The following is a 71,491-nucleotide window of genomic DNA, read 5'->3' on the forward strand; positions in this document are numbered from 1 at the left end:
TCTGCTTGTCTTCCTGTGGAGGAACTTGCTCTGAAGCCAGCTGCCCTGCCCTGCCCTGTCCTGCCCATAATACAGGTCAGCCTTGCCTTCCTGCATGTGGAGACCCGCTCTCTGGGCCGCAGCTGACACAGCGACGGTGGCTGTGGCAGGCAAAGGGGACAGTAACTGCTTTCCCAGCACAACCCACTCTAGAGAAAACTTCCTGCAAGACTTTTGGGCCCGAAGATCTGCTGCAAGCTTGGCATCACTCGAGGCTGGCTTCCTGCTTGGGAGTGACGTAGTGCTCATTCTGCTGATGTCTGCAGGACACCCATGCCTCCTGGACCCATTTTGGCATTAGAATGTAGACACGCGGTGTCTTGGTTTCTGTTCCTGTGGTTATGATCAAAGTCTCCGACTTAAGCAATTTAACAGACACCATGATGGCTTAGACTCACGTGACAGGAGAGGCTTGAGCACCATGGTACAAGTGTGCGCACACATGAGCAAGTAAATAAAGAAAATTTAATAAGCAAACTTGCGGGAGGAAGGGTTTGATGTAGCTTACTGTTCAAAGTACAGTCCATCGTGGTGGAGAAGTCAAGGCTGCAAGGACTCGAAGCAGCTGGTCACAGCACTGCTGCCGCCAGGAAACCGAGGGGGACAGACATGTGCGAACAGACGCGCTCTACTGCTCCGCTCATTTCCTTCATCTTGTACAGTCCAGGATCCCTGCACAGGCAGTGTCTGTCCACAGTTAAACGAGTCTTCCCATTAATCTGATCAAGATAATCCAGATCCCTTAGGGATGTGCCAAGATGGCCCTGAAAGGCTTGCCCCTAGGATTCCCGGTTCTGTCAAGTACACACTAACCACCACCAGAAAACAAACTAACAAGCAAAAAACAGTTTTAAGGGAAAAGGTAGTCTTTTTGGGTTTTTTTTTAAAGATTTATTTATTTATTATGTACACAATGTTCAGCCTCCATGTGTCCCTCCAGGCCAGAAGAGGGAACCAGATCTCATTACAGATGGTTGTGAGCCACCATGTGGTTGCTGGGAATTGAACTCAGGACCTCTGGAAGAGCAGTCAGTGCTCTTAACCTCTGAGCCATCTTTCCAGCCCTGGAAAAGGTAGTTTTTAAGGGGAGAGGAGACATTCAGGTATTGTGTGGAAATTTCCTCTTCCTCTTCCTCCTTTTCTTCATCTTAAATTTTGAGACAGTAGCCCAGGTTGGACTTAAAATCACCATCCAGCTAAGAGATGACTTTGTACTGTTGATTCTCTTGTCTCTACCACCCAAGTGCTAGGATTTTAGGTGTGGGCCATCACTCCCAATGTGTTTCCTGTTTTTCAACAAATCTTAAAAACAGAGAAGAGAGGTCATAACCAAGTTGGGAAGTGACATCTCAATCGACCTTTAGTAGAGGGCGGGGCCCTTCTCGGACAAAGGCATGGAAGTGCCAAGGCTTAGTGTCTGGGAACAGTACCTTTTACTAACTCCAAGCTAACCTTTTGATTGTTTGAGACAGGATCTCACTTTATAGCCCAGGCTAGCCTAGAACTTGGTATATAGGCAAGGATGACCTTGAATTGAAATCTCTTCCTCCCGAATGCTGTCATTAAAGGTGTGTGTGCCTCACACTCCACCTGTGCAGCTGGAGACGGAAACCAGGACTTACTGCCTGCTGAGCAAGCACTACACCAACTGAGCTATGGCCCCAGCCTTCAGAGGTTTTATGGCTAGGCCATGGAGGTGTCTTATCTTTTACTTGCAAAACTTTGGGGGAGGGGAGGGCATTGTGGACAGGGTCCTGCTCTACAGCACAGGCTGGGCTTGAACTCATCATCTTCTGCCTCTGCCTCCCAAGAGTTATGATTACAGCGGACCTTAGAAACCTAGTGTAGGTTTCCAGTCTCAGCACTGTTGACATTCAGGACAAGGTTTATTTGGTGTGGGGGCTTGTCCCATGTCTGTGAGCATGCTCAGTAGCAGCCTTCACCTCTACCCATGACATGCTAATAATATCCTCCCACATATAACCTTGTTATGTCTCACGTCTTCAGGTATTGTCAACTGTCTCTTGGGTGGCAAAATTACCCCTGGATGGGGCTGGGGAGGTGACTCAGCTGTTAAATTCTTATCATGTAAATGTAAGGACGGGAGTTCGGATTCCCAGAACCATGTAAATGCCAGGTGGGCATGGAGGCCCACCTGTAATTCCAGTCTCAGAAAGCAGAGACGGGATTCCCAGAGAAAGCTGACAACGGAGACCAGCCTTGTCAGTGAGCTCTGGATTTGAGTGAGAGACCCTGCCTGGATTAATAAGGTGGAAGAACAAACTTCTTGAGCCTTTATACACACACACACACACACACACACACACACACACACACACACACACACGCAAAAGCATGCACACATACTCACATGTATACCACATATACACACTCGAAAAGAAAAATTGCCCATTTGAGAACCTCTGGCTTAGTAGAAGGCAAGTTCAAAATGGACAGTGAAGGGGATCATGGAGGAGGGAGCTCATATTTCTAGCCCAAGTTTAAGGTTACATTAAGAAATGTTGGGAGAGCAGTGTGCACTGGGCTGTGTATTATCTGTTCAGTGTGACTGACTCCCCGCTCTGTGTGTGTGTGTGTTACTAGGGATTGAAGCTAGGGCCTCCTGCATACTAGGTAAGTGCTCTACTGCTGAGCCATATCCCCAGCCCAAAGTTGACTTCTTTCTTTTTTGAGGGGTTTTTGGTTTTTGGAGACAGGGTATTATATACCGCAGACTGGCCTTGAACTCAATATACAGCCAAGGATAACCTGGAGTGCCATTCTGGAGCATTGCTTTACTGTTGTTTGTTGTTGTTATTGTTTGAGACTGGGTCTCATTTTGTAGACCAGGCTTGTTTTGAAGTCACAGAGAACTTCCTGCCTTTGCCTATGGAGTACTGAGATTAAAGGTGTGCGCCACTGCACCAAAGTAGAGTTTGCTTTATTAGAAGAGAAAATAAGGGCTGGATGGAAAATAAGCGCTTGAGAGGCAGAGGCAGGTGGATCTCTGTTAGTTCGAGGCCAGCCTTGTCTACAGAGCTAGTTCCAGGACAGCCAGGACTGTTACATAGAGAAACCCTGTCTCAAAAAACAAAACTGAGAGAGAGAGAGAGAGAGAGAGAGAGAGAGAGAGAGAGAGAGAGAGAATAAATTTGATTCCTGCACAATGGCATACATGCACAAGATTTGGGAGGCTCGGGCAGGAGAATTGTGAGTCCCAGAATTAGCCTGGGCTTCATGTCTACCTCTAGGCTAGCTTGGGTATACAGAAAGACCTTGTCTAAAGAAATTTTCTTGCTATTGTTTGTTTTTTTGTTTCCTAGACAGGTTTTTCCTGTATATCCTTGACTGTCCTAGAACTCACTCTGTAGACCAGGCTGACCTTGAACTGATAGAGATCCACCTGCCTCTATCTCCCAAGTGCTGGGTTTAAAGGCGAGTGGAACCACTACCCGGCTTTCCAGTAGTTTTTTTGAGACAGGGCTTCAATATGTAGTTCTGGTTAACCTGGAACTTGTAGACCAGGCTGTCCTTGAACTCACTGAGATATCCCTGCCTCTGCCTCTGCCTCCTGAGTGTTGGGGTTAAAGGTGCCACCCCCCCCCAAAAAAAAGTTTTTTTTTTTAAACACTTGTATAGTACCTCCTTAGTCACAGTTCTGTTGCTGTGAAGAGACACTGTGGCCAAGGAAGCATTTATGAATTCGGGGCTTGCCTACAGTTTTAGAGAGTTAGTCAATGGTTATCAGGGCAGGTAATATGGCAGCAGAAAGGCAGGCAGGCAGGCATGATGCTGGAGAAGGAGCTGAGAGCTACATCCTGATCTGCAAGCAGCAGGCCAAGGGAGGAGAGGTTGGACCTGGCGTGGGCTTTTGAAACCCCAAAGCCACTCCCAGTGATGCACCTCTTTCAACAAGGCCACACTTACTCAACAAGGCCATGTGTCCTAATCCTTCCCAAGCAGTTCCACTAACTAGGGACCAAGCAATCAAACATAAGAGCCTATAGGGACCATTCTCATTCAAATCACCACACCACTACATGGCTTTCCAGTAGGAAGTGTAACTGTCAACTTAGGTAGGGTGGCTTGTGCTTGTAACCCCAGCTTCTCAGGAGGATGAGGCATTAGGGTTACAAGTTCAAGACCAGCTTGGAGAACTTAGTAAGATGGGGATGAAAAGTGGGCAAGAAAAGTGGGGATGAAGATGTAGCTTAGTAGTGGAATGTTTGTTCCGGGTACACAGAGTGATGGGTTCAATTCCCAGCGCTGAAACAAAGAAGGCCACAAGGTTAGAGTCAAGTCTCTGTAGCTCTGCTGGGATTGTAGGGGAAGAACAGAGCCAGGATCAGCCTCCTTATGGAAACCAGTGCTGTCTCCCAGCGCTTGTAGTACCAGCCCTTTGTAGAGAAGCTAATTTACAGTGACCCCTCAACCACCCTCCTCAGTGGAATGAAGAGGCTGGAATTCCTGGTCATTTTGTGTGACTCTAGCTCCCTAGGGAGTCATGGGTTCCCTACATCTTCACTGTTCCCTTTGTCAGATGACCCTTGAGCTGACTCAGTGCACATAGTCAATGCTACCTACAATCCTCTTCTTGTGTCTGTTATATCATTTCTTTGTTTGTTTGTTTGTTTTGGTTTTGTTTTTTTTGAGACAGGGTTTCTTTTTTCTTTTTCTTTTTCTTTTCTTTCTTTCTTTCTTTCTTTTTTTTTTTTTTTTTTGGTTTTTTCAAGACAGGGTTTATCTGTAGCTTTGGCTCCTGTCCTGGCACTTGCTCTGTAGACCAGGTTGGCCTCGAACTCACAGAGATCTACCTGCCTCTGCCTCCGAAATGCTGGGATGAAAGGCATGCGCCACCACTGCCCAGCTCTGGCTATATCATTTTAAGACAGGATCTTGTGTAGCTCAGGCTAGAGTCAAACTCACTATCAGCCTGAAGATGGCATTGATCCTCTGTCTTCCACCCCCTGAGTGCCAGGGCTGTGGACATGTGCCACTGGTGCTGAGGACGGAACCCAGGGCCTTGTGAGTGTTGGGTGACTCAGGCCTTTTTTTGAGTCAGTACAGACCGAAATTCTAAAGAACCCTAAGACCGTGTACCCTTGCAAGTGATGGGGACAGAGAGCAACCCTGACGAAATACTTCTACATTTTGTTTCTAAAATACCTCCTGTTGTTGAGAAAGACTCCTACTTAGTGACTGTTGGGTCACATGTTATCTGAGAATCCTCACAACTGACTGGTGCCCCGGGAAGCAATTGGCTGGATACAAGTGGATGCCAGGCCCTGGCTATTGGGGCGGAGTCCAGCTCCAGGGCTTTCAGGGCCTTGAGGACGTCCACTGTGATGGGGCCAGGGAATGTGAGTGCAGGTGGCCTTTCCAGAAGTGTCATGTTGGTCAATGTCCAGGGGCAGCTCAGCTCAGGCATTGACAATGGCTTGAGTATTTCAGCTCACATTCTCTTTCCACCCACTGCCTTGCATGTAGTGGATATTTCTCCTCGCTTCGCCTCCCCCAGGCTTCGCCAGCCTACTCCAGTTCTTCTATCCATTCTTTCCTCTCGTTAATAGCTGGAATTTCACGATGATGCTCATACTAGCCTCTAGCTCCTAAGCTCACGTGGTCTTCCTGCCCCTGCCTCCTGCATAGCTGGAACTATGGTTTGTGCTACCATGCTACGATTTCTTTTCTTTTTCTTTTTTTTTTTTTTGTGTGTGTGTGTACTTGCATGGGCTATGACTTCTGTAGGTTAGAGAGGATAACCTTTGTGTAAATCCTTGCCTTCCATCTTATCTGAGGCAGAATCTCTTTACTGGTCTCTGCTGCATATGACAGGGTGGCTGGCATAGGAACTTCCAGAGAAATCCCTGCTTCCTGCTTCCATCTTGCTATAAGAGGATGGGATCACAGATACACATTGCTATGTCCCCCTATCTTTACATGGGTGCCAGGGATTCAAATTCAGGTCTTCATGCTTGCTCGAAAGGGCTTTACCCATGGATCCATCTTCCAAGCCTACTTTTCTTATTTCAATTTTTATTTATGATTAGTATCTGTATATGCACGGGCACATGCACAATATGTATGGGAGGCACGTGTGCCAAGATCAGAGGGAAACTTTGTGGAGTTGGTTCTTTCCTTTCACCTCTACATAGGCTCCAGGGATTGAATTTAGGTTATAGGTTTGTATGGCAAGCACCTTTGCCCACTGAGACAGTTTGCTGGCCCTCTCTTTTGTGTGTTTGTTTTGTTTTGTTTTTGAGACAGAGTCTTATACAGCCTAGGGTGGTCTTGAACTTGCCAGAAGTCAAGGGTGACCCTGAACTCCTTATTCTCCTGACTTGTCCTACAAATACAGGTGTTACCAGCACCTCCAGTTTTCTTTTTCCTTTCTCTCTTTTCTTTCTTTCTTTCTTTCTTTCTTTCTTTCTTTCTTTCTTTCTTTCTTTCTTCCTTCTTTCTTTCTTCCTTCCTTCTTTTCTTTCTTTCTTTCTTTCTCTTTTTCTCGAGACAGGGTTTTTCTGTGTAGCTCTGGCTGTTCTGGAACTCAATCTGTAGCCCAGGCTGGCTTTGAACTGCCTGCCTCTGCCTCCTGAGTGCTGGGATTAAAGGCATACGCCACCACTGCCTTTTTTTTTCTTTTGACTGCCTCTCACTTTATAATGCAAGTTGACTTAGAACTTTTGATCCTGCCTCAGACTCCCAAGTTTTGGGATTACAGGTACTGCCATGCCAGGTTCCCTCCCTCCCTTTCTGGTGGTCGATCCTGGATTTCTTTCTTTCTTTTTCCTTTTTCCTTTTTTTTCTTTTTGTTTTTTATTGTTTGTTTGTTGTTTGAGTCAGGGTTTCTCTGTGTGACAGTCCTTGCTCTTGTTGTCCTGGAACTTGCTTTGTATACCAGGTTGGCCTCAAATGCACAGAGATCCACCTGCCTCTGCCTCCTGAGTACTGGGATTAAAGGCGTGCACCACCCCTGCCTGGCAAATGGATTTCTTGCATGCTAGACTAGCATTGTGCCACTGAGCAACACCTAGCCCTTTTAGTATCGTCAATTAAAATATATTTTAAGTATGTGTGTGTCTTGCCTATGTGTACATATGTGCTAAAGTGTGCATGATATCCTTGGATGCTAGAAGCAGGAGTTTGATTCCCTGGAACTGAGTGACAGGTTACAGATGATTGTGAGCTGTCCTGTGGGTGCTGGGAACTGAACTTGGTTCTTTGTTTTTTTGTTTTTCCCTAGAGCAGCCAGTGCTCTTAACTGCTGAACCATCTCACCAGCCCCTACTCAGCCCCTCATCATTGTTTATAACACTGGTGCTAAAGCTCTTTTGTGACTTCTGACTTGAAACAACATCTGAAGACCCCCGATGGGCTCCTGTGACATCTTAGACTTGGTTTCTCAGTCCCTGTTCCCTCAGCAAATTTGTATTGTGTGCCCAGTGTGCCATAACACATCCTGTTTTAGGTTTGTCTCACAGTGCATTCTCCTGGTTTAGATGTCCCTGACTCCAGGAGGAGCGACTCTCTTCGTCCTTGGGACTGGACTAGTGCTGGTACAAGGTGGGAAACTCGTGGTTGCGCCCTGATCTTAGGGGATCACAAACAACTTCAGTTTAGAGGTGACTGTCAAATGTTGTGCTGGGGTGAGAACAAGGAGTAAAAGAAACTGCTGCTTCCTGTGATGGGGACAGGGGTAGAAATAAAACCAGGAAGAAGAAGAAGAAGTAGAGGGATGGGGGAGGCTACTTCCTTCTCAGCCCTTGACTGCTCTGTTTGAAAGCTCTTGGGTACTTAGCAACAACTGTGACTGCCCAGCACAGAACCTGGGTGTGTCTCCTGGGCAGGAAGCCACTAACTCAGCCCAAGCAGCCACTTCCTCTCGCCACGAACTCCGCCCCTTGTCAGCTGATCCTTAAGTGGGTTTTTTTTTTTTTTTGGTGTTGTTATTTTTCTTTTAGACACGCTTTTACACAGTAGTCCAGGATGCTCTGGAGCTCACTATGACATCCAAGCTGGCCTCCAGCTGATGGCAATCCTCCTGCCTCAGGCTCGGGGGTGTTGTGATTACAGGCATGAGTCATCACATCCAGCTGCTTAGCATCTTGGGTCCCATGATCACTTCTATCTTTAATAGGGTATGTGAGCTCACACACTTCACACCTCATCTTTGAGCTCCAGTTCCTATATCTGTCTTGTTCCTCTCTCATTCTCAGGTAGGAGCGGCCTCATATAACACCCGAGGTGCAGACTAGCTCACTCAGCATCCGTTGTGGTAGTATCTGAGCCTGCAGCTCGGGGAGGATCAAGTATTCTTTCTCAGCTGCCCCTTGCGTCTTGTTCTTCTGAGCCCCTCTTAAACCAGGGACAGTCTGCAGTCTTGCAGTTCTTTTTTTATCTCTCTCTTTCTCTTTCTCTCTCCTCTGTCTCTGTCCCTCTCATTATTATTGTCTTTATTCTTATTACAGTCTGACTGGCCTGAAAATTTCTATGTAGTCAGGCTGGTCATGAACTTGAAGAAATCCACCTACCTCTGCCTTCTAAATGTGAGGGGTAAATGTTTGTGCCACCATGAATGTATTATTATTATTATTATTATTATTATTTTGATCTAGTTGCTTTATGTGTATGAATGTTTTGCTTTTGTTTGCTATTTTTGTTTTGAGGCAGGATTTCTCTGTGTGGCCTTGGCTGTTCTGGAACTAGCTCTGTAGACCAGGCTGGCCTCAAACTCACAGCGATCTTCCTGACTCTGCCTCCCCAGTGCTGAGATTAAAGGTGTACACCACCACTGTCCAACTGTGTGTGTAAGTTTTACTTGCATGTATGTATGTGCACCACATGCATGCCTGGTGTCTGTGGAAGACAGAAGGTTTCTAATCCCCTGGAACTGGAATTAAGGATGTTGTGAGCTATCATGGCTGCTGGGAATTGAAACCGTGTCCTATTTAAAAGCAACAACTTCTCTTAACCACCGAGCCATCTCTCCATCCCTCCCTCCCTTATAATAATAATAATGATTATTTATTATTATTATTATTATTATTATTTTGAGACAGGGTCTCTCTATACAGCTCTGGTTGTCTTAGAACTCATTTTATAGACCCGGCTGGGCTCGATCTTATAGAGATTTGCCTGCCTCTGCCTCTGGTGCTGGGTGAGGTTTTCTTTGGTGGTTTTTTGTTTAAACCTCTCATTTTTATGTTTCACGAACTGAATTCTTTTTTTAAAAAATTTATTTATTACATATACAATATTCTGTCTGTGTGTATGTCTGCAGGCCAGAAGAGGGCACCAGACCTCATTAGAGATGGTTGTGAGCCATCATGTGGTTGCCAGGAATTGAACTCAGGACCTTTGGAAGAGCAGGCAATGCTCTTAACCACTGAGCCATCTCTCCAGCCCTCACGAACTGAATTCTAACCTTACCTCTTTCCTTTCTCTTTTGGTTTTCTTTTTCCCATGGTCAACAAATCTCTTTACTAAGACTGCTAGCTGGACTGGGTAGTGGTAGTGCATGTCTTTAATCCCAGCACTCAAGAGGCAGAGACAGGTAGATCTCTGTAAATTCAAGGCCAGCCTGGTTTGCAGAGAGAGTTCTAGGACAGGCCCCAAAGCTACAGAGAACCTTGTCTCAGGAAAAAAAAAAAAAAGACTGCCTGCTGGATCTGTCATTCCAGCACTCGGGATGCTGAGGCAGGAAAATCAGGAGTTCAAGGTTATCTTTGCCTACATAGTGATATTGAGACCAGCCTGGGCTACTTAAAACCTTGTCTCAAAAAACAGTGCCCAAATCTTCCTGAACGAGTCCGTGCATTCGTACTTAGCTAGTATTGCACAGTTCATGTGTGGAGGCCGAAGGCCAACAGGCAGGAGCTGGTTCTCTCCGTCCACCATGTGGGTCCTGGGGATAGAACTCAGGTAGTCAGACTTGGCAGCAAGTGCCTTTACTACTGTGCCATCCTGTTGGCCCTCCACCCCTCCCGCCCTGTTGTAGTTCTCCTTCTATTTTGTTCTATTGTCTTTCTTATCCTCTCCCTCAATTCTTGAAGGTTCCTTACTAGTTTCCTGTCCTTCACCCACCTTTATTCCCACACGAATGCACATCAATAACAACTAGAGGCAAGAATCTGCTTTTAAGGGGGAGCAAATGGTACCCTTTTGAATGGGATCCTTTTGGGTCTGAGTTATCTCAGTATAACTTCTTACATTTTTTTATTCATGATGGAATCATATTCTGTTGGTTACACATGCCACATTTTCATATCCATTCATTGGCCAGTGGCCATCTGGACTAATTCCATGATATTGCCTTGTGAAAAGAGCATCAGTAAACATGACTGAGTATGTGATGTGTTTTGGCACGGAGGTTGTACCCTAGCAGGAAGTCCTTGGATAGTCTTCTTTTGTTTTGTTTTGATTTTTGGTTTTTGTTTTTCGAGAACAGGGTTTCTCTATAGCTTTGGAGCCTGTTGGGCAATCTTTTTAACAGGAGGAGACAGAGCATAAGAAAGCTAGAGAAGTGAGATCATGAGATAGTGATAAGCCCGGAGAAGGAAGTGAAGCAGTCAGTGAACCAGGGCTGGGTACCACTTAAGCTCAGTCAGGGGAGGGTCTTCTTAAAGAGGTAAGCTTCCTGCCAAGACTCTAGAGGGGCGGATGAGCTGACTGAAAGACAGGGCAAACACAAAGGCACTCAAAAGCAGGCTTGATAAACACTGGCTGTGTAAGGAACAGCAAAGACAGCAGCAATGTTGGAGCTCGGTGATCAAGTGTGGGTCCACATGAGGCAGAGAGACATACAGGGCCGGCCATTGAGGGCCTCGTAAACTCCAGGTTCCGGGTTTTGTTGCAAAGGCCAGGAGGAATGAAGTGTCAGAATAGGAAGACAACTGGCCCGCAAAAGCAAGTCTCAGATTGCGCTCCTCTTAGAACTTGATCTTTGTGTGGGGGTCTCCCTGAACCCTAAAGGATGAAGGCCGAGCTGCTTGGAGGTGTCTGCGGTTTTTTCTCTTTCTCTTGCCTATCATGGCATCTGTCTTCAGCCACCTAGCTCACTTCCACCATAGATGTGTATCTGGATGAAGCAGGCAAGCCCGGGCCAGTCGAAGGAAAGTCAGTCAGAGAGCAGGTCCAGTGAGCCTTCTTTGACTCCTAAGAAAGATCCAGGTCCCTGGGCAAGCCTATTGATGTGGGCACAAAAGGAGGAGGATAGCAGGAGGGGCTTCCCAGGGCGTGGGTACCTGGGTCATGAAGCAGGCTATGACGGCAGCAGCTACATATGCACATGGGGTGGCAGGTCATTCCAAGAGGGTTTCTGGAGTCCAGCAGCAGGGTGGGGCTCCCAGCAAGACCTGGACTGGGTAGTCATGAATAACCTTGAACTTCTGGTATTCCTACCTCCACTACTCCCCAAGTGCTAAGATATAGTATCGCCACTCTGAACCATCTCCCCTGCTATGCTTTTTTTTTTTGGATCAGGCTCAGACTGGCTGCAACTTGCTATGTGAGTATGTAGCCAAGGATGCTCTGGAACTCCTGGTCCTCCTGTCTCCACCTCCCAAGTGCTAGAAGTACAGATAGGCGGCGGTGGCAGCAGCAGCAGCAGCATGCCTAGCTACTAAAATAATGTACAGTTATTTATTCATTTGCGGGGTGAGGTGTGGACTCGAAACTCACGAGTGAAGGTCAGAGGACAGTTTGCCAGTTGGCTCCTTACACCGTGTGGCTCCTAGGGAGTGGGCTCATGTCATCAGACTTGGCAGCAGGCACCTTTACTTGCTGAGGCGTATCCCAGGTCCCTTTTTAAAAATTGAGATTTATTAATTTTTATTTCATGTACTTAAGGGTTTTACCTGCATGCATCTCTGTGTACCACATGTGTGCAGTGCCTCAGGAGACCAGAAGGGAGTGTTAGATCCCCTGGAACTGGAGTTATGGACAGTTGTGAGCTGCCATGTGGGTGCTGGGAATTGAACAGCAGGGCTCTTAACTCCTGAGCTCTCTATCTGTCCCACCCTCTCTTTTCACTCTTCTTTTTTTAATTTTTGAGATTGTAGTTTAATTACGACATTTCTCCCTTACCTTTTTCCCTCCAATCCCTCCCATGTACCCCTCCTTGCTCGCCTTCAATTTTATAGCCTCTTTTTTAATTAATTGGCATATATATACATTTCTATATAGAACCTATTGAGTTCATACAATGCTATTAGTATGTATGTTTTTAGGGCTGGGCAACCAGTCGGTGTGTCCTTCCCTAGGGAGGACCACCTCTCGCGCTCCAGTTTGACTCATTTGCCTGCAGCTCCTCAGTCTGGCATGTTCACTGATGTGGTCCTTGCTCTTGTTCATCTTTGGGCAGCCATATTGGTGAGACTTTAGAGGTAGAGCTTCTGATGCTGCTAGGAGACACACTCTCACAGCAAAGTCCCTGATCCCTGGCTCGTGCACTCTTTCCACCCAGTCTTCTGCAATGCGCCCTGAGCCTTAGGTGTGGGAGGGTTTTATAGATGCATCCACTGGGGCAGCATGACTCTGCATTTTGATTGGTTGTGGTTTTCTGTAGCCGTTCTGTAGCCGTCTCCACTAGCAAAAACAAGTTCCTTTGATGGTGGGTGGTGAAGACTACACTTACCTGTTTTTCTCACCTTTTAAAAACGGCACAGGTCTGGTTGTGCAGCCCAGGTTGGCCTAGAATTTGCAGAAATCCTCCTGCCTCTGCCTCCCCTGTGTAGTATTAAAGGTATGTGACACTGTGCTTGGTCAAAAGATTTTTTAACACAATTTTTATGAAATGAAATTTATAAAATATTACCTGCGAGGAAAACCTATAAAACAGATAGACTAATACAATGGAAGATCACGAGGCAAGTACCCATGCATGGTCCTCAAGCCTTAAGAATTGTCCTGTTGCATCCCTTGTTCCCTCGTAGGCAGAAGCCCCTTGGGCAATACCAGTAGCTGGGTTTTTATGATAATTGTTGTTTCTCTTTGTACTTTTACTACCTATAAGTCATGGGGAAAGTTTTCAGTTAGGGTTCATTTGGGTAACTCCCACGAGCACAGACCACAGTGCAGTCTCCTTCGTGCAAGGCCTGAATCTTCCTGTCTCTCCACAGCCACTGGGGACAGGGAGGATTCCTTCAAAGTCTCCAGGCTCCTCCTGCCCAGTCTGCTCAGCCCATGTTTCATGTTCAAGGCATCTGCATGCTGCTGGGGCATCACAGCAGACAGAAGCAGCCTAGGTAGTCCTGGTAGAAGAAGCTAGGACTTATCCAAGGACTCCCATACCTGCTTTGGGGGTTTGAAAGAGGCAAGGATCACTTTCAGCAGTGTGTGTGTGTGGGTGAGGGAGTGGTGGGGCAGTAGGAGGGAGCTAGCTTTGTGGAAGGAGTGCCATGATGGTCATTTGTGTGTCATTTTGCAGTAGTGTGTGTGGGGTATTATGAGAGTAAAACCTGTATTCCAGGCAAACAATCTCCCTCTTAGCTATAACCTCCACCACATTTATTGCATTGTTTTTCTTTTGAGACAAAGTCTCATGTAGCTCAGGTTGAACTTGAACTTTTTTTTTCTTCTTTTTGTGGGGGGGGAAGGTTTGAGATAGGGTTTCTCTGTAGCTTTGGAGCCTGTCCTGGAACTAGCTCTTGTAGACCAGGCTGGCCTCAAACTCACAGAGATCCACCTGCCTCTGCCTCCCGAGGGCTGGGATTAAAGGCGTGTGCCACCACTGCCCAGCTGAACTTGAACTTTAAACATGGAAAAAAAAATACATTTAGAGAGAGAGAGAGAGAGAGAGAGAGAGAGAGAGAGAGAGAGAGAGAGAGAGTTTGTAAATGTACTCGCACACTGAGGTTCCCCTGTGGGGGTCAGAGAATAACTTGTGGGAGTCAGCACTCTCCTTCCACCTTAGTGTAGGTTCTGGGGTTTAAGAACTCAGGTCCTCAGGTTTGTGTGGCAAATGCTTTACCTATTGAGTCATCCTGCAGGCCCTGTGGCACACTTTAAATTAAATTAAATCCATTCATTCAACTGGACAGTTCTCACCAAGTTACAGAAGAGAATCTCACTGGGTCCCCTGCCTGCTGGTGTCAGCAGCAGATCCCTCCGACATGCTGAGACCGGTCAAGCCTGGGCTACCCGTCTATTCCTATAGGCTCCAGGTTCATCTCCAGAGTCACATGAAAGCTGGAGTCGAAGCTGTTTCAGCAGAAATGGCCGTGCTGCCATTACCAGAAAGACAGAACCAGAACTACCGGTGAAGGAGAGTTGGGGAACACTGTGATAGCCAGTTTTATGTCAACTTGGCACAAGCTAGAGCCATTGAAGGAGAGGGAGCCTCAGTTGAGAAAAATACCTCCCTCACACCAGGCTGTAAGTAAGCCTGCTGGGCATTTTTTAAATCAGAGGCTGATGCGGGAGGGCCTTTCCCATTGTGGGTGGTGCCATCCCCGGACTGGTGGTCCTGAGTTCTATAAGAAAGCAGGCTGAACAAGTCAAAGCAGTGTAAGCTTCCGCACTTTTCTGTGGACACCCGAACCTCGAAACAGGCGCGCGCTTTCCTGACTCGAGCCCACGAGAACGGACGCATGTCCTAGGGGTTTGAACAGACGACACACATACAAAGAGACCGGCTCATCTGCCAAGAGCAAGTGGCAAATGGCAACTTTATTAAATTTAAGTCAGATATTTATACCAGTGGGCAACCAGGATAAAAAAGGCAAGGCCTCCTCCCAACCAGAAGCAGGAGGAGAAGATTAAAGCTTCCCGGCCCCTCGGGCAGGGTCAGCCAGGGGAGGCAGGCTAAGGGCTCACTGCTAAGACCTTGAATACAGGTGGAATCACCATAACAAAGAGAACCAGGTTCTTGCTAAGTTATCCCCTCAAGCCAGAGCTGGTGCAGAGACTCCAGGAAGCCAGAGGTCATACGGCCCTGCGAATCGCCAGGAGAGAAGGGAAGAAACTTTGCTAGCTACAAAGCAGCATCCCTCCATGACCTCTGCATCAGCTCCTTCCTTCAGGTCCCTGCCCAGTTTGAGTTCCTGTCCTGATTTCCTTCAATGATGGAAGGCAAAGTGGAAGTGTAAGCTGAATAAACACTTTCCTCCCCACGTTGCTTTTGCTCATGGTGTTTTGTCACAGCAGTAGAAACCCTAAGACAAACCTGACAGGCTGCCTTCCTGTTAATTTGATGCAGCTAGAGCCAGGGGACTAGGAAAAGGAGACGCAAGGGACTGGAGTCTCGGCTGACAGCAAGAACTGGGTAGATTGGGGTCAAGGAGTAACCCCACTCCAACTCGGGGTGGTGGGAAGGCCAAGGGTGCCTTCTGACAAAGCCCAACACAAAAGACCAAGTGCTGAGTGAGTCCTTGTCCTCAGAATAAATGTGGGCAAGGCCAAACAGTTGGGTGACACCCCATCAAGATAGGGCAGCTGGTAGAAAGGGCAGGCATTGTCTAGGGACATTCATGGGACTGTGAGGCAGGATGAAAGAAAGAGAGGACATAGCCAACCAGCCTTGGAAACAGAGAAAACCAGCAGTCTCTCTCAGGCTGAAGAAATGGATGTGTGTGGTAGTGAAAAGTTGACATTGTGGTTGTCTAAGTGGGAGAGCACTTGCCTGGCACTTGGTAGGTCTTGGTTTCCATTCTGGCACTGAAGGAAGAATTACAATCGGCAAGACAACCTAAATTCCAGCAGGGTGGGATTGCCCACATGGGGTAATGGCCACATGGTAGAAAGCAGCCTCGGTAAGAGGGGCTTCATTTGACATGGAGAGATGTTTACAGTGCAGCTTTGAGAGAAGTTGATTGCAGCCTGGGAGGTGGCTTGGTGGGGAAAGTGCTTGCCGTGCAAGTGTGAGGACTCAAGTTCTAATTCCTGGGGCCCTCATAAAGCTGGATGAAGTGGCACATCTGTAAGCTCAGAGCTCCACCTTCCAAGTGCTAAGATTACTGACGTGCAATGACACACCCTCCTGGATACAAAGTCATGCCCAGCTAAGTGAACTTCTTTTTTCTTTTATTTTTAGAGAGGGTGCTATGGGCAGACTGAACGCTATGTGCCACCAAGGATGACCTTTGATTTTCCTGCTTGGGAGCTCTGCTTCCCAAGTGCTGGGATCACAGCTGTTCACCCACATGCTTGGTTTATTAAAGGGGTCCTGAGAATCAAACCCAGGGCTTTGTGCGTACTAGGCAAGTACTCTGATGACTGGGTTACACTTCCAGCCAGCAAATGAACATGATTAAGATAAGGTTTCTTCCAATATTGGGAAGCATCTAAGGCTAGGCTAGGTTCTCTCTTCTCTAGCAGCGGTGCACACTAACAGGGAAGACAGCAAATAAACAGGAGCCAAGAAGACAGGAAAGGTAGGAGGATTTGAGAGACCAGAGCTGAAGGGACTAGTATTCGGCACAAGATATTCCAAGACCAAGTTTTCAGCACAAAAGAGATTTATTTGCCCCAGAGGGACAGAGTGGACTCTGAGACAAAGACAGGAGATAGAGAACCAGGGAGAAGGGAAAGAGAACAAGGGAAAGGGTATTTGTCCCAGAGGGACAAAGTTCTGCCTCTGGATAGAGAGGAGACAGACATGGCCCATAGGCAAATGACAGTTTATCAAGGTAAAAGGGGAAACCCTGTGTTAGCATGAGGTGTTTAATTTTGATTGGACAGGTTAATTAGGGCAGCCACAAGGGGGCTTTTGATTGTTGGACTACAGTATTTTGATAGCTGGACATTGGTAGTCAGCTTCAGGAGGAGGAAGTGGCCAAATAAGGGAATAGATCTTGGTGGCTAGCTTTAGGACTGTAATTTAACGGCTTTTAGCAAGACAGAGGGGATGGGGAGAAGGGTAAGGCCTGCCAGAGCCATGTTTGCCATGCTCAGCTGGCTAGAGTCCCTTCAAGAGCCAGCCAAAGGGGCCAGGGAAGAGGAGCCAGGGAGATTAAATGGAGGGCCTTTTTGAGGGGGCAAGTCTCTAGTTCTGAATAAAACCAGGGCTATATTCTATTCTCATGCCAGGACAGGCAGGTTATTGGAGGCCTGTGAGCTTCAGAAAGCTGTGCACAGCAAGTCACTACCTCTCTTTAAAAAGCAAAAAAGAGCTGGGCAGTGGTGGCACAAACCTACTTGCTAGCACTTGGGAAGTGGAGGCAGGAGGATCAGGAGTTCAAGGTCAACCTCTGTGACACATTTGTGTTCAAAGCCAGCCTGGGCTATGCGAGACCCTGTCTCGAAAGTCATAAAAAAAAAAAAAAAGGTATCCTGGGCAAGGGGACGCACAGCTTTAATTCCAGCACTCAGGAGGCAGAAGCAGGAGGATATCTGTGAGTTCTGGGATAGTTTGCTCTATATAGCCCGTCAAAGGCTACATAATGACACCCTGTCTCAAAATAAATTAAAAATAAGATATATTAACAATGTTCTTTTTCACAAAGTTTCAAGGATAAAAATAAGCTTTAGTGACAACACTGTGAACATTTCTGTTCAGAGTTTTATTACGAATAAAATCACTGCTAAAAGGTGCAAAACCTCAGTACAGGAACGCAGCCCGCGCGTCCGAGGCATGGGGCGGAGCTGCGGCTAAGCCCTGCCCACCGGGGGCCCATTCCAGCCCCTTCTCCCTCTTTGTCCCTCCCACTTCCGCGGGCACCCAACCGTGCGTCCCCTGCGTGCTGACGTCAGGCGCGTGCCCCTGTCCGGCAGCCGAGGAGGCCCCGCGCAGTGCTGCCAACGCCCCGACGGAGAAGCTGAGGTGAGTGCGGGGCCCGAGTAGCCTCCCCGCGGGAGTGTGTTATGCACTGCCCGGTTCCAGTCGCGCGCCCCTCGTCCTCCCTCGGTCCTCGAGGGTGCTCGCGGTTGGGGGGCATCCCGGTGCCTACGGGCCTCGAGGGAGGGATTGCCGGGTTCGCGTGCGCTCGCGGGCCCGGGTTCTGAGGGGAACGAGGCGGGGTCGCGGAGGGACTTGGGGCCGGAATGGCGGCAAGGCGCGGCCGGGGACGGCGGCGGCCGAGGGCGCCACCCGGCCGAGCTGTCAGTGGCGGCGAGAGGACCAGGCACACCCATCCCACTCGCTCCCCTCCCCCCTCCGGCCACCCGCGGGCTCCGCTCCGGGGACGCCGGGATGCGGGACAGCGGACGTAGGGCCGGGTCCCGGGTCGGAGGCCGGGGGCTGCCGCTACGTTGTCGGCCTCGACTTCCTGCTTCCCGGGCTCTGCCGTGGACGCGTTGCGGCGGGCGGGGGAGGGGAACGGAACTGCGGCCGCAGGGCCGGGCCGGGGCCGAGGTGACGGACCGGGCGCCTCTGCGCTTGCGCCCCTCGGCGGTCCCCAGCCCCGCGCTGCTGGGTCTGTCCGCTCCTGCCCCGCGGCTCCCTGGGCTCCCGCGACTGGGCCGGCCTCCTCGCCTTCCGGGACCTGCCTAAGCACCTCCCGAAACCCCGCCTGGCCTCTTGCTCGGTTCCTCATAACTAGCAGGAAATTTTCTTTGTTGGTTTTTTAAAAAATTCCTCTTTCCTCCCCTTTAAGTCCGGGAGAAATGCAGTGTTGAAGATTACGTCATCGCAGCAGAAGGGGTGAGAGTTTTAACTCCTACAAGTCAGGGCTCACCAAATTAAGACAACATCTTGCTTAGTGGGTCACTCAGCACGTCGGTCCAGAGTAAGATGGTGTATTTTTTTTTTTTTTTTGTCGTTGAAATCATTTTGCCTTGATGGCTGCCCGAGATGCACCTAAAATATGGAAGCTTAAAAATCTTAGGGTTAGGTTATTTTGACCAGAGGATACACTGTCTGCAGCCACTTGGGTAGGCATGAACTTTAAAGGGCCCCTTGGCAGTACTCGGGTCAACTTTGTTGTGGGAACAGTTCTTTGCCACACTAATTGTGAGTCAAGGAACCTAAATTCAGCGCATAGTGACCTTAGAGTGAGCTGCAAAGAGAATTTAGTTATATACCTGATTTGTCTTTGTTAGGATTGCAACTTAAAGTTGCATGCTTTAGTTTTACCATTATAAATGGCTTTTGAATTTAGTTTTTATTTTGAAACAGGGTCTCCAAATTTAGTCCTGGCTAGCTTTGAACTTAAAGGGACATTCCTTCCTTCTAAGTCTCTCTTTACAGGACTTTTAAAAATGTTCTGTCAGGGGAAACCGACAGAATAAGTGTCTTGTCTCCCAAGTGCTGAGATTACAGAAATGAGCTATTTAAGTTACCACACTTGGTTTTCATTTTTAACCCCCAAAACTTGAGTAATATTTTTAGATTTCTTGTATCACTAGAATTGTGTCCTTTGATTATAAAATGCAGCAGTGTTGAATATTAACATTGCAAAGTAAATGAGATGCAATTGTGCAGTGCATCCTTGTAAGGGTGGCTCGTGTTTGAGAGTTTTCCCATTATTGCTCATTTATATAGAAAATAGCATTGCTTGTTAAGAAACACCAGAGTGGTTTATTCAGATTGGCTTCCTGTAGTTCATCGATATGGCGCTGAATCTTCCAAAATACATTGTTATCCTTAATGTGACCTAGGAGTATAAAATTGGAGCACTTATCTTCTACTGTATTTTTTAGCCTTCTATATTTAAAAAGTTTGTATGTGCACCAGTTTGCATTTTTTTTTCTTTTGAATTTCATAGTCTGGGCTGGTGAGATGGTTCAATGGATAAAGAGCACTTGTCAGGCAGGCCTGACTACTTAGTTGGATTCCCAGAACCCATTGTGGAAGGAGAGACTCTTGATTGTCAAAAGTTGTGATCTAGCCGCATTTAGTGGTCCATGTTTTCAATCCTAGAGTTTGGGAGGCAGAGGCAGGAGCATCTCTTGAGTTTGAGGCCACCTTCATCTACATAGAGAGTTCCAGTACAGTCAGGGCTAGAGAGGTCCTGTCTTGAAAAACAAAGCAAAACAAAAGCAGTCCCCTGATCTTTACACTTTCTGCTATCGTGCATGTGTACACACTTATAAATATACACAGTAATAATGAATAAAAAGAAACAATTAGTTTGGATTTTTAAGTTTTAGACTGAGGCAAGGAAATAAGAGATTGGTAGTTAACTGAGTATTAAAAAGGAGCTTGTATATATATATATATATACACACACACACACATATATATACATATATATATATATATATACATATATACACACATATATGTATATATACACAGTAATTCGTTCAAGACCCAAAGGTGTCTTGTTAAATTCTCTTAAGATGTTTTCATATTGTGAGAAATCCCTGTGCTTAGTAAACACATTTCCCCTCACTAGTAATCTAAGCAAGCCCATCAAGATTAATCCTGAAGTTTACAAAGTTTAAAAAATGTCAGGATTTGTTTTCTTAGGATTTTTTTTTGCACTTGAAATATTTTTTAAATGTTTATATTTCATATTTTCATATATGTATACAAAGTGTTTTATATTTTGATCATATTCATCCCTATTTCCCTCCTCTGCCACCCAGTCCTGTCCCCAACATATTCCCCTCCCAACTCTGTCCTGTTTTGTAATGTGCTGAGTCCAGTTAATGCTGCCTCACTTGTTATCTTATGATCTATGAGAGAAACATTTCTAGTTATTTTTTTGTGTACACTGATAAAAATAATTTCTCTAAAAGCCATTAAATTTGCAAAGTTATGTACTCTTTTTTTGGGAAGGAGCACTGATAGAGCTTGGAAGCTCATGTCAAACTGCTTTGATTTATTGTGCTACAATTTAAATAGAGTTCTCTCATTTTAATTTTTTTTAAAGAGGGTAAAAAACATTTAATCATTTTAGGTCACAAGATCTCTTATGAAGGGAAACAGTGCATTTTGGATGCACTTTTCTCCTATAAACAGCTCTCTGTGTTCCTCAATGTTAAAGGGCTATTCTGTATTTCTTGGATAGTGCCTTTTCAGTCTTTGCAAAATGTTTGCTGTTAGTTTCCCCTGAAAGAACATAAGTCCTGTGAATCCAGGATTTTGACTTGGCATGCTCATCTGTATTCCTTTAATAAATATTTGTTGAATTAACGAATTTGGTAATGTTTGAGGGTTACCATTCTCATTTTCTGGGCATCCTATAGGCCTTCATGTTTTAAGATTTTCTTTATTGCCTGGCCAGCCATATTCAAATCTGAACTCACTGAAACTATTGTTAAGCTCCTTGCTTGACCTTATCAGTTTGTTTAGTGCAGCTGTGGAAAGTTTGCCATCAATTAGGAAATCATCTCCTAAAATGAGTCCAGACTTAAAGTCTTTTTCCTCATCTTCCTGTATTTCTTTGTTTGCAAATAGTAGCTTATTTCTGTTCCCTCTTCCCTCTTGCAGTGTCAAGTTTCCTGGTCACATGATGTTTTGCCCCTCCTGAGTTTCTACTTTTAGTTGCTCATCTCTTCTGTCCAAAATATTTTACTGAAGTGTTTTTATTAGTGGCATTCAGCTTTGTCTGCCAATGCTGGTATTGTAAGTTCAGGGTGTCAGAGTTCCTCTTCATTCGTTAGTTACCTTGGGACATTGGTGGTCTTAGACTGTTTATTTCTGTAATCTTAACACACAGGGAATACAGGAGGATGTGGAAGAAGTTTAAGGCCAGCCTTGGTGACATGGAGTTCTAGACCAGTCTGATTTACGTGAGATCATGTCTCAAAAAAAAAAAAATCAGGTTTTAAATTTTAAAGTTTAAGAATCTCATTAAGTTATCAGGATTGGCCTTGAACTTGCTATACTCTTGTCTCAGTTTCTCTCAATAGTTAGGATTACAGATTTGAGCTACCAGACCCAGCTCAGTGTGTATGTGTGTGTTTAGATTTATTTTATTTTGAGTGAATGAGTGTTTTGCCTTCATGTGTGTTTGTATGTGTACCATGTGCATGCCTGGTATCCACAAAGGTCAGAAGAGGTAGTTCGATCCCCTGGAACTAGAGTTAGGGCTGGTTGTGGGTGCTGGAAACCTACCTAGGTCCTCTCCAAGAGTAAGTAGTAAGTGCTTTTAGCAGCTGGGCCATCACTCCAGCCTGGTAAGTTTCTTTTTAAATTTAATACCTAGTGTTAGTTGTTATGCTGCAGTGTTTGTGGATTGTCACAGGAAGAGAACCTCTGACTTGACTGTTTTGCTCATTATTTTTCTTTAACACAATCTAGTTTAAAACATTATTTTCTTTTTTTGGTTCTCCTTATTCCTGTCTGCTGCTTTAGTTCTGCTGCTTTGTGTTCTGGAGATGCTGCTGCTTAGAGTGCTTAGAAGCCTAGGCTTTGGAGTTGAAATCCTTGATCTGTCATTTATTAGCCATATGCAATCTTAGGTCTTTGTGACTTCAGTTTATCAGGTAACTCAGGCCTGTAATCCCAGCATTTAAAAGGAGGGTTGGAAGATCAGGAGTTTTAAATTCATAAGCCTTGGTTATAGGAGTTAGGTGCCAGTCTGAGCTACATGAGACCTGTTTCAAATAAAAATCAAAATAAAAAATGAGGCCAGTAACAGTACCTACTTCACAGTGTGGAAGATTGTATCAGTTAATGTATATGAAATGTTTTAAGACTAGTCACCTGCAGGCAGAGCTGTGTAGGTGTTTGCTCTCACTACCTCTTAGGCCCCACCTCTTGACCTTAGAAGCTGTGGTTACTTCACATGTAAATGTTTTTATAACCATTCTTCCCACAGACTAATCTCAAGAATCCTAAAAGAAATACAGGTGGAGATTGTTGCCTTTTTTACATTTTTATCTTTCCTACTGTCACAGAACCAAATACTCCCAGGGGCTGGCCGTGTGACCCCACACAAAATCATAAACATAACTTAAAATCTGTGTACGTGTGTGAGAGAGATTTAAAATTGTGCCTGTGCACTCCTGCCACAGCTCGTGTAAAGTTTAGAGGACAACTTTGTCGAGTCTATTCTTAACAATTAATGTGGGTTCTGGCCATTGAACTCATATCATTAGGTTTTCTTAGTAGAAACTATTTTCCTCTGAGCCATCTAGCCAGTCCTCCCTCTCCTCCCCCCCCCCCCCCCCAGGCAGGGTCTCATGAATCCCGAGCAGGCTTTGAACTCTGTGTAGTTAGGGATGACTTTGAACTTCTGGTTTTCTTGTTTGCACCTCCCAAGTGCTAGTTTTAGAGGTATGCTAGATTGCTAGATTTGTGTGGGCTTTAGAGATCAGGGATTCATTATGCTGGACAAGAACTCAGTTAACTGAGCTACATCTCTAGTACATAGCCTATTTAAAAAACAAAACAGACATTTTTACTGGTTATGGTGGTACAACCCTTTTTTTTTGTTGTTTTTTTTAAATCTTTTTAAGACAGGGTTTTTCTGTGTAGCTTTGGTGCCTGTCCTGGAACTCGCTCTGTAGTCCAGATTGGCCTCGAACTCACAGAAATTCGCCTACTTCTGCCTCCTATGCACCACCATTGCCCTGCCCCAAGCCTTGAGTCTTGATCCCAGCATTCTGGAATTGGAGACAGGCAGGTTTCTGTGGGTGCCGGACACAACACATATGGTGTGGGCAAGACGCACATGCAAAGAGATAAATATAAAAAAATTTAGGGGTTCAGGTTCCAACATGTGTTTATTTTAAAAGGGATTTAGGGGCTCGGCAAATAGCCCGTATACACATGGAGCATACATATGCACGTGTGTACATACAGGAAACTGAGAAAAGGGAGCTAAGTTTATGTTGGTGGTGGACAGGGAGGAAGATAGAAATGAATTTGGGTTTTCCCACATTGGAAGGCGTTTGTGCTGAGATTGGCATTGTGTCAACATCAGGGAATCCCTCCCCCTGAGAACCAGCAGAGAATTGTGCTTTCCTCCCACACCAGTAAAGTTTGGGAAACAGTCTGTTAGTGACACATGCTCCTCTTTCCATCCAAAACAATGAAGTGTTCTGTCAACATATCTTAACAAAAATGCAAAATTAAGTTCTGCATTTTTTTACAATTTAATGAGGTATGACAAGTCACTAGAAGTACACAACAACCAAAAAAATGCACACACTTGTCATCTCCAGTGCCTTCAGCTTTCTGTGCTTGGTCTGTTTAACATCTAATTTTTTGCACTGTTCCTATTAATACAAAGAGGTACCTTCTCCGCTTTTTGTAGAGGCCTGTAGACAGCCCTGTGTCTTCTAGTTTTTGTTTTTCACCTTTCATACTTTGGCTTTCGCCTTCAACATTCCCATCAGCCTTTGGGCAACATCATGATGCAGGTGTTGAGCACAGGATGTGTGAATGACTTTGGTTTATATGAGGGTGATATTTTTTTATTGCTGTGTCTAATTTCTTTTTGATTCTTTATGCAGATAGTAATAGATCAGGAAGTTAGAGGAAGTATATTATAAAGAGTTTATTTTGAGTCCAAAGAACAAGTTTTGACTTGATGCATATCTAAACCACACTCATTGTCTTACTAATTCAGGAACTTCAATGCCCTTTGAGTGCTTACTTTGTGAAAGTTACAGTTCCAAATATTGATGGTAGACCAGTGACTAAAAAAAGATCAAGACGGATCTGTCATAAAATTCACATGGGAGTTATAGATAAGGATTTGGAGAAAATGAAGAAGTAGCTAAGACTTGGTAGCATTTGCCTTCACCCACTGAGCCATCTCCTAGGCCCTAGTATTTCTCCCTCCCTCTCTTCCTCTCTTCCTCCCTCCCTCTTTTTTTTCCCTTCCTTCCTCCCTCCCTCCCTCCCCCCCTCTTTAATGTACATTGGGATTTTGCTTGTATGTATGTCCGTGTGAGGATGCCACATCTCCTGAAACTGGAGTTATGGTTGTGAACTGCCATGTGGGGGCTGGAAATTGAACCTGGGCCCTTTGGAAGAGCGGCCAGGTCTTCCCGTCCGTCTTTCTTCTCAAGTTCATTGTGTAGCCAAGTTTGAACCTGAACTTCTGACTTTGCTGCCTCTACGTCCTGAGTGGAGGGTTTCAGGTTTTTGCAATCTTGCTGACTTTCTATGGTGCTTGAGATAGGGAGCTTGAACTCAAGCTTTGGTATGTTAGGCAAGCACTCTACCATCTGAGCCTTCTCCTCATCCCTTAGTTTTCTTTTTATCTACAGCCTTTACCTGATATTTCATTTAACTAGAGATTTATTCTTTCTAGACTGTCTTTTGTATTTGCTACTGTTTCGAACACCGTTGGCACTTGTTTATAATGTAAATCTTTAGCAATCTGAGAATCACAGTTTAACAGTTTTGTTTGAAGCTAATAAAGGTGACATATTTTGAGCATTCTAGCATTATATAAAGTGCAGTATATCTTTTCAGTAAGTTACTGAAAGCTTCTGAAGTTTGTCTTATTCAGTATACTGCTATAATAGGCATTTAAATACTCTTGCTGGCTTTCATAGTTAATATAACAGAAGCCCATTACAGTAGAGGTTGTCATTACTAACTTAAATCCTGGTAGGTCTGACCTCTTAGTTGCTTAGATTTTATTTATTTGTTTATTTGTTTGGTTTTTCAAGACAGGGTTTCTTTGTAACAGCCCTGGCTATCTTGTCTTGGAACTTGATTTGTAGTTCAGCCTGGCCTTGAACTCACTGAGATCCGCCTCCCATTGCTTCCTTAGTGGTGGATTACAGGCACACATCACCACTGTCTGGCTTATTTATTAGATTTTTTTTTTTTTTGTAATTTTCTTTTTGGATACAGTCTCACTGTATAGCCCTGGTTGGCCTGGAACTTGCTGTATAGCTCAGGCTGGCCGCAAACTCAGCAGAGATCTGGAGTTAAAATTATGGGTCATTAATAGTAAGCCCGTGTTACCATGTTGATGTTCTTCATAGTTTAAAAATGTATAACATTTAATCTTGTGGTGTATTCTTATTTTTCTGTTACATCAGCTGTCTTAGTCTTACAGTATTCCATTCTAAGTGTGTGTGTTTAGCATAAGGGTCATACATGATGGCTTTGAATTTCTAATCTAATCCTCTTTTACCTCTGGAGTGTTGAAATTACAGGTGTGTGCCACCGCCGCGCGCGGTGGGGGGGGTGTGTATGTCCGGGTGCACTTGTGCACATGCTCCTATGTATGTGTATTCAGAGGCCAGAGAGTGTAACTGAACCTGAAGCTCACTGATTGGCTAGGCAAGTTGTGGCGTCCCACCCCCACTCTACCCCCATTTTCTTGTTTCTTATTCCCAGCACTGGAAGTACAAATGTATTCATTGTTTTGTTTGTTTGTTTTTTGAGATAGGGTTTCTCTTTGAACCCCTGGCTGCCCTGGAACTCTCTGTATACCAGGCTGACCTCAAACTTAGTTCCACCTGCTTTTGCCTGCCGAGTCTTGGGATTAAAGATGTGCGCCACCACTGCTTGACCAAATGTACTACTTTTAATGTTGATTCTGTGAATCTACACTTGGGTTCTTACGTGTGAACAACCAAGCACTTTATAAACTAAGTCATTTCCTCATGACCCCCTCCCCCAACACACACAGGGTGTGTGTGTGACAGCCCTGGCTGTCCTGGAATTAAAGGTGTTGTCCATCATTTTAAAGTTACAGTCTTACTCTTAATCATGGCCTAGCCTGGTTATTGTTCTCTTGCTCAGGCTGACCTTGAAGTTGCAGTGATCTTCCTGCCTTAGCTTACCAAGTGCTAGGATTATAGATGTGTTCTACCACTCCGGTTTTGTTGAGGGGTATGGTGTCTGTCCCAGGGAACATACCTACTCTTGCTTCTTCAAATGCTGTCACTGTATCATAACCTTGTTCCTGATCTTTCCTTATAACTATACTGTCGTGGATAGGGCTCACCCATATGACCTCATTTTCCTTTATTACCTCTTTAAAGGTAATGCCACTGAAGATTGTTTTCCTTTTTTTTTTCCTTTTTTTTTTTTTTTTTTGAGACCAAGTCTCATTGTGTATCTCTCTGACTGGCATGAATTAACTTTGTACATCAGTCTGACCTTGAATTAACAGGTTTGCCTTCCAGATGCCAGTATTAAAGGCATGTGCCACTGTATCCTGCACAGAAAAAATTCTGAAGTACTAGAGGTTAAGACTTCAACATACACATTTTGGTGAAGACCTAGTTTTCCCCATAGCTGGCAGCAGTAGAACTCATGCTTTAAAACATTTTTCATGGCATTTCTTTATAACTTCCTTACAGTTTTCTATTGGGTGTACCATCGTCTTGTCTTTTGCTCCTATAAGCAAGGTTACTGTGAGTGTCTTGTTTTATAGACTTTTTAAGTTTAGATAGGCTTAACAATGGTATTGCCAGGTCAAAAAATACACAAAATTTGAATTTTTTTTGCCCTGGCATGGGAAATTTCTTTTCAGTTTTGACACACATGTACACACATGCACACACAAAAATTATTTTTACTTTTAGGTGTATGAATGTTTTCTTGCATGTATGTCTGTGTCCCACACATGTGCCTGGTGCCCCACAGAGTTCATAAGGCATTGGATCCCCAGGGACTGGATTCACAACCACCTATAACTGTAGTTATAGGTGGTTGTGAATCCAACAGATGGTGTTGGTAATTAAACCCAGATCCACTGGAAGACCAACCAGTACTCTTAACTGTTGAACCATCTTTTCAGTCTCTCAAATAATTTGAAAATAAACATGGGTCAGGTGCACACACATTTAATCCAGCAGGCAGATCTCTTGAGTTGCAGGCCAGGGTTTCAAAGTGAGAGCCTGTCTTGAAACAAAAAACACCCAGTACCACCATTACCGACAACAGTAACAAAACAAGTTCTGACAGTTTTTATTTTAAAAGATTTCCTGGGTTTATTTTTCTCTCATCTGTTTTAGCCTGCTTCTCATATCAAAATGGACCAATTAGGTAGCTAGTGTGCTCCCTCTGTGATATTTTCCACATACTGTGCCCAACTCAGTATTATTGCTCTTGTAGTGATGGACACCAGTTTTGGTCAGCACAACATAGTATTCTATTTCAGATTTCCTCACTGCTGGGATACTTGTTGGCAAAAATGAACAAGTTTGCTCTGCCCTTTCTGGTTCGTCTTCAGAGTTGCCTGTTCCAGCATATACATTGCACTTTGCATAGCAAGTTGGAACCTAGAGTTGACCCTCTCTAGAGACTTTTTTGTTGTCTTTGTGGCCACCATTTTCCTGTTTAGGTTTGGATGACCTTCAATCAAGAGCCGTTGCCAAGATGACTGAGAAACTAAAGTCTGGTCCTGCTATGTTTTTTAAAGCAAGTGTTTGTGTAGTAGGTCCTAATAGTTTGAGGGCAATTCTTACTGTAATCTCCTTTCTTACCAAATTGTTTGTTAATGTTTGCTTCGTTTCCAGGACTGTGTATTTGACTTACTTCATGGTATAAAATACTTCTTGCAATGACAGATTGCCTAATTAAGAATCTTTTAGGTTGGTTTTTTTAAATTAAATATTTATTTTTATTTTATATGTATGGATGTTTTGCTTGCTTGTGTGTCTATGTACCATGTGTACAATGCCTACAGAGGCCCCTGGAATTGTAGTTATAGGTGCTTTTTAGCAATCACATGGGTGTTGGGAATCAAACCTGGGTCCTCTAGAAGAACAGCCAGTGTTCTTAACCACTGAGACATCTCTAGGCCCAGTTTGCGCCCCCCACCTCCCCGACAGGGTTTCTCTGTTTAACAGCTTTGACAGTCCTGGAATTTGCTTCATAGACTAGGCTGGCCTCCAACTCACAGAGATCCGTCTGCCTTGACTCCTGATTAAAGGTGTGTGCCACCATTATCCTGCCCAGTTTTTTTTTAAATTTTTTATGCGTATTGGTGTTTTGCCTGCATATCTGTGTGAGGGTACTAGATCCCCTAGAACTGGAGTTACAGACAGTTTTGAACTGCCATGTGGGTGCTGGGAGTTGAATCTGAGTCCTCTGGAAGAGCAGTCAGTGCTCTTAAACTTCAGCCCCTGAAACAAGGTCTTACTTGTAGCCCAAGCTGTCCTAGAATTCACAGTGTTGCCCTCCTTTCTCACCTTCACAAGTGCTGGTGGATTATAGAATGCCACCATGTCTGCTCTTGTTTCATGTGGGCAATGGGCGTGCTTACCTGAGTGTTAAGTACTGTATATGGAGTAATCCAGTTTTCACAGACTGCGTGGCTGCTGATAACTGCTGTCACACATGAAATGATGAAGTTGCACAGTCATACACATGTGGTTAATGGTTTTATGCCATTTGGCTTGAAAACTAATGATGCAGCTGGTAAGTGTTGCACACCTTTAATCCCAGCACTCGGGGAGGCAGAGGCAGGCGAATCTTTTCAGGCCAGCCTGTTCTGCAGAGTGAGTTCCAGGACAGCCAAGGCTACACAGAGAAACCCTTTTTCAAAACAAAACATAATAAAACAGAAAACCAACTCTTGATTACTCTTAGACTATTCTTGTACATATATGGGGACTAGATAAATACTTATTTTGTGATTAATTAATTAATACTTAATTTGTGATTAATTAATACTGTTGTCTTTTTGTAAAATAGAGGTGGGCTATAATCCTTTCTGTACCACTCCTGGTCATTGGGCTACAGATGACCGATGTTGAAGCTGTGTCTAAGATCAGAATGAGGTTTTCCAAAAGATTGATCAAATTGAAACCCTGGCAAGTGCAAGGAAGGAGAGTTTTGAGTTCTCCTTATTGGTAGTTACAGGAATACCATAGGACTGTTTTGGTTTTGACAAGTTTAAATTGGGGACAACTGTAAAGTGCTAGTTACTCAGCCCTGTGCTAGGTGCTATACTAGTTACTTTATATGCCTTAGCTTGTTTCTCAGTTCTGTGAAGTAATTTCATTGGATATATAGGACCCTATCTCAGGAAAAATAAAAAGACCGGTGAGGTGGCTCAGCAAACCTGACACCTGAGTTTAGATCCTGGAATCGATGGTGGAAGGAACGAGCTGACTGGGAAAAGTTGTCCTGATCTCATGTGCACCATGGCACACGAACACATTGTATACACATTATATACATTATAATAACAAATTTAAAAAGTTAATGTTACTTGGCTTTGAAAATTTTGTGCTCCCCCAATGTTTATTACTTTAGATAACAAACATTTTGAAGGTATTAAACATTTTTAATTTTTTCTTGCTCTATATTGCAGTAGATGCTGTGAGAGGGAGACAAAGAGGAGCCTAGTCCTTTAAGAGAGTGTAACTTGTATTAGAATGAATGCAACTGCCTGGGGATAAGGTAGTTTGATTGATTCAGTGGGTGAATATCTTCCATGTAACTGGTGTCTGGTCAAGAGCAGAATCCTTTCCTTGCAGATTTAGTGGGACACATCTTATTTTTAGTACTTTGATTTAGTGGGGAGTGAGTCTGTGCCCAGCATAGCGCTAGGAGTCAGTTTGCGTCTTCCATCGTGTGGGTCCCAGGGATGGAACTCAAGTTGTCAGGCTTGGTAGCAAACACGTTTACTGTACCATCTTGTTGGATCTATCTCCCCTACTGTTGTAATACAAGTAAATGAGATAATTAAAAATTACAATCATTTTATAGGGAAAGTAAACAAAAGTGCTATAGAGTGTAAGGAGGAGGTATATTAGTTACTTTTTTATTGCTGTGATAAAACATCATGATCAAGATAGATGACTTACTATTTGGGCTTCTGGTTCCAGAAAGTTAAGAGTCCACTGGGAAGCATGGCAGAAACGACTCATAGTAGTAGCATCTGGAACAATAAGCTCAGAGCTTACATCTTAAACCACAAGCAGGAAGCAGAGAAGGAAGAAACTAGGAAAACTAACCCGCCCCTGGTCCGTCACCCCCCCCCTCAGCAAGGCTACACCTTCTAAATCTACCCTAACAGTGCCACCAATTGGGGACCAAGTCTTCAAATTTCTGAGCCTCTGAAGGTCATTCTCATTCAAACCATCAGAGGAAACTGTGGAGGTCAAGAAAATTTCCTGAGTACATGATTTAGACTGAGATGTGAGGGATGAGAATCATCTGCCAGAAGAGTGGGAAGGCGGGAGAGTTGACTAGTTTAGAATTTGTTGCCCAGGTGGAGGACCTGGGTTCAATTCCCAGTACTCATGTGGTGACTCATGACTACCTGTAATTTCAGTCCCAGGGAATCCAGTGTTCTCTTTCAGTGCCAATGTGTACTTACTTGCACATGTGGTGGTACACATAAATGCAGGCAAAACATATATATATAAAAATAATTTACGTTGTTTTTAAGAGAACAGTGAGAAAGGGAGTTTTGTTAGAAACTTGAAGATAGGCAGCCTGGCATGTTTGAAGACATGCGATGCCTAAAAGCAAGGAGACTAGAGAGGGTCAGGGGAAAAGGTAAAAGATTTAGAGCCAAGAAGGGCCTTGTTGGCCTTGTGGAAGTTGTCTTTGGGTTGTGATAGTAAAATACCGAGGACTAGGTAATGCGGAAGCTAATTTTTCTTAGTCTGGAAGGTGGAATGTTCAAGATCAAGGTGTCAGCAGACTGTTTTCTCTGGGGCTGAGTAAACAGATGGTGCTTTCTTGTTGCTCTTATACCCCAGTTAGTACTTACCCCTCTTCTTGGCGGTCCCTCCTGTTGCCATTACTACAGGATTTAGGGTTTTGTCATGAGATTTAGAGGGATTCAAACATTCAAAACATAGCAGGAGGTCAGATAGCTGGCAGTTTTTGAAATCTAAAATAAGTAGGGGAGATTTTGGGTGGAAGGTTGGGTGATGATTTGAATAAAGGCTGACTTTGTTTGAATAAACACAAATCATAGTGTTCAATTGAAGTAGCTGCTGGTCATGGATTAACAGATTATCTTGGCAGTGTGAGATCTTTAGAAGCAAAGTAAAAGATTGTAGTCCTGATGCCCTCTGTCTGTCTCAGAGCTGAGGTAATGCAGGTGTTACCTGGTATGTGTTATCTGGTTTTTTAGATAAATTGTGTGAAGATAAACCTTTAATCCAGATTTTTTTTGGGGGTGGGAAGCTCTATCTTTGTTCTAGGCCACAACTTCTAGTGTAGTTTATATAGAACATGGAAGAAGCTCTCGCTCTTTGTGTGCTCTTGCTTGCAAGGCAATTCCTTCGTTGGCAAACAAAAGTTAACTTCTAGCATCTCAATAAGGTGAAGGACAACAATGTACTCAGTGATGGGCTCCAGATGTGCATAGTTTAAAGGTTTTTAAGTATGCCCTGGAAGAGAATCTTCTCTCCAGCAGAGCCCAAGTTGTGGAAAATGAAACCCAAACCCTTATTGTAAGACTAGCTGAATTACAGTGAAAATTCAAGTCACATGGTGAGATTCTGTAGTTTGAGATGGAGAAGTGTGTGAGGACCCTATTGAGATTGAGAACTTTAAATTCTCAGATTCTTAAGGGTTTATCTCAGCTGAGGAAATAGTCTTTCCACCTTCATCAGAAGATGTACTCACACTCCACCCCCTAAAATATTGCCTTTTTCACCTTTGACTGGGGAAATTAACCTGTCATTGTCTGCTAAATCAGCAGTGACTTTCTACAAAGGAGATGCCAGGCAAGACAATACTGATGTCCTTTAGGGCCTACCAATTGTTGCCTCTAGAGCTATAATCAGATTAAAAGCTTGGAGGTTGGGCTGGAAAAGCCATTAAGTGTTCAGAGCTTGTTCAGAACAGTGTTGAGCTGTTCTGTAGAAGCTTTGAAGATAAGAATGTTAAGAGCAGTGCAGACAATGGAGGCCTGGCCTGTGAAATTTCAGAGGGATGTTTGAAAGACCCAGAAGTTTGAGAGACCTGCAATGGTTCTGGTTAGCTGGGGCTGAAGAATCATCTGTGGTTATCAAGATAGTAGAACCCCTAAAGAAAAACTTTTGTTTTGCTGGGATAATTGATGTTGGTCAGCTGGGGAATAATGCCATATCTGGGGCTTAGTGTTGGTCTCTGCTGTAGGCAGTGTAGGCACTCAGCAGCAGCTATAGGCAGGTCTGTCTTGGTGAGTGGAAGTCTATGTTGTCAAGCCCATATATAACCCTCATCTTTGTCACCATGGCTTCTTTGTTTAAGGGACCATGGGGCAATGACAGGGCTGGTTAGAGAAAGACTGTCCAGAGAATGGGTCATTCTGTCTACTATTTATTCTCTCCTGAAGTCACTTTTCGATGAACATTTATATGGGGACACAAGTATCTTCATATTCTTTGCTCATCTGGAGAAATCTGTCTGTATCTTCCCTAGATATTTTCTCATCAATTTTCCAATCATTCTCTTTCCAGTCTCTGACCAGCCAGCCAATTTATTGTCTTTAGCCAATGAATAATCACACACCTGGCCATTTTTCATTCCAAACAAAATGTATGACCATGTATATTGCTGGAAGTTCTGCCCAATGTGAGGATTTCCTCCAGAAAGGGTTGCAACTGTTCACTTCTGAGTGTGCAGAACCATCAGTAAACCAGGCCCAAGTCTTCCTAAGAGAGTAGAATTGTTGCCTCCTTTCCCCCTTTTGCTTAGTGTGGATTGAACCTGAGACTATGCAAATTAGGTCAGTGTTCTTCTGAGTTCCTGCTGATTTTTCTAAAAAAATTGTCTAGAAAGACATCAGTTATCAGTGATGTCTGGAAGGAAGAATATATGGAGTTGATAAATGCATATTATTTGTGCCCAATAGGCTTGTTGTCTCTAGGGGGCATGAACTTTGTTCCACATATTAGAGATGGCTTTATATAGTACAAAGTTTGGCACATATCAGATTCTCAAAGTTTGTTGAATGAGTGAAAAAAATTATAGAGGGAGAATTTTAACCTCCATTCTCCTAATAAAATGTTTTATGGTATCTTCATATATTATTGTATATTTTTTCAAATTATTTTGAAATAGCTTATTTAAACATTTAACAATTGACTTGAAAAAAAGTGCTGGGGATTGAAATCAAGGCTTTGCGTGAAGTATGTTGTCTATTACTAAGCTATACCTCAATCCCCTTTCCTTATTTATTTGAGCAAGTCCCCACCCCTTCTACCCCCATTTCATGTAGCACAGACTGGCCTCAGCTATGTGGTTAGGATGGCCTTGAAATTCTGATACAGTTGCGATTGTTTTCTCAGTGCTAGGGTTACAGGCATTTGCTACTATGCCCGCCTTTTTAAGTTGACTTTTGAAGTATAATTCTTGTTACTGGTGGTTCTGAAAGCTAAAGTTTAAAACAGCTCTGTGTGACATATATATGCATGAATGTACGCTCACAGGTAAGTTTTCATTATATAGCCCAGGTTGGCATGGAACTCATGATTTGTTTGCTGTGATGACAGACTTGTACCACCATTTGTGTAAAGTTTAGAGTTAGAAAAGAATGCTGTGATACATACATGTGTATACTAGCTTTCTGGTTTTGAGGGAGATCTTTCAAGTCAGACTCCTCTGCTTTCTTCTTTCTCTTCATGTTGCCTCAGGGTTATACAGACAGACTTACCTGGAATTTGTTCCAGGTGTTGGGACTGTAGGTGTGAGCTACCTCACTCAGTGCATACTTTTCTTACCTATAAAATGGTGGGCTGAAATTAGTTTACTAGAAGACCTTCATGTCTGACTTTCTCATTTTTCTTGGTTCTTTTGAGTAATATTTGGAGAATTAATACAAGTTGAAATATTTATTCCAACATTCAAAAACATTTGAATGTTTTTCTTGTTTGGGGAAAAAGTAGCTATGGTTGAGGTATAGAAGAAATTTTTTGGAAACCGAGGATGTTCAGTTGCCTTGCATGTACAAAATTCTGGGCTAGCTGAGGATACATGAGATTCTGTCACACTTTTTATTTTTATTTTTTTTCAAGATAGGGTTTCACTGTATAACAGCTTGGCTGTCCTGGAACTCACTGTAGACCAGGGTAGCCTCTGACTCAGAGATCTCTGTCTCTGCCTCCCAAATGCTGGAATTAAAGGTGGTCATCACTACCTCCTGGCATCAGAATTTTGGGGGGGAGGAATTCCTAACTAGTATTGTGTTTTTAGAATATTTGCTTCAGCCCATGTGTTGTGTGATGTAGAACCAAACAGGACAATATGCATGCATGTAAATGTGTGCTGTTTTGTAGTATGAGAAGTTTTTGTGTTTGTTAATGTGTACATATATGAGGCCAAAGATCGATGTCAGGTGTCTTCCACCCCTCTTTCCATCTGTTTTTTTTGTTGTTGTTGTTTTGTTTTGTTTTTCAAGACAGGGTTTTTCTCTTGTACTTTGTCTGTCCTGGAGCTCACTTTGTAGACCAAGCTGGTCTTGAACTCAGATTCACCTGCCTCTGTTTCCCTCCCGAGTGCTGGGATTAAAGGTGTGCACAACCATGCCTAATTTAAGTGATGTAATTTTTTAAAGCTGTATATAGATAATCTACTACAATTTATGCTAAGGTTATGTAAACTGTAGTCTACAAGGTAAGAGATTAGACAGGGGAGAGAGGAAGGGAAGAGAGAAGGAAAAGGGGGAATGTCTTCCTTTTATGTGTTCTATCTAATCTGGTAGGCAGGCTAATCATTCTGTTGAATTGGCAAGGAAGACCTGTAAAATTGAGTAATTCTTTTCTGGTTTCCTGTAGTCTCCTCTTTCTTATATCCTAGATAAAATGGAGTACTTTAGGGTCAAGTGCTTTTAAAATGAAAACAACTTTAATAGTATTTTGGGTTTGTGTGAATGTAATAATCTTTTTTTTTTTTCTCACACCATGTCAGTTAATGTGGTAACTTTGACAGAATACTAACCCATTTCTCAAAACTGCCCTTATCTCCAGCACTAGCTGCAAAAGGGTTCCAAGGCTATTCACCTCTTCTCATTTGACTATGGATTTGGTGGTCACCATGGTTTTGTGTTTTGAGTACACATGTCTGAAACTCACCAAATATAGCTAGCTAGTTAGTAAGCTTCAGTAATCAGCCTTTTTCTACTTCCTTAGCTCCGGAATTACAAGTGTGTACATGATGCACAAAGGTGCTCAGCTTAAAAAGTTTTTTCATTTGTTCGTTCATTCATTCATTCATTCATTCATTCAATGTGTGTGTGTGTGTGTGTCTGTCTGTCTGTCTGTCTGTCTGTCTGTCTTTGAGATTTCATTGAGTGTCATACCATGTGTGGAGGTCAGAGGAGAACTTGGGAGTTGGTTCTTTGCTTCTATGTGTGTTCCCAGTGTTGAATTCAGGTCATTAGAATTGGTGGCAGTTGTCTTGACCTGTTGAGCCATCTTGCAGGCCCCAACCTTTGTTTGTGTTAGGTGTGTTCTGGGAAACAAACTCAGGCCCTAGTGCTAACAAGGCAAGCATTTTATTGACCAAGCCTCTTATCTTTTGAGACATTCTTGCCTATGTATCTCTGGCTGGTCTGGAATTTATTGTGTAGCCCAGGTTGGCCTCAAATTCAAGATTTTCCTACTTCTGCTTCTCAAGTGCTGAGATTATAGTTGTTGCCACCATGTCCAGCTCGTAGTTTCTATGTAATGGGTGAGTTTATATCTCCTGTGACTAGCAATGTAATTTTATATTCCGTGAGTTTTGTATTTATTCATCAGTTTATAGCATACCAGTGTTTAAAGTACAGTGGTGTGGGAAGTGCTGTAGGCACCTATACAGAGGTATTATCGAGCATTTATAAATTGTGATTAAATGTTGTGAAGGAAACTAGTTTTAGAAATATATAGCTCTAACATCCTATCTTTGGGTATGTGTATATATATATATATATATTTGTTTGTTTGTTTTTCGAGACAGGGTTTCTCTGTAGCTTTGGAGCCTGCCTTCGAACTAGTTCTTGTAGACCAGGCTGGCCTCGAACTCACAAAGATCCGCTTGCCTCTGCCTCCCGAGTGCTGGGATTAAAGGCATGCACCACCATGGCCCGACCTGGGTTTATATTTTTTATATTTGACTCAGTGGTGGAATCTCTCTGTATCTTCACATTGATTTATGATAGGCCTATATGTGCCATGCATAGTATGCATGTGGTCATTAGATGACAACTTGTGAAAGTCAGTTTTCTTCTACCATGTGGGTCCTGTGGATTGAACTCAGGTCATCAGGCTTGGTGGCAAGTGTCCTCTTTGGCCAAATCAAAGACTATATTTTCATGTTGAATAAAATGGCAGCTCTAACCATCAAGAAATTGTGCTCCCCCTCCCCCTCAGGGATTATGCAGATGGTTTATTTATTTATTTTTCTCAAAGCTCTTGGGAGCATTTGTTCCTTTGTGACTGAGGGAGATTACTCAGTTGGTAAAGTACAAACATGAGTGTAGCATGACGGATGGGTGGGCGGGCGGGTCCCTTGATTGGCCTGGGCGCCAGATGTAGCATGAGGGCCGGCTTGTTGGGGTATCTGTTCCCGCCCAGTACCCCACAGCCGGCAAGCCCAAAGAAAATAACAGAGTCTACATTAGGTTATAAACTGATTGGCCCATTAGGTCAGGCTTCTTATTAGTCCTTGTAACTTATATTAATCCATTATCATTATCTATGTTAGCCACACAGCTCAGTACCTTTCTCAGCATGGCAGCTCACATGTTGCCTCTTCGGTGATCTGGGCAGGAGTGAGGAGGGGGCTTCCTGCTTCCCAGAATACTCCCAGTCTCTTTGCTCCACCCCTACTTCCTGTCTGGCTTTCCCGCCTATACTGCCTGCCTGGCCAATCAGCATTTTATTAAAATATGATTGACAGAATACAGACAATTCTCCTGTACTACATGAGAACTTGAGTTCAGTCTCCAGAACCCACATTAAAAAGTTGATACTTGATGCTTGCTCAGTTTATCTTTTCTACTTGGTGAACACCAGGCCAATGAGAACCCTGTTTCAAAAAAACATGCAAGATGGCAGCTGCAGAATGACACCCGAGACTGTCTGTGGCCTTCACACTTTTGCACACAGTGCCTGTGTACTTATACACACACACACACAAAGATTTCATATCTTAATTTTGCAGATGTCAAAATTCAGGGAGTGCTGAAGAGATGGCTCAGTAGCTAAGAACTCTTGTTCTTGCAAAGGATCTGGCTTCCATTCTAGCTCACAACTGTCTCTTCTGACTTTCCTGGCTGCCTGGAGCACACATGGTAGGTGCACAGGCATACAGATGAACAAAACACTCATACATGTAGTTTAAAAAACTTTTTTGAGTGTATTTCAGAGTTAAATACAACAATTTTTTTTTTTTGTTTTTGTTTTTTGAGACAGGGTTTCTCTATGTAGTCCTGGCTGTCTTAGAATGAGCTTTGTAGACCAGGCTGGTCTTGAACTCTGTGAACTTGCTTCTGTCTTCCAAGTGCTGGGATTAAAGGTGTGTGCCACCACTGCCCAGCAAAATTTTAATGCCTTAACCATTTGCAAATCTCCCCCCCCCCTTTTACAGTAAATTCTCAGTGCATTTGTAGTTGTGTGTCTGCATGTGCTGTAGTGTGCTATTGGAGGTCTGAGGACAACTTTGCGTAGCAGTCCTTGCCTTCTACCTTGTATTATGTATGAGTCAGGGTTTCTCTTGTTCACTGCTTAGTGTACTATCTAGGCTGCGAGCTTCTGCTTCCCACCTCCTTGTGGGGCACTCTGGGATTACTGGCACTTTTACTACTGCACCTGACTTTTATGTGGTTCTGGAGATCTGAGCTCAGGTTGTCAGGCTTGTCTGGGAAAGTGCTGTGACATCTGAGCTATCTCCCCAGCTCATGTAATTATATTTTGAAATAAATCTTTATAGTTAGAAGAGCTGATATTTTCATTTTAAAATATAGGTTGAAACTTTTCAAGCTGTGAGTAATAGCTAGGCTAACTGGTGCTACCATAGCTGTTGAGACCAGAGATCATCTGTTCATTATCCAGTTCCTTCTCACATATACTGGGGGTGGTGGACAAGGGTTGTGCTGCTTGTTATGTTCTGAGTTGCTGCAGCCCTGAGACTGGGTAATGAACCATTGTTTACAGTGTTCTTTGTGTTGCAGTTGATCTTGCATACAGTGCATGTGTGTTCATTCTACAGCAAGCTTTCACAAAGTTCATATACCACTTGGGGCTCCTTCTCATATCTCCTCTCTTTTGTTCTTAAAAAACGGTAATTAAAAAAAAGAAATATACTGATCTACTTTGGACTTACAATCAGGTCCAGAAATTTAGCGAATGGACCCTTGTAACTGCTGCACTGAGCAATTGCCATTTTTCTTTTTAGAGGTTTTTAGCCATATCAGTAATGCTAGTTCTCTTCTCTGAGTGGTTGAATTTGTTACTAGTTGAGAGAGAAAGATATGTATATAAATAGAAATCAATAGAATAATTGTCTTTAATTTCTTTTTAGGTCAACATCTAATTTGAAATATTAAAAGTGGATACAAAACTATTTCCGCAATGCAGACAATTAAGTGTGTTGTTGTTGGTGATGGTGCTGTTGGTAAAACATGTCTCCTGATATCCTATACAACAAACAAATTTCCATCGGAATATGTACCAACTGTAAGTATAAAGGCTTTCTGATAGTAAAAAGGATGTCCATTGAAAAAATTTTGCCTACCTGCCCTGAAATATTTTTGTCTATCTTTGCCCTTTAAAAACACATTCAATTTCATTACCTTTATTTACTTTGTGGGGTGTATGTCTGTATGTACATACTGCCTTGGCACATGTATGGAAGGCTGAGGACAACTTGAAGGAGTCTCTTTAGTACATATGAGTTCTGGGATTGAACTCAGGTTGTCATATTTGGCAGCAGGTGCCCTCACCATCTTGGTCATTATACCAGCCCAAGTTTTTGGCTTCTCATAGGTAATTACTTACACTTTAAAATTAAACAGCGGAGGGTCAAGAGATGACTCCACAGTTAAGAGTACTGGCTGGAGGACTCAGATTCAATTCCCAGCCACTGCACCTGACTTGACTAGTGTCTTTTAGAATTAATCAAAAAGAGTCTGGAATCTTAGGTTAATCTTCAGAAACATCAATAGGGTTATCAGGTTAGCATGTTGATGTTAGCTTCTGTGATGGCACAGCGGTGCAGGACTTAGACTAAAGCCACATTAAGAAAAAAGATGAGGTTTCTTTGAGGGGGGTGAGAATTTAAAGATTGTAATTTGATAGCTGGGTGGTGGTGACACATGCCTTTAATCCCAGTATTCGAGGCAGAGGCAGGCAGGAGGATCTTTGTGAGTTTGAGGCCAGCCTGGTCTACAGAACTAGTTTCAAGACAGCCAGGGTCACACAAAGAAACTCTGTCTCAAAAAAAAAGCAATTTGGTAATAAAACTACATTTTTGAGTTGGCCCATTAATCAGAAGATATTTTGAACTTACAGGGGGCTTCTTGTAGATCTTGTCTGAAGGTGAGACAGCCATTGGGAAATCTGTGCCTGAGTTTTTACTTGTAAACGTGATTTCCAAGACTTTCATGACTATTTGCTGTGAGCTTCTGGGTGTTCTATATGTTTGTGCATCATCGGGGAAAGAATAGCAGTGGCATAAGTTTTGAAACGGGCCTGCCTAGGTTAATTATGTATCTATGGTGTTTATGTCGGCATGGAAACAGATTTGGTATACAGTGCATATTTATGCCCATCTGTGGACTGAGTTGAAGAAATTTACATATCACCTTTTCTCCCATGCGAGAGAAAATTCAGATCCAACTTGCAGATGAGACTTGGTAATCAAGCGTTTCTGATACTTTTTTTTCCTCCTGAGGCCTGGCTCTCAATTGTGTAGCTTTCCTGGAACTTGCTGTGTAGACCAGACTGGCCTTAAACTCACAGAGGTCTGCTTGCTGCCTCTGTTCAGTGCTTCCTGATTCTGAATTTCTTTCTTTCTTTTTTTCTGAGGCAAGGTTTCACTATGTTCTTATGCTGGTTTTAAGTGACCATTCTGCCTGTACTCCAAAGTGGCTAATCTGGATAGATGCACCTGGCACGTTTCTGGTTTTTTTCTCTCTCTTTAATTAATTATTTAATTTTTAATAGTGTGTGGATGATGTTCACATGCCTGCAGGTGCCCACAGAGGCCAGAGGTATTAGATTCCCCTGGAGCTGCAGTTACAGGTGGTTGTGAGCCTCCTCATGTAGGTATTGGGAGCTGAACTCAGTCTTCTGAAAGAACAGTACAAATTCTTAACCACTGCGTCATCTCTCCAGCCCAGTTTCAGTTCTGAATTAAAAGGAGCTGTCTGTTAATAAATAGTTTTTTTAGAAATCAGATTGAACATTGTGGAAGCAAAGCACTGTCTTAAATTTTTTAGACTTGAATGGGAGTATTGAAAATTTTTATTATTTATTTTTGAGATAGTCTTATTTATTTTGAGACATCCCAGAGTAGCCTCAAACTTCCTAAGTAGGTCAGAGTGACCTTGGCCTCTACCTCCTAAGTGTTGGAATTATGGCATGTTCTACCATATTTTTTGTTTTTTCCTTTACCTGTCTTTTTTTCCTCATCATTTATTTATTTTATGTCTGAGTGCTCTATCTGTATGTATGCCTTTATGTTAGAAGAAGGCATCAGATCCCATTAGAGATGATTGTGAGCCACCATGTGGTTGCTGGGAATTGAATCCCAGACCTCTGGAAGAGCAGCCAGTGCTCTTAACCTCTAAGCCATTTCTCCAACCCCTTCTTTTCCTTTTTTTTAAAAGCTGATTTATTTTCATTTAGCCAAGTGTTTTATTCAAAAGCTTCTCAATACCACTAGTTGTCAGAAACAGTGAATATCACCTTTCTTTTCCTGCCCAACCCTCTTGAAGATGGATGGAAAGGTCCTCTGTAGTCAGATACCTGGTTTCTGTAATACCACTTACGATTTTGTGTTTTTCATTCCACGACACAGTTTTCCAATTTTTTTTCCCCCAAGAACCATTCAGCTCATTCAAGGACATAGTTGAGATTGGTTACATAAAAAGATTCAAACTAAGGGAAGATGAATTTCCTTCTTGGGAAGGAAATAAGTGACTAGGAATTGTACTATCTCACTAACAGTGTTGTATTTCTTTGTTTTAATTTTAGGTTTTCGACAACTATGCAGTTACAGTTATGATTGGTGGAGAGCCATATACTCTTGGACTTTTTGATACTGCAGGTGAAAACTTAATGTCTCACAATATTTTGATCTGTAACTGTAACAGTTGCTACTGCATGTCTTTTGGGCACCATGAAATTAGTATATTAGTAATTCACTAATGTTTTGTTATTAGGGTTAGGGTTATAATGATGGTTGCTGGCATGGTGGCATACACCTATAATCCCAGGATTTAGGAGGCAGAGGTAGTTGAATCTCTTGAGTTTGAGCCAGTCTAATCTATGTAGTGAGTTTCAGGATAGCAAGGGCTGTAGAGAGACCCTGTCTCAACAAAACACACACACAAAGATGGTTGATCCTGAATGGCTAATAGTAGTGAGTGTGGAATGCCCTGGGTGGATGGTATGGTAGAAGATGCAATATAGTCTGAGCCTCATTAGGTGAACTCCAGTGGGTTTGAAGGCTGGAGAGAGACTAAGGGAATGAGGTCAGAAAACATGTCTGCTGATGATTTCATTTTACCCCCTTGTTCAGATCTCACAGTTGGGGACTAGAGGTGTAGCTTAGTTGGTAGCATATTTCTGTACATGCGTGAGGCCTGGGTTCAATCCCCAGCTTTACCACGTAAATTTTTTATGACTGTAATCACAGCTTTTTCTGAATAGAAACAGGAGGATCAGAAGCTCAAGGTCATATATAGCAAATTCAAAGCGAGGCTGAATATGTAAGACTCTGAAATTAGTAATCTTAGTTTCCTAAATATAACTAAGGTTGTAAACTTCATATTTATTTTTATTGTCTGTCTGTCTGTCTGTCTGTCTATCTATCTGTCTGTCTGTCTGTCTATCAATCAATCATCTATTTATTTGGTTTTTCAAGACAGGGTTTCTCTGTGTAGCTCTGGTTGTCCTGGAACTCACTTTGTAGACCATACTGGCCTTGAAATCACAGAGAATCCACCTGCATCCCAGTGCTGGAATTAAAGGCATGTGCTGCAACATCTGGCCAGTTGTAAACATTTTAAATCAGTCCTTCAAAATGTGTTTTATTTTATTTTTTAAGACAGTATCTTCATGTAGTCCAGGTTAGTCTTGAATGTAAAATCTCCTTGCCTCAACCTCCTGACTTCCGATATTCATATGTTCAGATAAAAAGAGTATAACAATAAAATTTGTTTTGGTAAATGATAGGTTTGGTGAATTTTATTGACCTATCATAATCAATATATTTACCTTGTATATGTGTCTATTTTCCCATCATCTATATCTTTGTATCCATCCATCCATCCATCCAGCCAGCCAGCCAACCAATCAACCAGCCAATCAGCCAGCCAACCACCCACTTACCTATTTGCCCATCTGTCCATCTATTCATCTATCTATTCATCTATCCAGCTACCCACCCACCTATCCATCCATCTAAATTTTAGTGTCATAAAATTCTGCTTGTGCTTTTAAAATTTTTTCTTGACCTTGACAGTCACAGATGGACTTCTAGGTTCCCACTATTTTGCTCTTCTAGGATTTTTTTGTGAATCCTTTGTTTGACTTGTGAGAGCCATCCGTGCATGTATGCATGCCTTGGTTCTTTGTTTTTATTGTTAAGCACTATCTTACTCTGAATATAGCATAATTGTTTATCTACATATGAGCTGATGTGTTTGGGCTCCAGTTATAAGCTATTTTAAATATTGGTGCTATGAACTGTTTCTGTCTGTTTTATCTAATGCCAGTAATGTTCATATGAAAATAGGTTTATAAGAACTCTACTTTCAGTTCTTTTAGCTGTATATACCTATAAATGGAATTGCTGGGTAGTGTAAAAATTCTGGTTTTAGTTATTTTAGGAACCTCTTTTTCAAAAGCTGTGTCAATACGTTCCTACCAATAATGCATGAGAGCCATATTTTCTTTAGAAAAATGTAAGTCCTCTGCCTTTTTTTTTTTTAAATGAATTGAATTTGTTTGTAATTTGATTGAATATTAGGAGTTCTCTAGATATTAGTCTCTCTTTCAGGTCAGGAATTGCAGGCTGTAGCATGAGTTCTAATAGGTCTTATAATAAGTCTGGAGTCAGATAGAGGGGAAGGGAAAATGCTGAGAGATCAGAGAGACGAAGGAGCAAAACTTCAGCCACCTTACCTACTCAGACTGAACTCCTGTTTCCTCCTGCCTTATCACTTCTCTGCCCAGCCATGTCACTTCCTGTCTTGTCTGTACATACCTTCAGACCTCTATGGTTAGCTAGTGGCCAGTTTTGCTCTCTGATATTCAGGCAAAACTGAAGGTTTATTTGTACAAAAAAGATAACACCACAGCAGACTGTTTCTCTCATTCTTTGGATTGCTGTAATTTCCTCCCCCCCCCCCCCCCCCCCCAGTTTTTATTTTTATTTTTTGTGTGCGGTTGTTTTGCCTGCATGTGTGTCTCTGCGCCATATGCATTCAGTGCCTGTTGAGGCTAAAAGAGGGTGATATATCCTCTAGAACTGGAGTTACCGTTCTAGATGGTTGTGAGCTGCCATGTCGGTGCTGCACACTCTCTTTTTAAAAAAAAAATTAATTTTTTTTTTTTTTTTTACTGTGTATGGGTGTTTTGCTTGTGTGTATGTCTGTGCACCACATGCATTTAATTTCTGTGGAGCCCAAAAGAAACCCTTGGAATTGAAGTTACTGATAGCTGTGAACCTCCATGTGGGTACTAGGAATTGAACCTGGGTGCTCTGAAAATACAGCCAGTGCTCTTAACCACTGAGCTCTCTCCAGCTCTTTGATACTGACTTTTGGTGTATAAAAATACTACATTTTCATGAAGTTGAATCTATCTACTTTTCCTTTGGTTCCTGTACTTTGGTATTAATGCCTTCCTCTTCCCCAATCATTGTCAGGCATGACGCTATGAAGGTCTGATCTAGGTTTTCTGAGAGTTTTCAGGTTTAGGTCTTTGACCCACTTTGAGTTAATTTTTCTGTGTAATATTAGATAAGGGCCCAACCTAATTTTTTTAAACACCCCCCCACCCCCACCCCCACCCCCGTGGATACGTAATTTCCCCAGCACTTTTTATTTGCTATTGGATCCTTCAAAATTGTTTTGTATATTTATTTCTGGCTTTTCTTTGCCATTGATTTGTTTGTCTTTAACGCAGTCTCACATTTATTTGCTTACTGTAGCCTTCTAGTAAGGTTTTTAAACATTAGAATTACTCATTTTATTTTATATGTGGGTATTTTGCCTGGATGAATATATGTATACCTTGTGCGTGGCTTAGTGCCCCCAGAGGTCAGAAGCTGGCATTGAATTCCTGGAACTGGAGTTACAGGTTGATGGTTGTGGTTGCTAGAAATCGAACCTAAGTCCTCTGGAAGAACAAGTTCTCTTAACTGCTGAGTATCTCTCCAGCCCCATTTTTTTTTTTTTGAAATATAAAATGAGATCTTTTAGCATTGAATATGTAGGGTAGAATTGACAACATCTTAATATTAACTCATCTAGCATATGAGCATAGAATGTCTTTCCGTTTTTTTTTCCCTCTGTAGCTTTGGTGATTATCCTGGAACTGCTCTGTAGACCAGACTGGCCTCAAACTCACAGCGATCTGCCTGCTTCTGCCTCCCGAGTGCTGAATTAAAGGCGTGAGCCACCACCACCCAGCTCTCTTTCCATTTCTTGGGGCTTTGGGGCTTCTTTACTTTCAACAGTGTTTTTTATCCCTCTTTTTATTTTGTGAATCTCTGACCTTCCTGGTTAATTCCTAAGTATTTCATTATTTTTACATATCCATTGATTCTTGCCTAGTTCAGTTCATTTTTCTGAGGCCTTTCCAGTTTCAGATATTGGCTTTAACATGTGCATGTGGACCAAGTTTGGTAGTTATTATGGATAGCGGCTGTCTCCAGTAAGAACTTTACAGAGATTAGTATTCTCTTAGGCGGTTTTACTGTGACTGTTACATAATCAGAAGTAGATTTGATATTTTTTTTAAAACTACACGTGTAGCAGTACTCTATTGTTACTACATTATTATTGAGTTACTAACAAAAATCTAAAAACTAAAAAGCAAATAATATGCCAACTTTCTTGCTGTATAAGTTATTGACATATGTAAATAGAATTAGCTCAGAAAGTATTGTCCAAACAGCATATAATACTAAGCCATACCTTTGAGTAGATAACTTGCTTTGTTGCTAGTGGTCAGTATGCTATGAACTGTACTCTTGAAGTGTTGACAGAGCTGCCTCCCCCTCCCCTTTCTTTTTGAAATAAGTGTTTTTCTATGTCATTTTGGCTGGCTTGGATCTTGCTTTGTAGATCAGGCTGGTCTCAAACTTGTAGTTCTTCTGCCTTTGCCTACTGAGTGCTGAGTTTATGGGTATGCTCCACTATTTCCATTTTTTTTCCTTTTTAAATTTTATTTAAAAAATTTCCCTTTTCTTTATTTATATGAAAGCACATACCATAGCATGTGTGTATGGAGGTCAAGAGGGTCACTTTGGGGGAGTTGGTTCTCTCCTTTTGCCATCTGTTTCCTGGGCATGGAAATCAGGTTGTTAGGCATGGCAGAGCCTAACTCATGGTACCATCTTACCTACTGAGTGATCTTGCTAGCTTCACCATTACCTGTCTTTGACTTTTTTTATTTTTGATACCTGGTCTCATGTCATTCAGCCTTTCTACCTCTGTCTCCCTAATGCTGAGATTATAGTCTTTGCCAACCATGCCTAGTTTTAATGTGCTATGGGGGTTCAACCCAGGGCTTTATGCATGCTAGGTACTCATTACTTTCTAAAGAGCTATAGTCTTAGTCCTTGACCTGCGATTTTAATGCCATGTGGCCATCAGATTTTAGTTGCTAACTTTTCCTAACTTTTTCTTTAGGGCAAGAGGATTATGACAGATTACGACCGCTGAGTTATCCACAAACAGACGTTTTTCTAGTATGTTTTTCAGTGGTTTCTCCATCCTCATTTGAAAATGTGAAAGAAAAGGTCAGTCAGACTCTTTCCCCTTGAAATCTGTACAGGTGTTCTGTTGCCCTGTTAGTTTAAGAGGCTTGTGGATTAACAAAAGCATTTTAAAACCTTCTTTTTAGTGGGTGCCTGAGATAACTCACCACTGTCCAAAGACTCCTTTCTTGCTTGTTGGGACCCAAATTGATCTCAGAGATGATCCCTCTACTATTGAGAAACTTGCCAAGAACAAACAGAAGCCTATCACTCCAGAGACTGCTGAAAAGCTGGCCCGGGATTTGAAGGCTGTCAAGTATGTGGAATGCTCTGCTCTCACACAGGTAAGGGCTCTGGAACCTTTATCTCTGTGTAGTTTTTTGTTTGTTTGTTTTTTTAGCATTAGGATAACAAAGGCTCTTTTCCCTTTATTCTTTTTCTCTTAAAAACTAAAAAAAAAAAGTCTGAAGCTGGGGGGGGTGGGGGATGGGGGGGGTGGCGCACGCCTTTAATCCCAGCACTTGGGAGGCAGAGGCAGGCGAATCCCTGTGAGTTCAAGGCCAGCCTGGTCTACAAGAGCTAGTTCCAGGACAGGCACCAAAAACTACAGAGAAACCCTGTCTCGAAAAATCAAAAAAAAAAAAAAGTCTGTGAATGCATATGTGAGTGCAGTTCTGCAGAGTGTGTAAACTGACAACATGACCATTCAAAGCATAACTAAGAGGGAGATTTTTTTGTAGATATGAGGGAGAGTGTAAACAGGCATCTGGATGGATCCAGAGCAGAAGAGAGAAAACAGTAGGTAGGCTGAACATGGCCAGCAGACGGGACTTGGTCATGAGAAGAGGGGGGGGGGTAGAATGAGAGAGGAAGAGAAAGATGACCAAGAGAGGGCTAGAGAAAAAAGCAGAGTTATAAGGGAATGAGAAGCTGAGGGGAAGGAAGCATCTGAGCTGGAGAAGTTTAGGGTAAGGAGTTGGATGAGAAGAGCCACAGACTCTGAAATGTATAGCAGGTGCTTATGATACTGAGGGAACCTGGAGGTCAGCATGAGGTTTAATATGCTAAGGAGCACCAGAGGTAGCCATTTGTCCCTTCTGTCTGAGATAAGGAAATGGCTTCTTTGGTAGAGGGGATCTGTCACAATTTGGACCTGATGTTACCACCTTTTGTTTGTGGTAAATGGCAGTGTAATCTCTTTTGCATCTGCTTCTTAACTGAAATTAGGATTTTGTTGTCAGGGCTCAAGAAGGCTAGAAAGTTGGTTTAAGGATGGGGGTGGGGAAGATAGGCTGCTTTGGAGTAGTCTAGAATGGTAGTCCAAAGCAGGGGCTCAAGCCTGTTAGAAATTCTGTCAGAAGCATCTAGTTTACGTTAGCTTTCAGCAAGTCCAGGCCTTGCTGGTTCTGAAGGACCACCTGAAGCTGACATGTTTGGAGTGCTTTGCATTCTGCAGTTGTTTGGAAATCTAAAGGGACAGATACAGGACAGGAATAGAAGGTAAAGATAAGGAGCTTAGGGGAGAATCTTTATCTTGGGTATAGACTTGAAACTTCAGGGCTATGGTCCTAGTAGTTGGGGGCAAGGGGTGGTTGGTGGAAGGGGTCTGAAGACCAGGGGAAGGAGAGAGCTCATCGTCAGGCATAGGCAGTAGGCAGGGGCACTTATCTAGAGTTTGTTTTACTTCTAATAGGTGGATCCAAGTCTTTACTTCCTGAAGCTTACATTAATTTTTTCTTAAAGTTTACAAAAAGATTGAAGGTTTAGCATTACCACTGTTTATAGTCTGCACTGAAGTCCTCATTGTAGAAAAAGTAGTTAACAAATGTCTGTAAGCCAAAGATGTTTTCAGCATAGTGAGAAATACTTTTAAGTCTGTATTTAGAAAACAAAAGAAAAAAAATGAACCTACGACTATAATAGTAGTCAGTGGTTTACCAGGTCTAGATCACTAACTTATCAGAACTCTACTGAGTAATGTTAAAATTTCAAATTTTTAAAGGTTTTTTGTTTGTTTGTTTGTTTCTTTCTTTCCTGAGATGGTTTCGCTGTGTAGTTTTGGAACCTGTCTTGGAACTAGCTCTTGTAGACCAGACTGGCCTCTAACTCACAGATCCACCTACCTCTGTTTCCCAAGCGCTGGGATTAAAGACCTCGGTAGGATTAAAGGCGTGCACCACCTCCTCCCAGCCTGAAGCCTTTTTTTTTTTTTTTTAAAAAAAAAAAAAAGCAAAACAAAACTTTCAACTTCTCTTATATATGAGGGTATCATATCCCCTCAAAGCAGACAGCTGTGAGCTGCCATGTGCTGGGAATTGAACCTGGGTCCTCTGAGAGAGCAGCCAGTGCTTTTAACTGCTGAGCCATCTTTCCAGTCCCCAGATTTTTGAAGTCTTTATACAACAATAGTATATCGAAAGGGAAAGACATCTGCAACATCTCTCATTTTTCACATAGCCTAAGTCACTTCCTCAAACCTTTACAATTTGCACTTACACACCTTAAATCACTTTTTTAGACCCTCACCACTTACTTAAACTTTCACATCCTCAGTCCTTTACAGCTTGTACTTACGGGAGTTACAGGTATTGTGAACTGCTGGGAATATGACTTCAGTTCTCTGGGAGAGTTGTAAGCTCTATTAGCCACCAAGTCATCTCTTCTGCCCCCCTTTCTTGAGGTAGTGATTTGCTATGTAGCCCAAACTGACTTTGTACTTGTTTTGTAGCCCAGGCTAGTGTGGAATTTGTGACAGTCCTGCCTCAGTCTCCTAAATCTTGGAGTTACAGAATTGTACCACCAAACCTGGTTTTACAGAGGTGGCTTTACAGCAGTTATCAGTAGTGCTCAAAGCTGTCCAGGAAGAATAGGCCTGACTTCAGTATGATGTTTTGTGAGAGGACTGTGTTTATGGAGAGCCTTGTTAGTCTCTTAAAGGTCTGGCATTACTTCCCTTCCATGTTGTACTTTTGCTAAATGATGTGGATAGTTAAGATGGTGTTAGTAAACCTTTGGGTGAGTTCCAGATGTGGGGTCCAGATGAGTGCAGACTTCTAGCTTTGGAGCCTGTCCTGGAACTCGCTCTTGTAGACCAGACTGGCCTCGAACTCACAGAAATTTGCCTGCTTCTGCCTCCCGAGTGCTGGGATTAAAGGTGTATGCCACCACCGCCTGGCTGCGTTTTTTGTTTGTTTGTTTTTGTTTTTAGATACTAAAATTTTCCTTTCTTGCTAGTTCTGACAAATGATATCACACAATTCCTAGGGTAATTCACCTGGGATAGACAATTGATAATCGAGTCACAAGAGACTACTGTGCGGGCTACTTTTGCCATAGTCCCCAACCATACATTATATATTATCTTCAGTTCTGTGTTTTTTTCCCCCCAAGATTTATTTATCTATTTTATGTGTACAGGTGCTTTGTCTGCATGTACATCTGCACACCAGAGAAAGGCATCTGATCCCATGGGACTACAGTTAAAGATAGCAGTGAGCTGCCTTGTGGGTGCTGGGAATTGGTCTCAGGATCTCTGGAAGAGCAGCCAGTGCTCTTAACCACTGAGCCATCTCTCCAGCCCCCAGTCCTGTGTTTTTAAGGGTATTATTTCCCTTTTGGAATTTTTCTCTTGACATTTCTGAATGGTGTGACTGGAAGTGCTCTTGAAGCTGAGTTCAGGGAGCAGTGAGAGTTTAACATGCTTGTGACTTCAGTCTTCCAGGGCTTTATAGCACAGTGTCTTAGTTCCTTCTCTTGCTCTAGCAAAATACCACAGCCAAAGCAGCATACAGAAGAAAGATTTCTTCTGGCTCACAGTGTAAAGTACAATCCATCATGGTGGAAACCAGTGTGCTGGAGCTTAAGTGGCTGCTCATACTCATCCAGTCAAGAGACAGAACAAATGAACGTGCTAGTTAGTGCTCAACTTGCTTTGTTCTTATCTAGTCCCAACTCTTCTGCCTAGGAAATAGTTCCACCCATATTTAAGAAGGTTCTGCCAGTATCAGTTAATGTAATCAAGTTCATCCTCCACAACCATTCTCAAAGGCCTTTTCCCAGGTGTGTCTGGATTCTGTTAAGTTTATAGTTACTAGCCATACATTGTTTTGATTGTGATTCTAGGAACAAAGGAAAGAAGTTGGAAATAATTAGCATTGGACTCACTGATCTACATACCTAATTAAAATAGAGGTCACTAATATGTTAAATCCAATTATACTCATCGTACTTTTTCAGTTATTGTTCATTTTTTCATGAGTTAGGTTCTTGATCCAATGTATGTCAGTGATATATGTATAATTATACATAGTTATATTTTTATGAGGGATTTAATGTATGTAGGACCGAATGCATAATTTAAACTTCTAGTTTTTTGCTTGGTTATGTATGAAAGCTTTTGTACTTTCCCAGATTTCTGTAGGATAAGTTAAGGCACAATTTCTTAGTTTCACATCCCCTAGCCCAGTTTAGCAGTTGATCTCATTGTAGAAGCAAGTATTTAAAAATTCACAAGAACTTAACCTTTTCACATAGCACAGACTGAGACAATAACCAAATAGTATTCTAATACTATCCCTTGAGAAATATGGCAGGATAGAGAGGTGAAGGCAGGTATGGGGTATGCGTGTAGTAGGGAGGAAGTATGTAGAACCTGACCGCATGTATCTGAGACATGCTGTCTGTTCTTTAGATATGGGCTTCTTTGGGGAAATAGAGGCAAGTAGGCCATGTGAACCCAGTTTTAGGTCACTGGTGAAGCTTATTTTAGACAGTTGGATACTTCATGTAAGATTTCCACAGTATGAGCAGATTATCAAGTTACTTAGAACTGGAAGCATGGGGAGTCACACAGGAGGAACATCTTTCTTTCCAGATTTTGAAGTTAGAAGGCAAAGAGGTAAAAGATAGAAAATGCAGTTTGTGGTTATGTGTAGAAGTTCAAGCTTCAGGTTCTGTTTGTTGATTCCTCTAAAACTGAACGTTTTATTGTAACAAGATAATAGTAAAGCCAAATTAGCCTTGATTCCTAAGGTAATTGCTGATCTTTTCCCAAAGTAAATACACAAGAAAGGATTGTTGCTTTAATTATTAAAAAAAATTTTTTTTGAAGCTGGGCAGTGGTGGCATACACCTTTAATCCCAGCAGTTGGGAGACAGAGGCAGCGGATCTCTGTGAATTCGAGGCCAACCTGGTCTACAGAACTAGTTCCAGAACAGCCAGGGCTGTTACATAGAGAAACCTTGTCTTGAAAAACCAAACCAAACCAAACAACAACAACAAAAAAAATCCAGCAAAAAAAATTATTTTTTTTTGAGACAATTTTCAGTCTATAGCCCAGCTAAGAGTCTCCTTGCTGAGTGTTGGGATTAAATCACCTCACCTGGCTAGTTCCTTCTTCAGTGGGATATATACCCTATTTCTTGCAGTCCTCTTCCTCTGTTTATAGTCCTTGCAAAGTATTTCCCTCCTACCCTCTCATTTCTTCTTATTTGCCTGTGAGTGTTCATACAGATGTATGGACAGATTACAGAGGTACTTTAGTATTCATACAATATTCCTACTGGGGAAAAAGGATATAAAAGAAAAAAACTTTTAAATCTATTTTTTTGATTGCTCTCATTTATTTTGTATCAAATGGAATGTTTGGATATGGTTCCTCTGGGGGTTTGTAGGGTATAAGGAGGACAATGCCTGGAGTAGTCCAGTGGATGACACCACTGGGGCTATCTATGTTCTGGAACTTTTGATACATTTTCTACTTAAGATCAAACTGACCTAAATAACATGTGAAACTGCTCTGGGTGGTAAACCTGTGACCTCAAGAGTAGGTGAGTTGTCTGGACTTGAGTGGTTCACTGCTGCCAATTGTAGTATCCTTGGAGTTTCTGGCAGAGCTGTAAGTGTATTTTTAGTCTAGTCCCTTTAGATGTGAGGATGTTCTGTTTTCATTCCATGCTACATGCGCTGGACCCATGCAGACATCTGAAAGCATTGAATTGCTTGCTGACTCTCATTCTGAGACCCCATTCTTTGTTTCCTTATGACCTGGGTGGTGGTTCCTTGCTCTAATAACATTGCTGAGTATGTGAAGTGCATGCTGTTTCTGGGGTAGATTCTTTATAAACTCCTATAGTTGCTGCTACTGTTGCACAGGGATCCTGAGTGGCTGGGAAACTGACTTGCTAAATCTCGATTAATCCCATCCCATCCAGATATGTCATTGAACCTAGAAACATGTAGCATGCCTGTTAGTTGCTGTTTGTGCCCTTCAGTTATTCAGGGGCTGAATTCACAAAAGCCTGGAATTCTAATAGGTTTATTTCCAAAATATGTCGTCAGTAGCAGTAGTAATGTTGGTGGAATCTCGCATTTCCAACACCATCTATCTTGTGTTTACATAGGTTTTTTTCCCCCTTTTTGAGATTTTATACCAAAATGTAATACTAGATTTCAGTATGTGATTCTTTAGACGTTAACATACTGCATTTTTCATTAGTTTTTTTTCTTGCTTAGTTAACTTTTTTTTTTTGAGGTGAAATTTCTGTCCAGTTATCTACCCTCTCAGTATTCTCTCACTTACGAATGAACATTCTAGTGTCTCCTTTCCTTGAGCATGTTGCTTCTGTGAATTCAGCTCTTTTAACCCAGACTGCTGTTATATCTGCTAGTCTCTAATCCTCTAACCTGGCTGCTATTCTCTCTCCTCCCCTCTGTCTTGTAGAGAGGTCTGAAGAATGTGTTTGATGAGGCTATCCTAGCTGCCCTCGAGCCTCCGGAAACTCAACCCAAAAGGAAGTGCTGTATATTCTAAACTGTTTTCTCCTCCCCCTCTTTGCTGCTGCTTCCTGTCCCACTACTGTAGAAAGATCATTTAAAACAAAGGAATAAAACCAGTCTGTTTGAAAGCCTCTGCGTCTTCTTACTCAACACATTAGCGCAAACTCTGTATTCATTTTTGATCATGAATGCAAAAATCTTAGAATATTTTTTGTGATCAGTTGTCACATTAGACTTGTTTAATTTTCTGCTGCTTGAGTTGCCTGATGCTCAGAGCTTTTGTTTTGAATTATTACTGCAAAAAGGAATGTGGTCTGGCATTAAGAATGATGTCTTGGAGAAAATAAGAGTTTTAACACTTCTAGATGTTAGTTCTAGATGGAGAAAGTGTCGCTAAACATCGTTTTACTCAGTAATTACTGATTGTTAATTGTAATTGCATGACAAACTATGAAAAGGTTGACTTGCTAGTAGAGTGTATTGGGGAAGGGAGAATTCTCCTGTGGTTTTTCTGTGTGCAGTGAAACATTGTGCTGCTCTTGCTTTGGCTGTTTGTGCTGTAGGTGGTGTTTGTCATTCTGGGATGGGGAAGGTATTCATGTATCTGCTACTGCTATGAGTTCATTGTTGTTATACATTATCTCCTAATCCTAGCATCCATTTAACAATTAACTTAAGGTTTGCTGATATTGAAATGTATAGCTACTGCCTTTATATTTTCCTGCTTTTGATTTTATTGTTGTGAGGGAAACATACAATTGTGGTTATCTTTACATTTTGAAATTAAAAATATACAATTGTTTGTATAAATGCCTGGTGAAGCTTTATTCCTATTATATTGACTGGCTCTAACTTCACTTTCTATCAGGTACTCACCTCTGTCTGCTTCCTTGAATCTCCTTGGCTCTGTCTAATTAATTAATGGGATAAAGGGAGTTCAGAGTGTATATATTATAGCTGCCATACCCTTGTGCTGCCTACCCCTGCCTTCCATATAACATGGATGCCACTGCCCAAAGTGTATTCTCTGTTTACATGCTGCTGCTCCATTTGAATGCAGAGCTGCTTTCCTTGTCCCTTCATATACTATTCTAGCATTACATCACAAAACTCATCGAATGATCAAATGACACGTGCTTGTTTGCTTCTTGTGTGTGTGTGTATGTGTAGGTTATATAAGATTTGCAAAAATTTATCTCAGAACTACTCACAAGTATCTGCTCCTATGCCAGCATTGCTGAATCTCTCCTGTACTCTGACGAGACAGTTGGGTGAGGCAAGATTGTTAGGTCAAGTTGTAGGGTTATTAATGTTTCTTTGTTTGCCCACTGTCTTTGGGGTTTGACTGTTGTAAACATGAACTCCAGCTCTGTTGTTATACTGAAAATCAGATTGCCCATTTTTTTCTTTCTTACCCCTTTTCAGAAAGGCCTAAAGAATGTGTTTGATGAAGCAATATTGGCTGCCCTGGAGCCTCCAGAACCGAAGAAGAGCCGCAGGTGTGTGCTGCTATGAACGCCTCTCCAGAGCCCTTTCTGCACAGCTGGTGTTGTCATCATACTAAAAGCAATGTTTAAATCAAACTAAAGATTAAAAATTAAAATTCGTTTCTGCAATAATGACAGATGCCCTGCACCTACCTACATGCATTCATGTGAGACAAGGCTCATTGGTATGCCCCCTGCCCTTCCAGTAACAGTTAATTTTGAATAATTGTATATTGTCTGAAAAGTGATGAGTGCTAGTTTTTGTTTTCTTGTTTTAAAAAACAACAACAAAATCCCCACCCACTATTTTTTCTTTTTTCCTTTTTTTTTTTTTTAAAGCAAGGCATGCTTGTGATGACTTTGTAACAGACTAATTCAAATTGTCAAAGCTGCTCCCTGGTTCCATTTTGGAGAGTAATCTGGGGCATCTTGTGTTTCCCTACCCCCAGCCCTTCTCTCCTTTTAGGGTGTGTGTGGGGTTGTTTCTTAGTCTTGTTTTTAAAAAATTTGTTAGCCAGTGGACAGCCGTTAGGGAGGAGGATAGATTATTTCCACATTCCACTCCCCAGGCGTAGTTTAGCAAATGTGTCCCCACCTGGTGCTCTTAGGAAGGAGTGTAGAAATGCCTCGTTTAATAACATGCTCCTTCTTGAAAGTTGCCTTTTCTCTCTACCCTTGAGTGGATCTAGTCTTTGATGAAACTCATGAAGGTGGATGGAAGCTGTCTTACCCTCTTTCTAGGATGCACTCTGTATGTGACTGTGACTTTCAAGGGTATTTGTTTTCCACTTGCTGATTTGGGGAGGGGGGATAATTTCTAATTCTTTCATTGATAAATGAAAAAAAAGTATTGCACCTTTTGAAATACACCAAATGGATTGAGTTCCTAATTAAAAAAAGAAGTTCTTTTGCCCCTGTCATTTTCTTATATGCTTAGTATAGATTTTTAACTCACTGTAGTTTTCCTAAGATTCAGCTGAAGACCTGGTACATAGGCTTCCTTAAGGGATGGTGCTAGAAGACAATGGTTACTGATGCTTACCATCTCCTTTCAGGTGATGAGGTTATAGGCCCATTAAGAAGCTTCATTAAGAAGCTGTGAGCATGTGGGGAGGGGAGCATACTTAACCAACATGGGGACCAGTCAGGGCTATCCCCTTTTTTTCTTCCATGCCTACGAGGAACCCTTGAACCACGAACTGAAGCTCTCTTATTCAAGAAAAATGTCAAGAGTCTCACGACTTGTTATAAGTGTTAATAGATTTTATCAGATTATTTTGTTTGCAGGTTCCAATCTTTAAAAATTGTTTAGGTAATCTTCTCCTTCCCCAGTCCTAATCTTGTGGATTCGTCAGTGCTGAACCAATGCTTCCTTGTGTCTCAATTCTTTGTAGATGAATTCTTTTCAGATGTATTAAACAAACAAAACCCTTCACAAGCCAGCCTGAAGGTCGTTGTTTTCCCTCCGCCTCTTTACTTTTCAGGTATTTAGAACTGAGGACGTGACTGCTACATGACATCAGCATCTAACAAATTTTGGGATCAAATTTTAAAACTTTATTTTTGTTTTCTGTCTGTAAGCTTGTGTTGTTTCCCTCCATATGTTCAGGTTTATGCCTTTCCTCCTAAATTTGAAAGCTAGCTCAGAAATTTCTTACCTTGAGTAAGTCAGAGCAGTTGTTAGTGCAGATGTATTTATGAAGATCTCGTCTCATGTTGTTGGAAGGCAGCATTAGCATACTCCTATAGTGCAGTGAGAAAGTAGACCCCTTGTCCCAGCCTGCCTGCATTGGTAACTTTCAAATTTGAATACTTAAAGTACAGCTTGCATAGTGAAATCTACAAATAGTTTCCAGGCATTTCTAAAAAGCACCCAAGTCTGAGATCCAAGGTAGTCAGTTGTTCCTCTCACATTACAAAATTTTGTTTTGTCGATATGATTCATTTTCTTTGGTCAGCAAGAATGACATATTTACTTAATTGCATTATACCAATTTGTTTGAGAAGCTTAGAACTTAGTCCAGTTCAGTGTATGCTTACTTTTCCGTAGGGATTTAAGTTTGGCATGATTGTATTGTGTTAGAACTAAGCAGGGCTGGTAGGAAGGGGTTGAAAGAGGCACAGTGAAGCTCTACTGGTTTTTGTTTTTAATTACAATTTTAGTATTTTGTGAGTGAGTGTATGAGCATGCCATGGCACATGAGCTTGTCTCTCCTTCAGCAGGTAGAACCTATGATCAACCTCAGGTTGTCAGGTTTGGCACCAAGTACCTTAACCAGTTGAGCCATGAACTGCTATCTTGCTGGCTCCTTGCTTTACATGCTTTAACCAGTGCGTCTTACTTTTTGACCATTCTAGGGAGAGGCAACTGGATTTTGCCATGATAATTTGGAGAGCAGAGATATGTGTCCCAGCATCTTAGTGGCTCTATGCCTGTCTTAGAACAGTGCTTAGCCGTACATTTGGCTGAGAATAGTTATTGAATTAAGCACATGATTTTAAGAGTGAATACATAAAAGCAGGCCATGTGATCATCTCGGCAATTTTTTTTTCCTGGTTTTCTTTTTTGAGACAAGGTATTACTATATGGATCCAGCTGTCCTGGAACTTGATATATAGAGCAGGCTGTTATTGACCTCAGAGATAGAGATCCATCTGTCTCTGACTGCTGGGTGCTGAGATTAAAGGTGTACACCATCACTCCTGTCAGTGATGGTGGATTTATACACATGAGAAGGGTGACTGGTAAATTGAAGTTAAGTTTAAGTATTTTTCATTCTGGCTTCTTCATAATAGAAGACCTACATGGGTAGCAAATGGATGGAGGTAATGTGGGTTTTTACTTAAATACTGTTTTCTTTGACTCAAGAAATTTGCTTATAGTCTTGACTTGTTAGGTTAGTGATACTGCTCTGTAGTGTGTGTGGGTTAGACTCTGGTGTTTTCAACCCTAAAAACAATTTAAAATTGTGTATGTGTGTTTGTTTGTCTGTCTGTCTGACTGTGACTGTGACTGTGTTTGTGTCTGTGTCTGTGTCTGTGTCTCTCTAGGGCTATACATGCAGGAATGCAGATACCTCTTTAGGCCAGAAGAGGGCATTAGATTCCCTGCAGCTAGGGTTACAGGTGGTTATGAGCTACCTAACATGGGCTTAGGGAATTGAACTCTGCTTTTCTATAAGAACAGTACTCTGTTTTAACCACTGAGCCACCTTTCCAGCCAATGTTCAATCTTTTGACAGTATGGCTTGATCATCTGCAAAAATGTTGGCCAAATTCATAGATACCCTGGGATACATATTAGCAGACTTAGCTTATAGCAGAATTTACAATAAAAACACATCACTGGTGTTCTAAAGAGCAATTTACTGGGGCTTGGGATGTAGGTTGGTTGGCAGAGTGCTTACTCTATGCATGAAACCCTGTTTTTTATCTCCAGCATGGAGGTAGAGGTCAGAAGATGAAGTGTTCAAGGTCATCTTCACCTACCTATAGCGAGTTCCAGGTTAGCCTGGATTACTTGAGACATCTCAAAAACAAATATTCTGTATACGGTGGCCCTACTTAAGGGTTGAAAATCAAGAATGATAGTACACGCCTGTAATCTAAGCACCTGGGAGGTAGAGGCAGGAGGATCAGAAGTTCAGGATCATCCTTGGTTATATATATGAAGTTTGGGGGTGACAGTTTGGGCAACCTGAGGCCGTGAGGTCTCCTGCCCTGACTACACTTTAAACCTCCTATACCCAAATAAATAAACAAAAACCAAATTCGAAATTTGATCCTTGCTGGTCCTGATTTTCAAATGGAAGTCTGTTATGTAAATTGGAAAGGTACCATCATACATGGTAATGACAACTGTAATCTTTCAGGAATGAAAGACTATCCTTGAGTAGGAGGAAAAGGGCTTCCAATCACAATCTGTGTTAGCTTTTCTTGTTCTCTGAAAATCATTCCTTGTGTCCACCAACTTCAGAGCATAGTGACAGAATTATACAGAGAAACTGAAGACCTCATAAAGTGCGTTCTTTTCTTGCCACTGCCATTTAAGGTGTTGCTGTGAGTTTCTTACAAGTGCCCTCACCTCTCCCTAAAGTCTCAATTTAGTAGCCATGCCATGATAGTGTGCTGTAAACCACAAGAACAGTAGTTGACTGTAGTATTTCCTTTCTTGAGTTGGATCATTTGCACACACCTCCAGTTTCAGGTTGTACTCAGTTGGGCTCTGTATTTCTCATTCCAGAACCTAGCTCTAGAGAGCAGTGACTATCTATGAGTGACTTCTCATAGGCTGCGTGTGGGAGAGAAGGGGGGGGCACATTTAAGTACATTGAAATGTTCTCATTCTGTTGCTTGGAGGATGGCAAAGAGCCAAGACAGCTCAAAAAGTGCTATCATTCATTCTCAGCCGTCATTGATAAGTTTATAATGAGTATATTTAAAAGCACTTCATGAAATCTTGGTGTAATGGTGCATACCTTTAATCCTATCACCCAAGAGACATTTCTCTGTATGAGACCAGCCTGGTCTACACAGAGTTTCAGGACAGCCAGGGCTATATAGACTCTGTCTTAAAAAATAAAAAACAAAAATGAAAAACACTTAATACACTGGAGAATATAACAGAGAATCAAGTAGCTAACACCTGCCATCCAGTTGGAAGTTTCTTTCCCTTATGGTTTTGACAGCTGCCCCTTCTTGAATAACTGTGTGGTCACATCCTACTTTGAACTGCTCCCAAGACAGTCAAAGGCTTGCCTGTGTGCATACCATGACACATTCATTTCCCAGTATTAGTGAGGATGTGTCTCGTGGGGCACTGGAGATACTAGAGAAGAGTGTCAAGTGGTGCCTATGTAATCAGGCAGGGTAAAGATCTCAGTTCCCCAGTAGGTTTCTTTGTTCACTCTATTTGCTGTACATGTGCTTCAGTACTCATAGTACTCTGGAGGCCATGATTGCTATGTGGCACACTATCAACCTGCCATAAGACTTTGAAAGACAAAAAAACAAACTTATCAGGTGGTGGTGGTACATTCCTTTAATCCCAGCACTCGGGAGGAGGAGGTTGGCAGATCTCTAGGGTTCCAGGACAGACTCCAAAGCTACAGAAAAACCCTATCTCAAAAAACAAACAACAACAACAACAAAAGACATTGGGTTACTAGCAATATTCTTTTATTTATTTTTTTGAGACAAGGTTTTCATTATATAGTCTGGTTGGCCTGGAACTTGCTTTGTAGACCAGACTGGCTTTAACTCAAGAAATCTGCCTTCTGCTTCCCAAGTACTGAGATTAAAGATGTGCACAACCACATTCAGTTTTTCATTATATTTTTATGTGTTTGTGTTTTTACCTACACGTGTGTTTTTGCACCACCTGCATGTGCCTGGGGAGGCCAGAAGAGGGTGTCAGATCCCCTGGGACTGGAGGAAAGGGTGATTGTACACCACCATGTGGGTGATGGGAAATGAACCTGGCGTAGCTAGTGCTGTGCAATGCTCTACCTTGCTGAAGTTGTTTGTTACTTTATGTCAAATTTAGGTAGGAGAATTCAAAACAAGCTAAGACAGCTGGGTGGGTGAACAAACAGTTTTGTGGTCCTTTCATAGTCCTTGTATTTTGTAATCACAAAATTGAGAGTTGTTCATATAATCCCTTAATTCTGTGTGGTGAAGAAAATGAGGCAATTGAGACATCTTTTCCCTACACAGCTGTATGAAAGCTGGACTCACATTCCTGACTTTCACTTAAAAGTGTTTGCCTACAATTTATTAGCCCCAGGTTTGAGTGATTGGGCCCCATCCTAGCACTGAGCACGGCTTTCCGTCTTTTTTTTAGACTTTCTATAGAGCTAGGTATTGACAGAATTGTTACACTTTGTGACAGTGAATACTATTAAAGGTGTATATATATATATAAGCATCTTGGGTTGCAGGAAGAGTGAAATATATATCTAAAGGGGAGGTTTAAAATAATTGTGCACATTAGTGAGGCCAGGCTATAAAGAAAGCTCTACAGTAAGTGTGGTGTCATGGTGTCCTCATTGCAATCTTTTTCTGAAGTAAAAGGGACAGGTTTTGAAGGTAAAGGTGAGTGTAGTACTCTGTTACCTATTAGGATATACATCAGAAGCAGCCCTGGCTGCTCTGTCACATCCTGTCTAGCAGCGTTGTCTGAACTCTGGGCCCTGGCCACTGTCTGCTCTCTGTAGGAATCATTGACCCACAGGCAGACCAGCATCCCTTGTAATGAAGCTATTGTGTTGATCTTTTTGAGCTGCCATCTGGCTTCTGAGTTCCTGGCCTGGCTCTTTGCTTATTCTGCTACTTTTACTGGAGTATACCGTCAGGTACCAGGAGCCTCAACATGCTAATCTTAGCTACTCACCCCCAGTATACCAACTAAAGGTGTGAATAGTGCCAATAGCCAAGATAGGAGATTTAGCTAGCAAGGCCATGTTGGTGAGCACTGAAAAAGGGATATATTGACTCCAAGTCCATCTTTGGGGGTAGTGACTTAAGCGTTATAAAAGTGTAGAGGAAGAATTGGGCAGGGTCTAGAAACATGTATAATTAAACCATGATCAAGATGTGGTCTGCTTGGTCAGTGAATCAGCTCAGTTTCTGCAGGGTGATTTGGTAAAATTACTGCTTGAGGCTCTATTCTGGTTCCCAGGAGATTACAGCTACTGCTGAGGGTGATCTCATCGAGGGTGATCTCATCAGGTGTGATCTGTTTGGGGGCTTTGATGGTCTGAATCCAAGGTAACTGTAGGTTTAAGATAGCACTGAAGGCTTCCAGGTACCTTTAATGGGGATCTGGAACCTGGACACTAAAAGCTGACAGTGCCTCAATTACTCTTATCTTTGTGTCTTTAGCCTCAAAGGAGAGTGAGATAGGTATCGCAGGCAGGTCAGTGATTTAATATGCCTGTAGCAGAGTAAGTATCACTTTGAAACCCATACAGCCGAAGGCAAGCAGACTTATGTCCTGTTTTAGTTAAATGTGAAGTTAAAGTGCTCTAAGCAAAAGCACTTTCTAGTATCTGACAGTGTGCTGTGTGAGTTTTCATGGAAGTTGGTATGTTTTCTCCTCAGGAATATTTCAGTTTACTCCCAGAGGGAATACAGTATATGATTCCAGGTCATGTGAATTAGTGTTGAAATGAATGTCAACTAAAGCTGTTCTCATAGGGTGAGTTGGGCTTCAAGGAAATGTATAGAAACAGTGGCTCCTTTGCTTAAAGATATCCTCACCTCTGTTATCTGTCTCACTTTACCTCGGCACAGTGTCAAGCCAGTGTTACTGCTGCTCCCTGTTCCATCAGTTGGTGGAAAAGTGTAGGTGGATTGACTTTTTTTCTGATTATTTATTTAGGGTTAATTTTTTTCCTTTCTTTTTCTTTTTTCTTTCTTTTGTGTTTGTTTTTTTGAGACATCGTTTCTCTGTAGCCCTGGCTGTCCTGGAACTCTGCTCAGTGGAACTCTGCTCAGTAGACCAGGCTGGTCTTGAACTCAGAGATCCTCCTGCCTCTGCCTCCTGAGTGCTGGGATTAAAGCTAGGGTTGATTTTAGCTGTAAAGGATTGAGCAGATAGTGCCTGCTTTTGTGGATTATTTTGACAATCAATTAGTATTGATTATGGCAGAGCCTTGGCTATTCTGTCTTGACTTGTGGTGAGCTGTAACTTAGGTATCTGGCCAGTCTTGGAGGCAGAACTGGAGGATATTACTGAACTAGTTCTGATCGTGAGCTGTGGAGCAGCTTTAGGAAGGCAGGAAGGCCTGTGTTAACACCACCCTGTCTAGTTCTTTACATAATGATTCGAAGAGAAACTTTTGGCTCTGACCCCAGAGTGAGTTTGGTCCCTCCTTCCCTCCCTGCCTCCCTCCCTCCCTCCCTGAAGTCAGTGACAGGAAGTAATAGAGCTGACTTTAGTACCTTGCTGGACTGGAAAGACTAGTGAATTGTTCAGGAGGTCAAGAGTTAGTCTAGCTGGGTGGTGGTGATGCACATCTTTAATCCCAGCACTGGGGGGGGGGGGGCAGAGGCAGGCGGATCTCTGTAAGTTCGAGGCCAGCCTGGTCTACAAAGTGAGTTCCAGAATAGCTGAGTTTGTTACACAGAGAAACCCTGTCTCGAAAAAAAAGTTAGTCTAGAAATTTCATAGGCAATCAAAATGTAAAATCCATGGAATTTCTAACTTAGGGAAACTGCAGAGCCTTGACTGCTGTGCAGTCTCAGGACAGTTACGAATGCCCCCCATACTTCAGTAGGTTGGAAATAATGGTTGAATCTGCACCTGAGTGTGAAGATTGAATAAGATCACAGCTCTTGCTGTGCGGTGTTAGCAGTTTGTAGATTGGCATTGCAAGGAGAACATGGTGTGTGAAGTTCTGACTGGCGCCACTGTGATGTGTGTTAGAGATTTCATATTTTCTCTAGTCAGCTCTAGAGTCACTTGCTTGTTCTCCTTTGAGACAGAAGCTCATGAATTCCAGGCAGGATGTCTTGTATCCTATGCTGACCTTGAGCTTTCTATATAGCTGAGAAAGACCTTGCTCGCCTATGTGCTGTGATTACAGACATAGACTGCCACATTGTTTTCAGTGCTGGAGGTCGAACATGGGGGCTTGAACATGGTAGGCAAGTACTCTGCCAACTGAGCTACACCCTCAGTCTCAGATTCCGTATTTTTTTGAGCAGTGCAAGGAAGTTTCACTTCCTTTAGGAAGAGCCTGATGAGAGGTGATATTTCTCCCAAGCTCTTTAATTTCATAGAAGTACTTCATGTGCACAGTATTTCGTTCCTGAGAGCTAAAGAGATCTTGCTCTCTGAAATGGCCTCTGTCCTTTTTGATGTTCCTGGATAATGTCTGAAGACAAGACAGGCTGTGTGACACTTTCTGTGTCAGAATGGTAAGGACTGTCTGTCCTCAGGTTGGCTAACAGGATCCTACTAGAAGGAGTAAGAAATGCTTAAAGCCGCACATACCCCAAATGGCTTATGTGTAGAAACAATTTTCATTTTAAAAAATTGCTGAGAGGTCTTCTTTGAGATAGAAACTGGGATGAAAGCTGTCATAGAATGAAAGTAAGTGGGGAGCTACTGGCCACTGCAGAAGACATCATAGTTGTGGATATATGGGAACGGGGATAAGATAAAACCAAAGTGTCAGGGCTGGAGATATATATATCTCAGTGATTGTTGCTTGTGCCACTGCTCCCAATAGTGACATTTAATTGTTCTTTTAATTGATTGACATGCAGAAATAATGTGATGTGTGAGTGTGTATGTGTATGAGTTAGGTGCAGAGCTGAGAATTTCTGGGTGGGAGACTATAAATATGGGAGCCTGGGAATGTTGAGGGGTAGCCAAGAGTCTTGCTTCACCACAATGTGAGGACAGGTTTGTGTAGTGGGAAGAGCTGGCTCTCAAGGGCCACAACAAAAGGGTGGGGTGGCATTTCACACTCAGGATCATAAAAGAAATAGCACCTGTTTGCTGTTGGAGTAATAGCTGTGTTGTGTAACAGCCCGTGAAGCTGATAACATAGTCATTGACTAGAGAGGGACTCTGATTGGTAATTCCTCATGTCTGCGGCCAGATTTAGATCTTTCTGATTTGACTAATCACACAGCTGAACATTGTAGACTGAGTGACTCACAGTGGTTAGGGCCAACAGTGCTGAAAAAGGGAAGCAGCATTTTAGAGAAAGAGCTTTAGGACCAGCACTAGAGTAAGGTACCCCTTGCATGACTTAGAGCAGTGACCTCCTTAACAAACCTGTCTTCAAAGTAATAACAGTTCGTAACAGTAGCACAATTGCAGTTACAAAGTAGTAAGGAAAATAATTTTATGTTTGGGTGTCACCACAACATGAGGAACTGTATTAAAGGGTTGTAGCGTTAGGAAGGTTGAGAATCCCTGAAATAGAGGATCTTGAAGGGGCTGAGGGTGTAGCTGAGTGGAAAGCAGCTGCCCAGCCTGTCCAAGGCCTTGGATTTGATTCAACACTGGCGGGGCGGGGGTGAGTTTCCAATTTTTTGGCATCTTGAGGTGACTTTGGTACAGACATGTAGTCCTAGCACTTGTGAGTTAGGAGCAAGAGCAGGCTGGGCCTAGGTGAGTACCCAAGGCTGGGAATGGAAATCTGGCCCTAAACCCTGCTTCCCTACTCTCCCTGCCCCCCAAATTAGGTCGACAGTTGGACTTAGCTGCATCCTTCCCAACAAGGGTCTCAGCCATTTTTGGGTTTGCTTGACCATGTCACATCCCTGAGGAGGGATGGTTGGTGAGAGTGAAGTTAGACAACTTGGATTGTAGTACTCTACAGGTTTGCACATACAGCCTTGGGGCTTGAGTTTGGCTTCATCACTCCTCTGATCTCTATTTTGAGGCAAGTAAACATTTCCCTGTGCGAAGTGAAAGTAGGGTTTTTTTTTTTTTTTTTTTTTTTTTTTCTTCTTAGAGTAGAGAATTGCTGTATGTAAGACTGGAAAGGGGTGGGTTGCACCATCGCTTTCCTTGTCGTTGTCAAGCAGGGCCAGAGAGATCTCTTGACTGACTCCTGCCCTTGGGTTACTATGAGGGGGTCCTCAGTGTTCTCTCTGTCTGTCTCTGTCCGCCCATCCGACCCTCCCTCCCTCCCTCTCATCCTCTTTTCCTCTTATCTCTAGCCAGTTCTGAAGGTGTGGGGAATGTGCTTGAAGCTCTAGACTACCCTGGAGCCCAGATGCCAGCCATCTGGTCTTTGGGTAACATCAGAGGACTGCCCTGTCTTGGTCTGAATGGAGGGGATTTGGGGCTTCCTTTCTGGAACACTTCTAAAAGGAAGTGTTTTCTTTGTTAGCTAAGGGCATAGGGGTACCGGAGTTAGAGCCATCCCACCTGAATAGTCGACAGTACTTGCTTGGCCTCTGGTGGGAACTACTGCCAGCAGCTGAGTCTGCACTCATTGCTTTTGCTGCTGTAAGGATTCTATTTTGACTGCCAGCTTATTCCAAGTCCCCCGTGGGCCTTGAGCCCTGGTGTGCTTTCTGCTGCATGGTTTTTGTTGTTCCTTTCACTTCTCCCATTGTCCTGATAGTACTACTGGAAAACGCTCTGGGAGTTGGAGACCCAGGTTCTGTTTGGGGTATTTGAATTGTGTGGTAGAACCCTATTACAGAAACAAAAGCTAGTGTGAAGCAGCTCCTCAGCAGTTTTGCTCTGCACTACTGCTCCAGCCAAATTGAGCTGTGTGCTCCTGTGCATGGGATGTTGCAACGAGACTTAAATACCATTGGTGTAGGCTTTACTCTAGCTGCTTAGCTACCCCCAACCTCTGTTTTAATAGCTTGGGCTAGTCTGGAACTCACTCTGGCTGGCCTTGAACTCACAGAGATCAAATTACCTCTGCTTTCCAAATGGTGGGATTAAAGGAACGAATCACCATTCCCAGAAGCCCTAAGAAATATTTGCTAGCTGTGGATAGATAACTTCTGACACTGCTACATCTACTCCTAAGCAGGAATGTCCTACCATGCTCGGTTTATGCTGTGCTGGGAGCCAAGCCTAGGGCTTGCTACATGCCAGGGAAGCACATGCTTAAACTAGCTGACCTGCATTTCCCACCACTGTGTGTGTGTGTGTGTATGTGTGTGTGTGTGAGAATATGTACAACCACAGCTGTTAGGGAAGGTTTTATATACTTCGAAGAGATCCAGGCTTACCATTGGTCCCTCTGTTTCTGAGAGGACAGCTTGAATTTGAATACTCATTTAGGACTAACCTGGGTCATACAGCCCTGGTTAGGGGACAGGACAGCAGGTTCTCCTGAAGAAAGTTTTGCTATTGAAGAAGAACTTAGTAGAATTTAAATATATCACAGGAAACAGAAACTCTGGGGAGTTTGCTTCCCCTGATAGTGCAGGCCAGCTAGGTTCCACCCAAGTCCTTGGAAGACCGAGGTGAGAGGAGAATCAGGAGTTGGGACTGTTACTGTTCTAAGTGCTGAGGCTACTCCTAATGGCTCACACTGGCTTGACGTAGTGCATTCACATATTACCTCCACTGGTACATGGTACTTCTGAACACACCTTCAGGAAAGTGAAAGACCAGGGGAAATGAACAGTTTAATCTGATAGTGTTCAAAATTTGTAGTAATTCTAAAGTCATATAATCATGAGAAACATCCCCTAGTCTACCCCGTTGCCTTTGGAGCCTCAACAGCCTGTCTTTAAAGAAATCAACTGGCAGGAAGCCCCAACTTCTCTTGTTTTTCTTCTGGAGCCCACAAGTATTCCAGAACATTGTACCTCATAAAAGAAACTCCCAAGTCCCTGAGCTGTTCCCTTTGAAGCCCCTGCCTCTTCTTTCTAGTCCTAAACAGCCACTGGGCTGTCTCTCACTGTAATTTTTCTCAGTTTTATGTATACAGGGTGATATATTATGTAGTATTTTGTGTTTGGCTTCTTTCACTTAACATGTTTGCAAGGACCTTGTGTATTGTAACGTGTGACTACTAAGCCCTAGCCCCTGCCTGCTTCATGCTTTATGTCTGTCCTGTGACTGTCACATTTTGCTTATTGACCATGAGTTGGTAATACTGTTTCTACCTGTTATACTTCCAGTAAACCAAAATACACATTTTTGTACGGCCTTTTAGTTTTCAAATGGGGAAATTGAGTGGGGCAATGTGCATATGTATGTCTGGGGCTTGTGACTGGTGCCATCTGTTTGCTTTGGCTGATAACTGGCCAGAGGGAGCATTCAACATGTAGAGATTGGAGGCAAGCTGAAGTTGCTTTGAGTTTGGAGCTTTCTGTCTGATCAGAAACAATTGTATTATCTGAGGGACTTTGGCTATGTGTTTTCTGCTGTCTTATGCAGCCTGAGATGGCTTTTCTTTCCCAACCAACCCAGCCGTTCTCTATCTATGGGTAGAGACCCCTTTGGGGTCACCAGATTACATTACAGTTCATAACAGTAGTAAAATTACAGTTATGAAGTAGGAACAAAAATAATTTTATGGTTGTGGTTCACCACAACATGAGGAACTGTTAGAGGTTGCAGGACTATCTTAACCAAAAAAGGGTATTTGCCTGCCTTGCAGTGAAGTAATTAAGTCAAACATCCCTCAGTATTCCTGTCTGAATGGCACCACGAACCAAAGAAAGTGGCCTTGAAGTAGCTCTGCAATGATGCAGAATATCCACTAGGGGGCAGAGAAACAATAAGAAAAGGCAGGCGGTTGATGCCTAGGTCTTAAGACTTCTAGTTGTTTTTCTCATTTCCAATGAGAGCACACACTCCACAACTGCTCTGAAAAGAGCTCCCAGCTCACAGTCTTGTCATCTGCAGCCTTATTTTGACTTCTGAGGAGCTCCACTAGCCCTGGCCCCCCCCCCCCCCCCCCCCCCGCCCTCAAACCAAGTCCCAGTCTGCTTGATTCTTGTGAATTTGTTTGCCTTTTAGGTAACCTTCAGCCAGGTTCATCTTTTTTTAATTGAATCATGCTAAGTTTTTGATTTCGACTGCCTCTGGGGAGCTTTTTGCCTGAGACAGCTTCTGTTGTAGACAGACATAGAAATAATGAAATGTAGGTGGGGATTTAGGAGGAATTGGCTTATTTCACAGCTGGTCAGAATGTGCAAGCAGGACTCTTGAGCATACATTTGGATCCTTGGAGCTGACAGCTTTCATGTTCTCCTGTGGTTCAAAGCCAGAATGGGGAAATAAGGAAAATGCTTAACGTTTTCTTGGGCCACCCAGGATTTCCTAGTTTGCTTTCTCTTAGTGGCCTTCTGCTCTCAAATAGGGCAGTTGTATACCTAATAAAGTGGACGCTCCCTAGCTTGCAAAGTGCTATAGATAGAGGTTGAGGAGAGCAGGGATGAGGCTAGATTGCTAACTCTGCAGCTGGAAGCAGCCTCAAGATATCAGTGGTCCCATGAAGTAGGATTGGATTAGGGAGATACTAAATCTCTCCCGCTGAGGCTCAGCTGTCAAGTGAACTGAGAGTGTCTGGGCAGGCCTGGAGCTTAGACTGACAGAAGTAGACAGATCTTGGCCCTTTTTGTGCCTCAGCAGGTCTGTTCCTGCAGTGCACCAGGAACCAGCTGGCTCTGGGCTCATGCTGTGTGCTATGTCTGTTGTCTTAGCAGGTGTTTGAGCTTCTCCTTGGCACTTTTTTTTAATGGCTATAGAGAAGGTGAATCATTCCCAGGTTTTTGTGCATGTCAAGCTAATGTGATATTGAATGTAGTGAGTTCAGATGTTTGACAAGAAGAAAAGCAGGGAGAGAGGGACACCAGGAATGCAAAAGAAAACAGCAAGGAAAAAGCACATGTGGGCCGTGATGTCATCTGTTTATGAAGCTGTCACAGGCCGCTTTCATGTTCATCTTTGCAAGGGCCGATACGGCCAATGGAACAGGTGTTTATTTTGCAAATGAGAAAACTGGTTTAAGAGTTGAGCTTTACAGGATTTCACAGGTTGAATCTGGGCCTGTAGGTTCTGTGCCCAATGCTTCCTCTGCTTACATGTATGTGTGATGCCACTTTCCAGCCTCTGAGGTTAGAAAGATCAGGCATAACCTTCCAGCTACAGTGTGCCAACTTTATCTTTAGTTCCTCTCATGGGCCCGTGTTCCCTTCACGAAGTCGTCACTCACCCAAGTGACAGGCTGTTGCCATTACTTGGTCAGATTGAGGTGGAAATGAGTCATGGGAGACCAGGCTGCAGCTTTGGTGTCTAGATTTGCCTCCCTCGTATGAATTTTCTCCTTCAGATGTTAAAGGGAAGCCTCCCTTCGCACTGGGGTTGAGACATTGGAAGTTAGGGAAGAGGGAGCATTGGGAAGAAGAGAAAACAGCATCGGAGTTACTTCAGAAGTCCCAGGCTTCCGAGTTACAGACATGGGAAGAATGATTCCATAGCTTCAAAACTTACTGCAGAATAGTGTCAGGTATCTGCCATCCAGTAGGTATGACTTTGGAAAAGCTTGCCCACTTCCTGGGAGTTTTGTTTTCTATCCCTAAAAGTTATAGGGCAGTTGAGAACTAGATACTAGTGTGCAGAGAATGGTTGTCATGCCAAGTTGTGGTGTGAGTGATCACTGCCTAGTTAGCCACCCTTTCCTGTGCATTGCTAAAGGCTGGGTCTTTGATCACCTCGTGTTCTGCTGAGCTGGGAACAGGAGTTCAGCCCAGGCCTGGCTCTTGGGAAGCTAACCCCATGGGCTGTAGAATCTGATGAAACTGTATTTTCCCAGGAGAAGGGGGAGGACATCTTTAAACTTGCTGGCTGCTGAACCCTGAGACAAAGGGGAGACGAGCCCCAGGGCTGAGACAGTCATGTCTTTATTATCTCAGATGTCTCAGGCCTGTCCCCCCTCCTGGAGATATATGGCCGGGAAGACTAGCTCCATGGCCTCGGCGTGATTCCAGGTCCTAGGAATGTCTGGCTGTTTTATAGCAAACGGGATCACGCACAACAGCCCAGCATCCAGGCATCTCCACCCTAGCAAGCGAGTTCTCCCCGCCAACTTGTAAAACAGTGGGACCTACAGCAGTGACACAGGCTCCATGGCTCATGGGGTCCCAGCAGCTTGGCACGAGACCGCAGTCCTGGGCACTGGTGAACCCATCTGAGGCTATAGGCACAAGGCCAGCAGTGAAAAGCCTCATTGAACCCAGGGTCCCCTTTAAGGCCAGACCCTGCCAGCTCAGTTCTCACTTGTAAGCTATAGGCTGTCCTGACTCTAGTCTGTTTCTCCCCCCTTTTGACCCCTTTGGGAGCAGCTGCAGGGAGCCACTGAAAAGCCGTGTTTACAGATGCACTTGGCACAGGACAAGGAGACCAGCCATAGTTCTTGAGTTCCAATGTCCAGCTGCTCCCAGGTGCTGGGGAGCCTTCTATTCTAGGCCCCAAAGAAACAAGCCCACACTGTTGTCTTTGGCTGAGGCTTCAGGGACTTGGAGATGAGGAGGCCCAGAGACAAGATGGGTCAGATGGCCATTCAGGGTGTCATTTATAATAAAGCCATGTGGACTGGCCCTCCAGGGAGGCCTTACACAGGGACCAGGGGTCACCGCCCAGGCCAAGGTTCTCTTGTGGGGCCCTGAAGGGGGAGTTATGGGGTCCTGGGCTTCAGGGAGAGTGATGAGTGGATTTTTGTATTCTGGAGGAAGGTCTAGAGCAGTGGTTCTCAGCCTGTGGGTTGCAACCCCTTTGGGGGGGGGTTCACATATCAGATATCCTGCATATCAGACATTTACATTATAATTTATAACAGCAAAATTACAGTTAGGAAGTAGCAATGAAATAATTTTATGGCTGGGGTCACCACAACATGAGGGTCT

The 71,491-nt window shown here is 42.9% G+C and overlaps 1 protein-coding gene across 2 annotated transcripts; it reads left to right on the forward strand.

Annotated features, from left to right (window-relative positions):
* The first annotated feature begins 17,688 nt into the window (after positions 1-17,688).
* On the forward strand, positions 17,689-56,579 carry Cdc42 (cell division cycle 42). 2 transcript variants are annotated; one of them, XM_048443283.3, is made up of 6 exons: positions 17,689-17,797; positions 39,245-39,399; positions 41,920-41,992; positions 46,809-46,918; positions 47,023-47,220; positions 55,080-56,579. In XM_048443283.3, the coding sequence occupies exons 2-6, from the start codon at positions 39,295-39,297 to the stop codon at positions 55,167-55,169; spliced, it is 576 nt and encodes a 191-aa protein (XP_048299240.1). In that variant the 5' UTR covers positions 17,689-17,797; positions 39,245-39,294; the 3' UTR covers positions 55,170-56,579. The 2 variants fall into 2 exon arrangements, with proteins under 2 accessions (XP_048299240.1, XP_048299242.1); XM_048443285.3 differs by lacking the exon at positions 55,080-56,579 and adding an exon at positions 53,599-53,782.
* The last annotated feature ends 14,912 nt before the right edge of the window (positions 56,580-71,491 follow it).

This window comes from Myodes glareolus, chromosome 6, assembly GCF_982192425.1.
Source record: "Myodes glareolus chromosome 6, mMyoGla1.1, whole genome shotgun sequence".
Classification (NCBI taxonomy): domain Eukaryota; kingdom Metazoa; phylum Chordata; class Mammalia; order Rodentia; family Cricetidae; genus Myodes; species Myodes glareolus.

What these genes read in the sequence shown, in the direction of transcription:
- Cdc42 (XM_048443283.3), top strand. Translation starts at nt 39,295, where the DNA reads ATGCAGACAATTAAGTGTGTTGTTGTTGGTGATGGTGCTGTTGGTAAA. An exon ending in CATCGGAATATGTACCAACT is followed by an intron (nt 39,400 to 41,919) that starts GTAAGTATAAAG and finishes TTTTAATTTTAG; the next exon opens with GTTTTCGACAACTATGCAGT. An exon ending in TGGACTTTTTGATACTGCAG is followed by an intron (nt 41,993 to 46,808) that starts GTGAAAACTTAA and finishes CTTTTTCTTTAG; the next exon opens with GGCAAGAGGATTATGACAGA.